The 70,575-nt window shown below is 50.0% G+C and overlaps 1 protein-coding gene across 2 annotated transcripts; it reads left to right on the forward strand.

The window, feature by feature from the left end:
* Nucleotides 1-4,323: 4,323 nt before the first annotated feature.
* SFRP1 (secreted frizzled related protein 1) lies at nt 4,324-44,583 on the forward strand. 2 transcript variants are annotated; one of them, XM_036011574.1, is made up of 3 exons: nt 4,324-5,160; nt 10,160-10,237; nt 13,519-14,231. In XM_036011574.1, exons 1-3 carry the CDS (start codon nt 4,617-4,619, stop codon nt 13,761-13,763), a joined length of 867 nt encoding a protein of 288 aa, XP_035867467.1. In that variant the 5' UTR covers nt 4,324-4,616; the 3' UTR covers nt 13,764-14,231. The 2 variants fall into 2 exon arrangements, with proteins under 2 accessions (XP_035867467.1, XP_028382756.1); XM_028526955.2 differs by lacking the exon at nt 13,519-14,231 and adding an exon at nt 40,994-44,583 and having other exon boundaries at nt 4,338-5,160.
* The last annotated feature ends 25,992 nt before the right edge of the window (nt 44,584-70,575 follow it).

The raw sequence follows: 70,575 nt of genomic DNA on the forward strand, positions 1-70,575 counted from the left end.
CTCCCTGCAGCCGTCTCAGCAGATTTACGGGCCTCCCTTCACTGAAGCATGTGCCACTGCACTTTCACTCCCAGGGACCATCAGAGGGGAGGGGTCTCCAAAGGCCCAGTTCTCCTGCTCCGTGGTGTCCCAGCAAAGCTTTGAGCTCTGAAACCAGGATCAGGCTCCAGATGTTACAGGCAGAGCCCCACTGCAGCTTCTTTGGCCTCCACTCCAATCCCAGGTGCTGGCAGAGGTTCCCAGAACCCGCAGCTGTCTAGGCACCAGCCCCTGTTTAGGCACAGGATTGCATTAGGGTCTGGGGGTCAGCATCCAGGTTAGATTTACAGGAAGTTCTGTTTTCCTCTTGGAATTGGCACTCCATTCACCAACCCATTCTTTACCGAGCAGCCTAGTGGGCACGTCCTGGGGGAACAGGGGACTTGGGCATGGCATCTGTCCACAGATCAGCTCTGGGATGGGAGGGGAGCCAACACAAAAGTCCCACGCTCTGCTTACAGTCTTCGTAGAAGGCTCGGAGGATCCGTTCTCTCAGGAGTCAGTCAGATCTAGGAAAGATTTTCCACTCCCGCAGACAAAGACAACTATGTGAGTGATTCATGCTTTCATATTGCCTTGGTTTGCAGAAACACAATGCAAATCAATGCTCTTGTAGCCCTCTCTTAGGCTGGATGTTTCACGTATCTTGTCCCTCTACTACATGTTTACGCATTTCTCTGGGTGCGGGGCCTTCCTGAGCACTCGCTGCGTGCCTGGCACCATGGTGTATGCCAGGAAGCAGCGGTAAGTAAGACAAAATAAGGCAGGATGCTGGCCCTTCACGAGCTCACTGTCATGTGGATACCCCAAAGCAAGAAGTTATAAAACTCCAAGGTGTGTGCTGTGGTGAAGTGTGCACGGGGACTCTGCATGCAGGTAGGAGACAGTGTCTAATTCGCCTAGGGGTGGAGTTGCCTTCAACTCTGAGTTTTTATGAGTCTTCCTAGACATCCCCAAACCCCGGGTAGCATGTCAGCCCAGTTCCGAGTCAGAGGGGCTCGAGATCAATAAGGTGCACACAGTATTTGCACCTCCACTGGGCAGAACGGAAAAGCAGCTTGTCCATGTAAGACCATTACTGTACTTCATGATGTCTTACAGCAAGCATCACTTCAAAATTTTTCATATTTTACCAAAAGCCTTTGTGTCTCCCTGACACTAGCTATCGATGATTCCCATATTTTATTTCATGAGGTAGCAGGGCAGGCATTGTAGCTCTGATTTACAGACAAGACCTCTAAGGCCAGAGGGATAAAGCGCCAGTCACCCAGCCAGTGAGCAGAATCAAGGCCATACTTCATATTGCCTGATTCGGGCAAGAACGCTTTTCTCTGCGCGGCCCCGAAGCCACTGCCACCCAGCCGCAGGCAGGAGACCCTCCTGCTTCGCTGCACCACTCCTGGCTGACGGAGAGGATCCTGAGTGTATCTTTGGAGAGGCATAAAAATCGATGATGATGTGGTAATGGAACAGAATAAAAGGAACAGGGTGGAGAGGCTCCTCTCTCCCCACCCCCCAGTTTTTCTAGTGGAGGGCAGGAAGGAGCTCTGTGTGTGGGAAGAGGCCACCAGGTAGGCACCTGGGAGGCCTTTCGGTGACCCTGCTTGGCCTGACAGTCGGCTTTGGGCCACAGGGAGACTGAAGAATGCCTCCTTGAGTTGGTGTATGAAGCAGCAGGCAACGCACTTCCAATTTTCATGGACAGGCAGCTGGCAGTGTGGAGAAATCAGAACTCTTTGGAAATGAAAAACACAAGTTGAAAACTGTATTTTGCCCCTGTTTTCATATGTAAGAACCCTGGTTTCTAGGAGCTCTGTCATGTTAATAGCATGTTTAAAGAACCATCGTTCTAGAACTTTCTCCTCGCTCCACACACACATTCTCACCATTAGGAAAAGGGAGACTGGGGCTTTGAAGTGCAAGGCTTTGACAATATGAAAAAAGACAAATAAGCAAATGAATGAAAACCGGTACTCAGCGCCCAGGCCCTTCGGCATGGCTCCATGGCAGAGCATGCAAACTGACTGGCGGTCACCCTCCAGAACTCCAGGTGTGGGTTCAAGTCTGTCAGTGGGACTGAGATCGAAGTCCTTCCTTTCCAGCCCGGCCTTCGGAGGAGCTAGAAATGTACCGGGTTTAGGATTCTGGGGTCTTATTTACACCCACACTTGCCGTTTGTCCTTGAGATGGTTGTGTGCCCCGCATGGCCTAAGAGGCCGCTCTCTTGAAAGCAGTGAGACCATCTGGGGGTGGGGAGTGGAGGGGAGGATTGTGGGTGATCACAGTCAAGGGGGGTCAACCAGACATGGGCGAGGTCCTCCCAAGAACGCATTGGCAGATTTACTCCTGACTTGAGACTCCAGGACTGATGGAGGCACAGTCGCCTGGATGGAGTTCCAGGACTGCAATGGGGGACGGACTCAAGTTCTCCCACCATTTGGGAAACTCTGCACACATGAATGAGAAGTCAGCCAAGCCTGGACTGAGAGGTGAGAGGATGTTATTTACTAACACAACTCTTTCCAAGGAGTGAGTAAACAGACACATTTGGCTTGGGACTGAGGGCCTGGCTGGAGGAGAGAAAAGGACCCCCTACCAAACAGCATTTTTCTCTAAATGCCCCTTGAATTGAGACACAGTTGCCAGGTCTCCTGCGGTCTATTCTCTGTGAGGAATGTCTTCCCCAGCTTCTCAGCTGAGCACTACCAATTGTTTAGGGATTAACCCTTTGCCATCCAACCTCTTGTTTTTATCTCTTTCCATCGCTTTCCCTCCATCTGCTCCTCTCACTTTGGCGGACCTTTCATTAGCCTAGAAATGGCAGAGAAGTTTGACCATCTGCAGATGCATTTTGTGTGCACAGTGGAATCACAATCTCCATATGGGCACGAGTGCTTTAAGAAAACAGTCTCGCTTCTTCACAAACTGAAGTAGCTTTACTTGGAATCTGTCCATCAAGAAATTTGGTCTGCAGAGTCCAAAGCCAGCTTCCCTGGAGCCTTACAAACAAGCCGCTGGCAAGGCAGCGCCTCCTACAGTGTCTGCCTTGAGCAATGAGATCTGTGGCCCATTTGCCACGTGGGGCAGTACCACAACAGCTCAGATGCGGGCTTTTTCAGCATCCTTTGCCTCCTTCCACCCACACTTCAGGGCACACGCAGTGCCGACCCAGCAGACTTCATGGACCGCGTGCTGTTGTCTCCTGTCCCTGGGGTCGGTCATAGTCACACTCCCAGCTTTCCCAATGTTTGAAACATACAAAGAATTCCCAGGGACTCTGAGGTGCAGGGTGGCAGGGAGACTTCTGTTGGGGGACTTGGGGGAGGTGAGAAGGCTGGGCTGTGTTTCTGTTAATACTCTCCCCTTGCTTTCTGCCTTAACAGGAACCCTTGGTTTTGACTCGAGGTTCCTGGGCCAGCTATGAATGTAGCATGTGTGCTTGAGTGATGGATTTGATATTTACACACACCACGCTGATAAGTGCACATGTGTTTTCAATGTTTTGGCTTTCTACACCACAAACATGTCAATGTGGATATGCGTGCACACACAAACATGCTGTCGGGCTGGGGCTTGCGGAGGCCCCCCTCCCCTCTTTTTTTAACTGTCCTCCGAAACCCAACACCTTTGCAAGCAGTATTTCCCGCCACACTGAGCGACATTTACCTAGTGCCTCCGGTTTCGGAGGGCCACCATCCGGTTGTCCCACCTGGAAAAGTGCTGTGTTTTAAAACCAGCAAACAGCCCCGGCCACGCACCTTCTAGTGGTCTTTGCGGGAGCCGAGCCCGGCCGGCTGGGGATTTAAAGGCAGACCTTCGTCTCTTCTGCCTTCCTGAGCCTCCGTTTGTGGGGAAACTGCTTGTCTTTGTAGTGCGGCTGCAGAGAACAACATCGAGGAGGTGAGCTGCTTGTCTGGTGGGCTGCCGTTTGAAATGAGGAGGAAGTGTTAAAAAAAAAGTCTTCATTATCTTAAGGATTTTTCAAGTACTGTTAAATGCCTTGCTTCTCTGCGATCCGGCGCAAGTTAGTCACGGCGTTAAACATTCTCTTTTTCCACCCCGCACATCTATTTTCTCTTCCTTTCATTTTCCTGTTTTCTCTTTTTATCTCCTTCTTCTTTTATTTATTTGTTCTTTGATTTTGTTTTTTAAGGGGTGTTGACCTGTGCTGCGTTCTGGTAAACCGGACCCTGCTGCAAGGAAAGCGATTGGCTCATTTCGCCGATGACTGACGTGCTAAATGAGTGCGGCTCGCCGCAGCCCGGAGCTGATTGGCTGCGCGGGGAGGCTCAGAGGGCTTTGCAACACGAGCACCGGGCACTCAAGTCCTGCAGCCTCGGGAGTAGGTGCCGCGCGCTCGGGAGCCCCCGCAGCACTCAGGCCGCGCACGCTCCCCTCCCCGCGGCAGGCCCAGGGCCGCCACCCGCCGAGGACTGGGCAGGAGCGCGCACCGCGGATCCGGGCCGGGGTGGGGACGGCGCCTTTTGTCCCCGGAGACTCTTGGAAGTTTGCGGCGGGACTCGCGCGGGGCGGCGGAGGCACCCCCGACGTAGCAGGAGTGAGTGAGCGAAGCCAGCATGGGCAGCGGGCTCGGCGCTGGGGGCCAACGCGGGGCCGCTGGGGGCGTGCTGCTGGCGCTGGCCGCCGGGCTGCTGGCTGCGGGTTCGGCCAGCGAGTACGACTACGTGAGCTTCCAGTCGGACATCGGCTCGTACCAGAGCGGGCGCTTCTACACCAAGCCGCCGCAGTGCGTGGACATCCCGGCGGACCTGCGGCTGTGCCACAACGTGGGTTACAAGAAGATGGTGTTGCCCAATCTTCTGGAGCACGAGACCATGGCCGAGGTGAAGCAGCAAGCCAGCAGCTGGGTGCCCCTGCTCAACAAGAACTGCCACATTGGCACCCAGGTCTTCCTCTGCTCACTCTTCGCACCCGTCTGCCTGGATCGGCCCATCTATCCCTGCCGCTGGCTGTGCGAGGCCGTGCGCGACTCGTGCGAGCCAGTCATGCAGTTCTTCGGCTTCTACTGGCCCGAGATGCTCAAGTGTGACAAGTTCCCCGAAGGGGACGTCTGCATCGCCATGACCCCTCCCAATGCCACCGAAGCCTCCAAACCCCAAGGTAAGGCCATCCCCTCTGACGCCCCGGTCGGCTGGGGACCCCGGGACCCGCGGGGCTACAGCGGGGGCTGCGGGAACGCTTCTGCCACCTGGTCTCCGGCTGCCGCACCACCCGGGAGTTCGGACATGCTCCCTAGAGACTGCCCTCAAGCTGAGCAGAATGATTTTTCAAAGCTTCGATTCCGTCCGAGGTGTTGCTTTGCGCCTTTCGCGACCCAGGTGCACGGACCGCGGGGCTTGCCCGGCAGCGGCGGCTGTACCTTGGCCGCGCTCAAACTTGGTCCTGCTCCTGGAGCGGCTCTTTCTGGGGTCCAGTCTCGCTTTTCCATACCTGAAAAAAAATCCTAAATTTCCAAATGAAAGGAGATCCCGTCTCTCCTCAGGAATGGAACTGAGTCCCTATCCAAGTGTTTTAACACCCCAGGCGGGATGCGCCTAAAGGAAAACAGCCAAAGCTCAGAAAGGCCGAGAACATGCTAACACACGGGCTTATTTTCATAGATTCCATGAGGATTTCAAACAAACAAACAAACAAACAACAACTCTTTTCTTAACTAGGTCATTAGCCAAGTAGCCCAAGCTGCAGAAGTGGCTGAGAAAGAAAGTTTAGAAACTGGGAATTTCTGTTTCTCCACCTCTTTCAGGTAACAGTTTGGAGAGGTTTGGGGGATGGAAAGTCTCTTCTTTCTCATTCTTGCATACCCCCTGCTTTTCTCATTTACACAAATCCTCAGGTAATTAGAAAGATAAAAGTGTAATTAGTTCATTGTTCATCTCTCCTTGGGGAGTGGGGTTCTGCAAATTGGAGACTTTCCCAACAGCATCAGGGATGGCCCGAGGTTCCTCGAAGAACACCCTCCCACTTCAAGGGCAATTCTTGGGTGTGTTTTTTGGGGGGTGAGGGGAGAAATCCCAGAGAGGCAACAAAACAAAACAAATAAGAAACCCCCCCCCCCCCCCCCCCCCCCCCGCCCAGCACGTGGCCTGACTTTTATAGGAGTGAATTCAACCCTGAATTCTTTGGAAGCAAAGTTGAGTCTCGGAGATGTGGAGATTGTCTGAGATGGGGACCATGCCCAGGTGTGCCTAGCACAGGGGCAGGCACCTGGAGGGCTTTCTCGAGGAGGGGGCTTCCGGTGGGGGGCTGGCTGCTTGCTGACTTTGCCTGTCTTTATGTGATGCCAAAAAGACTTGTCCACTGAAGGGTGTGTTCCTCCAGAGGATAGATGTGAGGAAAGGGGCACCCTGAACTTTGAGTGCACTTGCTAATCCTAGGGATGGAGAAGATCAGTTTAAAGTGATTGATGCTGGGTGGCATGGGTCATGGCTGGCAGAGAGGGACAGACAGCAGCTTGCCTGCAGTGGCTAAGTCTGGGCACCTCTGCTCTCCGCTTCCTGGGTGTCTGCACAGGGTTAACCTTTGAGAAGTGCAGCCCTTTGAGAGCAAGAGCTGAGCAATTACCTAGAGCAAACAAAGCACTTTGTGTTCTTTGGTGTGGAGCCATCCCCTGCATCCCCCAGGATTTCCCTTCTCCCCTTCCTCCGCCGGCCACTGGGGGATTAGCCCAGCCCAGACCTGCCCCGAGAGGGCTGCCAGCTCTGCTTGGGCTGAGTCCGCTTGTCTTTCTGGGACAGTTAGTTGGTGGACACGGAGACCTGTGAGGGAGTATCTTTTGAAAAAGGGGAAGATTGGGGGACTAGCGGGGGGGGGGCTACCTATGAAGGGGAAAGAATCTTCCCAGCTGAACCCCCAAAGGCCCTTCTTTCCTTGGCTGCGGTTCCACGTGTCTGGGGCCTCAGGTCTGGGCCTTAGCACCGTCCTCTCTCCTCCATCCCAGAAGCGCACAGGCATTCCCTACCCTCCACACCCCCCACCTCCAGACCAGCAGGTGAGCAGAGAGAAAGGCTGTGAAGGGACCAGTCAGGTGTGTGACTAGGGAACCGGCTCTCCCTCAGCATTTTTGGTGCAAGGCCCTGCCTTGAGAGGGCATCTGCTCCCCGCCAGGACGACAGCCACTCCGTGGGGGGGGGGGAGCCCCACGAAATTTCCCCAGAGGTGGGAGGGCTGTGTGTGTGTGGGGGGGTGTCAGGGGCAGGTTGAGGTGGACTGCCCTTATGGCTGGTGGCTCCTGAATAAAGACTGGCACTTTGGGATGATGATAAGTACATGCACAATTTTTATTCTTTTATTCTTCATTTTATTCTTGAAAATTAAAACTGCGTTCTCAAAGCAGCAGCATCAGATCTCTGCATGATTTGGCAGGTTTCTGTTTATGTCCTGGGCATGTACAGCTGTGGGGTCTTGGGCAGCCCTTTGCGGCCACATGTTGTTAAAAATAAACTCAATAAAGATAAATGAAGCAAAAGACACTTTTCCCCGCAAAGGTCATTGTCCCAGCCACATCAAGCATCTATTATGGGAGAGGCAGTGGTTCTTTCTCCAGGAGAGTAATTTCTGGGCCTGGCCTTTACATTAGACCTGTGCTCTCTGGTAAGTTGTTCCTCCTCCCTCCCTGCCAGGTTTTACTACTGAGGTTGTATGAACAAGTGCGTACTTTTAGTTTATTGTTTAGGTGTGTTGTGCATGAAATCAGCCTGGCCGCTTCAGCCACAGATTGAGGAGGCCACAGTGCCCTCATTATGCCTGAGAGCCTTCCATAGAGTCTCTTCCCCCTGGATCCAGGAGCTGGCCCAGGGAGACCTGCCCTGTGTGTGCATGTGTGTGTGTGTGTGTGTGTGAGAGAGAGAGAGGGAGAGAAGGTGCTGTGTGTGTGTGTGTGTGTGTGTACACATTGATTTTTCAAAATGTACTTAATCCTGATTCCGGTGTTGGACTTTGTCTTCTACTCCCCTTTAAATGTTAATAAAACAGAAAACATTTTAGGTTTTGGTTCCTTTGCTTTAAATATTATTTTAAATATGCTTTGAAACAGCGATTTAGTTCCACCTCTCAGGCAGACGACGGGGTGGATTTCTCCTGCGGAGGCAGCCTGCGGGGCCCCAAGGACAATCGGAGGGGCACAGATTAATATTGCGTTACACATTCCTCCCTGTTCTGGATCGAGCTGCTGCTGCTCCAGAGCCGGCTGGAAGGGGAGCAAGGTGGGGGGAAGCCATGTGGAGAACACAGAGCTCACCTCCAGGAGCTCCCGAGTCCCGAGAGGCACTGACGGAAGTGCCCCCCAGGGAAGTGCCCCTGCGTGGTGCAGCGAGCCCTCGGGGAGCCCAGAGTGTCGAGATGAGACACCTGGAGCAGACGGAGACCTGGCGGTGATACCGTGGTGGCCGTGGCCCTGCCTCCCGTGTGGTCGAGATTATATTCATAGAACCTTGGGGCGTGATAGCTTCCGCTTTTTAAAAAATTACGTGTGCAAGGAAAACCCCCCAACACAGTGGATTCTCCCACTAGAAGTCACATGGTCCTTCCCATATTGCGGGACTTGCTTTCCCTGTTTTTCTCCCCATGCAAGCAAGAACCATATGTAAAACTCTGGGCAAGTTTTTCCCTTTGTTGGAAACACTACCAGTTTCAAATTTGCTTTTGGGTGAAAAGCAAATTTCCAACATCTGGGCCAAAACACAGCCCCACACCACAGTCTTCTGCTTGGAGTGTGGCTGTGGTTCTTGCTGCACTGAGAATGTGGACGGCGTTTGGCCCTGGGGATAGAGATGGGAGAGGAATCTGTCAACAAAGACTGAGGCATGTGGTCTCTGCTGGGCCATGTGGGCACCCTGCTTCAAGTGGTGGCTATGTGGCTAGCTCTAGACCAGCTGTGTCCTGGGAGCAGCATTGGCTTGGGAGGGCTGTGCAGCTCCCTGCTTATCCTCCGTCTCGGGAGGCTCTGCCCACCTCACTGAGCCACAGCGGAGCTCACGAAGGGGGAGATGCTATCCCAGAAGTCGTGGATGGGGAAGGGAAGAAGGAGGACCAAGAGCGTTATATTTGAGCAGAGGTCGCTCAGTACACCATGCTTCTTTCCGGTGACTTTCCTGTGCTCCTTAGCTCCAGCCTGGCATGGCTTAGAGGGCTATGCCCAGGATGGAATGCCCTTAGAACATGCTAATGCTTTCCTGGATCATGGGTCCAACTCCAAGTTGTTTGAAAGATGGTGACAGCGGTGGTGATGGTGAGAAGTGGTGGTGATGAGGATGATAAGCCGCCTGCACCCTTCTTGGGATTCACTGTACCACTTTCTTCCTGCCCTTCCAAAGAGACACTTCATCTCCTGGGATCCCGCCAGCATCAGTAGCATTTTGGCGTGGAGAGGCCTCCAGCCCTGGCCTCAGATGCCTCTTCTCCCCGGGGCTTAGCCACCTATCAGTGGCCTTCTTTCCAGCCACACACATATTTTCCTCTTCAAAGCACTTCACAGCACCATGAAAATGCCTGCAGAGCGTCCCTCCCATCCAGCTCTGTTCTCGCATTTGGCAGCTCTTGCTAGCAATAGCCCTTTCGGAGAGGGGTGGGTACTCAGGGCCTAGGGTTATAGTTCATGAGTCTGGCTGAATTTTCCTTCTTGGCTCCTTGAGAGCCCATCAGATTGATCTGCTGTCTTGTTAGGGGGTTTGAGGGTGGGAAGGGGGCAGGAGTCAGATGGGAGGACATTCAAAAGGAGGGGAGAAAGAACAGGAAACAAACGACTGGAGTAGATGTGTTTGGTTTATAAATTAACTTTCCCCGGGGACCCGCCATGCCCAATCAAGCCACAGTCGGAGGACCCACTCCCGCCCACACCCTCATGTTGCTTTAAGTGGTTGTGCTGTATTCTACAGCTCTAGCCCTCAACTTTTCAAGAAATTGTATGTCTGTGTAATATAGCTTTAGGTCCGGGGCTTTAGGACCCTTCATTTAGATTCTCGGGTGGCCCTTCCGAAATCCCAGAAGACCTGTAACTACTTGCACTCTGGTTGGGGGCTGATCTCTTTCCCAGGAGTGCCCCTCTCTGCACCCCTTAGTCCCACAACTCACAGCTCCGTTTTCTCCCCCTTCCCTCCCCTAGGCACAACTGTGTGTCCTCCATGTGACAACGAGTTGAAGTCTGAAGCCATAATCGAGCATCTCTGTGCGAGCGAGTTTGGTAAGAGCGTGTCCCCGGCCTCCCTGGGGAGGTTTGGCATTCCCCGCTGCATCTGCTTGAGGCTAAAGTCAAACTTTGTTTTTGTCCTTCTGTGTGGGAGGTTACTGGACAGGTTTTTGGGGACCTCATCTCGGAGTTAGGGCCGTAGACTTGGGGGCAGGTGGCCAGGAAGCAGGGGAAAGCTCCATTGCTTGGACACTCCCAGGAGGTACGGTGGGCAGATAGACGGGCCGGCCTTCCCTCCACACCGGCTCTTTCTCCACCCACCCCTAGGTGTCAGCACCACCCTACCCAGGATCTGAAATGGCCGAGGGGGCGGTGCCTTCCCTGGGAGGCAGGAATCAGAGGAGGGGCCCCTAGCAGATCTTTCTGGGCAAAGAAAATTGACATCCCCACAGGACTGGAATTTCTCTCTCTTTTTCTCAAACCACTCAGGGTTAAAAGGGAATCTCGAATCAGCACTTAGAGCCCCAGGAGCAGGGCTGGATGTGGACTAGGGAGCCAGTCTCAGGTGGCCTTTCAGGGATAGTCCCTTATAGTCTGCCCCGCAGAAAGACCTGTGCTCCAGACCCGCTGAGGGGCTCTCCCCTGGAGAAAGTAGTTGTTAACCCTGTCCATGGGAAGGGCCGACTCCCTCGCGCCTGCCTGTATTTTATATGGATGCTGCGAAGTGGTTCAGGCCGGGCCTGCTTGGCTAAAGGACAGGTTCAGCTTGATGCTGAACAGGGCATTTCTCATGGTGCCTGCATTGTATCCCTGAGGCTGGGTGTTGCCCTGAATTCTCACCAGGTAAAGCAGAATGGTAGGTAATGCGAGTCTCTGTGTCCATTTAGAGCTATCCACTCTGTGTTTTCATTAACCCAACATCATAAAGCACGTGAAAGGTCTTGTACTGGCAGAGCGCCACGTCTGAATGAGCTGCACATATATGTACGTGCACACGCGAGTTCCAGGAAATTGTACATATGACAGGTGTGCTCTCAGGGTGTTTGCTGTTGTGGCTGCAGACCAGTGGGAGAATTCGAACCCTTTGCCACAGAGAGCTTCTTGAGGATGGATGCATTCTGCGTGATTTGTTCCACGCGAGGTGTCTCCGCTAGCCTCTCTTGCCTTGATGGAGGACCCCACGAAGACTTGGTCTATTCCGCATTTTTCTGCTTGTGTTCGTCACACACCTTTTCTTGCTGTCGTTTTAAATGAACTCAAGTACAATTGTTGTGGAGGGCTCTGGTTACCCTCCATCTGACCGAAGCGGCACTGGCTTCTCCAAGTCCACACTCTTGCTTCGTCAGGAGGCGTCAAATGCCAGGCTGAGCCCGGTGGGCCGCCTGCCAGAAAGCCGGAGGCGGGTGGGGGTGGTGCACAGTTCTGCACTGCCTCAGCCGCAAGCTCTTCCTCCACAGACGGGGTTGAGACTCCTTCCTAGAGACGCCTTTGGGTATAGAGGAAAAGGACAAAAGTAAAATCTCCCAGAGATCCTGACGAGAAGCCTTTTGCTGTGTGGTTGGGGCAGGAAGAGTCTGCTCAGGTATGGCTATGTTCCCCGAGGGATCCTTAGGAGGGGTCGTAGATTTCATGGATCCACTTCAGATACTGTAAATCTACCACGTTCGCTATTAGAAATTGGACCCCTCACATGTCATCAAATCCAGGGAGTCATATTAACCTCTGCAGGGTAAAGTATTAGCTGATGTATATGCCCATATGATTTCTGTCGGGCCCAGCTCCTGGGGGAAGTGTGATGCAAACTCCGGACCTGAGTGTGTCCCGTACGTGGAGGTGACTGGCATGTGATGTCTTCCTATTATGGAGCTCAAGTTCAATGTATCCGATTATTCATTGATTCAGGCATCCATTCATTCAGTGTTTCTTGAGTGCAAAGCACTGTGCTGGATGCCATATTCAAAAATACTTAGCTAGAATAAGCCAAAATTTAATTGGAAGAATTTTAAAATCCTGAGCAAACACTAATCACTCACTTCCTAGAAACTGTGGAGTCATTTTATAACTCACTGGCTGAAGAGAGGGCTGTCGGAACTCAAGACCAAAGTGAATGCCAAGGAGCCATGAGGAGATAATCAATCCACGCTTATGCTCAGATCGTTGTCTGGAACACACCAGCCTGAACTTGTGGTCAGGTCTCTTCTAATCTCCCCCAGTTACCCACCACAATTCTGGTAGTTGGGGCCTTGTGGCAACTGGGTAGACTGGAGACATTCCCTGGGCATGAGCTGAAGAGGCAAGCCTTGGGGAAGAACTTGAGTTTGGAAGGTCAACCTCAGGGTGCAGGGTAAGGGACTAGAGGGTGCTCAGGTAAGTCTCCTGGATGGACTTCTTTTCCTCACTGCAGTAGGCACCGACGAAGTCAGCGAGCACCTGCTCACAGTTTCTGGGGGTGGCGTGGGGGCGCTATATCTTATTGTAATAACCAGTCAGGTTTTAACCAGCGGGTCTGAGTGATTAACTGGTTTGGAATTGTGTTCTTCTAGCTCCGAGATCATTTTCTGCTTGGGTTCATAGAAATTTTGACTTCCTCCTGGACCCTATAGGTCATCTTCTCAAGTTCACTTATGTCATAAGTAAGGAATCCAACTTTCTCAGCTGGCCTTCTTTTACTCTTAGTGTTCATCATCGAGGAGAAGACAGACAGCCTCTGGTCTTTGCCCTGGAGGCACTTCTCTAGCCAGCACGGTCTGGTCCACGCCAGGCTTCTCAGGATGCAGGAGAGACTTTTTGATTTTTTTTGTTTGTAATGTTCTTCTAAGACAATCAATAGGGGTCTCCCCTCTCCTTGCAGGGGCTGAGCTTAGCTCTGCCCTTCTTGGCACCCCGGAGAATGCAGCCTTGTTGAGAAACTTGTTCCCTAGCTTAGTTCGTTTCAAGTAAGGGAGGCAGTCAGCTACACTGATGGGATTTACTTAGGAAACAAAGAAATTCAGCAGTGTAAGCTGACACACAACAGAAAGGAGAAGGAAAGCTTTACTCCCTACTCCAGGGATCAAACCTTGCATTAAGTGGCCCTGACATCCCCGACGGGAAGACATCAGGTTGTTGGAAGGCTCTCTATGGGCCCTGGGAGCGAGCGGTGCATTCCTTCTGGAAGTCGGCACGCACACTTGCCCTGCTGCCAGCTCATCTTCGGACTCCTGCATGCGCAGCCTATTACCTCCTCCTCCTCCTGGGGCAGCGCATTTTTCACTCTGCCTGGTTTGCTTGGCCATTAGTCTCTCCACCCCTGCACTGTACCCCTCAGTTCAGAACACATTTTTTTCCCCCAATAGGGAAAAGCATCAGTAGAAACACCTGTGTGCTGATGCTCAGGAATGCAGCTGGATCAGCCTGGATCAAGCACCAGATGTGGGAAAGCCAAAAGTTAGACGGCGCAAAGTCTGTGACTTCAACATGGCGGCCAGCCCGCCTGCTGCGCTTAACTGGGGACGCACTGATCTGCTTTCTGTCCTCTCTCTGCTTTTCCTGCTATAGGACAACAGGGTGCTGCTCTCCTCTCTTAAACAGGCCAATATAGTATTTGCAAGCTGCTACACTAATAATCCTGCTGTTAACAACTCAGGGCCCATAGCTGTCTCTAACTTATAATTGCTCTGAGGTTAGGACCCTGCCTCTGGCCTCTCTCTCTTGCTTCCCCCAGTATCTGCAAACACCCTTAAGCTTTTCTGGCAGTTATGTGCATGACGATATATTTTTGCTAAGATAGTTTAGAGCTTTCTCTTGTACTGGCTCCTCCAGTTTTTTGAGCTTGAGAATTCACTTGGCAACTTCCTTAGCCCAGTATTTTCACACTGTGGAAAACGATTTCTTTGCCCCCAGAAATTTTCCCTGCCTTCTGGAAGGATTTTTCCCCCCATTTATATGTTTCCTCATAAAGAGTAAAACCATACTTTGCAACACGAAAATGAGTGAAATAGGAAAGAAAAAAAAGTCAGTTCTCACAAGTAGTGTTTGGGAGTATTTCCTAGAAGAAATACTTTGGGAGGTTCTTGCATGTTTGCTAATTTGTTCTCATTCTTTTTTCAAGGTGTCTTGGCTGTGCTGCTGTTCGGAGGCACAGTGTTTTCCTCCAAAGGGCAGTTTAATCTCTTGCAAAGAGTAGGTTCAGCCTTTCCAAAGTAAGCTCTGAGTTTCCTCCCACAGAAGAGGAGAACTGGCTGCCAGCACAGTAATTGCAACATCTGTAAGCTGCTTGAGAGCAGGGGCTGTGTCTTGTACCGTAATTTACCTAATGTAAGATGCCCGTTAATTGTGAGAAGCACTATTCATTTGTTTTGTATCACTGACAAAGAAAACATACTTCGTGTTCAAATGTAAAGATAATCTGTATCTTAGAATGAACAAAACAAGGTCTGCTTGTACTTAAATAGTCTCTGGCACAGCGTCTTAGACATGGAGGCATAAAATAAATGTTTGTCAGATGTGAATACGAATGATGGGATGGCAGCGATTTGGAAATTGGACTTCCTTTTTTTTTATATAAAAGGAGAAGGCTCCTTTCCAAGTGAATATGTACCACTTGTTTGTTAAGTTCAAGGAGAATCACATGTCCTGTTTTGGGTGACTGAATGTATATGTAAAAAGCTCTAACACTCAAAAGTCTAGTTCAGTCAAAGTAAAATGAAATAGACCCTGGGGCGGCATGGGAGGAACTGTCGCCCCAGGGTGACAGCTATAGTGGAAGATCCCTAAAATGCAGATTTCCGTCACAGCTCCGCAAGTACTTGGAAGGAGTTGTCGTGGCATCTCGCCTGAGGGAAAACACGGGTTTGGCCACTTTGAGTGCAGCTCGCGGCCCGAGTACCAGGCTAGGCCTTTGGTGCACGGGGCTGGGTTGGACAGTGCGCCGACCGTAGCTGGACTAGGCGCCTTGCGTCCTTCGAGTTGGCCGGGTGAGTCGTGATGTCATTGCTGGCTCACCCACAGTCTGCGATAGGAGAGTTCCTGAGTAGATCCCCAACCTGGGGTCCTGGCCAGAGGAATCCGGTCTTGGCAGTTTGGATTGAGGTCATATCAGGAGCACTTTACATTCCAAAGTCACGTGGAGGAAGCGTGGAAAAGCCGGGGAAAGAGTCATTTCCCCCGCTCTGGCGGGCGTCGCACGTCCTATCTCCACCTCTGGTTCCGTTTTGGCTCTACCTGTGGCAGGAAAAGAGACGGAGCCAGTTTCAGCGAGAAGCAGTTCTCTTTAGCATCTTGGAACCAGTGAAAGCATACTCGAGCGTGAGAAAGTACACAGAAACCCAGGGTCCGTGGATGGGCATGGCGTGCTCTGGACCTGGGTTCAGTCTTCCCTCTGTCACCATGTGCATACTCTGCAGCACTGGGCAAATCTCGGGACCTCTCCAGCCCGCAGTTTCCCTCAATCGTTCTGTCCTGAATGACAGCTGATAGCCAGGTACAGGATTCGGGGAGGAACCGGTGAGACAGTGTGTGGGGAACCTCGCCCTGGGCCTGGCACGCAGGCCGGACTCCCTGAACATTCACTGTGGTGCCCTTGGCAGGGACGGCAGTAGCCCAGCGACCCGTTCCGGGCAGATGAGGCCTCCCTTCGTGACTGACCAAGGACATGAGAGGGGCGTCTCAGAAACTGCTCTCCACTTAGTTTATTGAAATCTTTCCTGAGCCTAATTCTGTTTCCAGCCCTTCCCGCTCCTTGCATCATGCTGCAATGGTTGCTCTTCTTTGTCCGAAGACACATGTAGGTGTGGGCACGGCTGGGTTCAGGATCGGCTGACACAGGCCTTGCCCCTCTTCGCGGTGGTTCCTCAGACGGCCAGCTGCCGACCGGCGAGGTCTGGGTGTCCTTTGATGTGCTCTCCCAGCTGCAGCTCTGCAGTTGCCAGTAGCCCTGCCCCTGGCCTCACCCTCATCTTTTCAAAAAGTTTATTGTGGCGGAATGTACATAACATAAAGTTAACCATTTTTAAGGATGCAGTTTAGTGGCGTTAAGTACATGCTCATGGCTATCAGCCGTCACCGCCGTCCATCTTTGGGTGGTTCGATCACCCCAGAATGAAACTCTGTCCCCACACACTCGCTGCCCGTTCCCCTCTCCGCACCCCCACGAACTGCCCTTCCACTCTGTGTGTCTGTGACCATTCTTGGTGCGGCGTGTCAGTGGAATCCTGCAGTATTTGTCCTCGTGTATCTGGCTTATTTCACTTAACAAAATGTCCTCTTTATCATTTGATGTGTATATAAACTATCATGGGGAAGAGGGGCAGGGAGGACGTGCCCTCAAGTTCACCCCGTTCTCTGAGGGTTTTCTGGGAGCGGTTGGAGAAAGAGGGGGCGAGGGATGAGCTTGGATGATGGGGCTGGGTGTAGCCCCCACAGCGGCCGTGGCCCATTTCTCCAACCACTCCCAGTGGTTGTTTTGCTCATCCGTACCCCTTTGTCATGAGCAAGGGATGCCATGCTCATCTAAAGATACGCTGAGCATGGTGGGACTTCAAGGTCAGTCCGTAGGGGGCTCTCATCCTAAAGACTGAGGAACATAAAGCTCAGAGAGAGGAGTTAGTCACTCGATGGCCCAGGGCCACTCCGCCTGGCATCCCTTGCAGGAATTGCTCCCATTGGCACTTCTGCGGGCAGCCGGTCCAGACTCCATACCCTTCCTCCCGCATGTTCTCTCATGCCCGCCCGCTGGGCACACTCTGGTCCTGCCAGGAGGTGTGAGGGCGCTCCTTGGGGAGCGGATGGAGGCTGCTGTCTCACCATGTCCAGAGTCTGTGGGATGTAGATGGACTGACGCCTGTGCCCAACACGTGGAGGGAGCGCAGCCATCGTCGGTTTCTTTCTTTGTGGAGAGAAGCAGGCAGTGCGACAGAGGAGAAAGAACACAGGCTTCAGGTCAGATGGGCTTGGGGTAAATCCCAGCCCGATACGCTGAGCCACCATGAGGAAGGCTCCTAACCTTCTGAGCCTGTCTCCTCACTTGCGAAGTGAGCGTGGCGATTCGTGTGTTACTGTGGGGAGCACGGAATTCATCAAGTGTGTGCGGTTCCTGGAGTATGGTGGCCACTCCATCTGTGATGAGTATCTCTCCTTCCTCAAAAGGATCGTCTTGGGATGGAAATCAGCTTAGGTAGGAAGATCTTACCACTAATGAAAGTGTCTGGTTTGGCAAAATTTTTAGGGGAAAAAATGGAATGTCCTGATTAATTCTCAGGTTAACAGAGGATTAAGCTGAAGAAGCCTTTTTAAAAGCCCATGTGGAAAAGCTTTAAAAGCTTTATACGACTTCAAGGTGCTGTAGTTAAAAAACCAAACCAAACCCAAACCAAACCAAAGCAGACAAAAAACCCCTATGCACTAGCGGCTTTAGATGACGCCCGTATGTCATCGTAAAGCTGGGTGTCATCGCTCAGCTAGGGCTGCAGGACACAGGGAGCTTGGGGTGAATACAGACTAGTTCCAGGACACGCCCACCGGAGTTGTTTTCTTTTTGGATTTTTGTGTGTTTTTAAGAAATCTTAGTCCTAACAGGAGCTTTTTTGCTCACAGTTTATGAGGGTCGGTTGAAGAGAAGTTTTAGATCTTGGGTGTGATGCTTGCCCCTTCTTCTCTGCAGTGTCTGCAGGGCAGATTTCAGTTTGCTTCCCAACAAAACTACGTGATGTTCAGTACGTACCTGCCTTAACCGAAAACAGGCTAAGTCGAGAAGCCACTGAACATTTAAATATCGGTAAATTTTGTCCAATTTTGCAAAAATGAGCCAGAAGGTCCCAATCTGTATTTTTTTTAAAAGGAGAACAAATGGCCAAAGAAATGCCAGGCCCTTGCCCGGCCTCAGCCTGCGGAGAGCGGCCAATTAAATGTGCATTAGCTTCGGAAGGCTTCTCAAAGGCCCATAGATTGCGCTTGAAATCTTTGTTTAGTCTTTCAGGAACACTGTCACATGGATGATTTATCAAAGAAAGTTGTTTATCTGGCAGTAAAATAAACTCTGGGCCTGTTCGGGCTAAGATTTCCCGTGAATTTCTACCAAGGTAAACACTGGTAACTGGCAGGTTGCAGATTCCGTGTGAAAGCCAGACACATACAATAAATATTTGAGCTACAGCTTTGCCGTGTAAGAGGCCCGACCTGTCACTGGTGCTGTCACTCTCGTCGGGCCTGGGAGGACCTGGCACTGCAGCCTGCTCCGCTGGGCCTCTGGGAGCGAGAGCTGGCTGGGCCTGTGTGCACGGGAGCTGCCCCTGCCGGGTGGGCCTCCCTGGGCTTGAGTGCCACTTAGTGCTGGCACCGGGGACTTCCTGGTGCGGAGGGGACAAGCCTCAGGACGGCTTCCCTCGGCGTCACACAAGCGGCCTGTGATGAGTTACGAGGGAAGTGAACCAGAAGCGGGCAGCTTAGGTTTCTTTGAAAATAGACATTTGTCGAGCCAGACTGGCAGGGGGCTGGGGCGTGCTGAGTGATTTGGGAGCTGGGGCCGGGGCATGGTGTGGGCTGGGAAGCCGCTGGGAATTCTGCTGAGCTGGACCTACAGCGGCAGAAGTGCTGAGGTGCTTCCCTGGGATCTCTGGCTTGGCTCCTCCGTGGTCGTGAGCAGTCTATTCGGGAATAAAGAGAGCAGGGCCCGCTCTGTGTGTGCGGTGGTGAGCGTCCAGGGCCTGAGTGATGGGTGAATGAACAAATGGACGGTGGTGATGGAGAAGAGAGGAAACAGAGCCTTCTCCGCCGTCTTTGAGAGGAGGATGTGGAGGTCCTTTTTCATAGCGGCTTTTCAGGGAGAGACCACTCAGTTGCAAACTGCTCCTTCTCAGTCCCAGAGGCTGGAGCTTCTAGATCACCGTAGTCTTGGTCAGCATTGTTAGCAGAGAACTGAGTTCAAGGGTGTTTGTGGGTACCTTCTGTAACTTCGGCCCCACCTGGGTGTCTCTGGTCCTGACTTCCTAGCTGGGTCAGGGAGGGGAAGCAGGACCCTGGAGGAGAGGTGACACTTGCCTCTGTTTAAGAAGGGCTCGTGTGCAGGGCGTCTGTGTGCAGGTTTGAGTCTTGAGAATAAACGGCCTTTCCAGGTTGGGTGTGTGAGGCCAGGCGGGTTTGACAGCTCTTAGGGATTGGTGTGCAGGTAACAGATGGCTCACTGGCTTGCAGAGATGTCGGGGAATAAAGGAGTATTTTTCTGTAGGGCAGGCAGGAGGGAAATCATTTACAAATTCTGAAAGGGTGTCTGTGAGTCGCACAGAGGTGCCCACACGGTGCTTTGGCAGTGGGGAGAAATTAGGAACCAGCTTCCCTGAGCTGCGTTCTGGCTCCTTTGGGCAGGATTATGCATGGGATTTTCCTTTCCTTGTTGTCTCCAGCCCGTCCATCAGCGTTTCCCCCAGGACGTTTCCTCAGTACCACAGATGTGTTCTCTCTTTGTGAGCCCCTGGAAAACCAATTCACATCTCCGTGTCTTCCACAACAGACCCTTTCAGCTTCTGGAAGTGGTGGGACGTAATCGCCAACTCTGTGTCTGGCAGTAGAGGTAGAGGTGGGGCCTGGAATGAGCGCTGTAAACCCTTAGAGACAGCTGGCACCTGCGGAACGTCTCCTCACGCAGAGCTCCGCATGGGGTCTTGGAGGCAGGTTCTTGCGTCTGGGGCAGGGATGGCCTGTGTGTTCAGGCTTCCTGTGGTCCCAGCTCCCTACCGGGGACCTGGCTCCTGTCCTCCAGAAATTTAAGGATCTGGTAGATGCGGCAGGCCTTGGCCATACTTGTTTCTCTTTGTTCCTGGTGATTTCAGATGCTTTAGTCAATGCAGGGGTGTCCAAACTTTTGGCATCTTTGGGCGACACTGGAAGAAGAGTTGTCTTGGGCCAAACATTAAATATGTTGCAATGTGTAATCACAAAAAAAATCTCATAACATTTTAAGTAAATTTCTCATTTTGTATTGGGCCACATTCATAGCCATCCTAGGCCACAGGTGGCCCGTGGGGGGCAGGTTGGACACACCTGCTTTAGTGCGTAGTCCCATCCTTCAGGACTGAAGGAGGAAGGGCTTTTTTGTGGGGGTGGTTGGGGGGGGCTGTAGAAATTCAGGCCAGTTTCCTAGAAAAAAGGAGTATCCTAACTTCGGGCTCATGATTAATGGAGAAGGTAAAGAAAAGCGTTCCTGGTGTCAGGATGAGGGATGGGAAAGGGAGTGAAGGGTCAAAACAAGCAGTAATTCTTAAAGGGACAAGACTCACATCAGGTCAGTAAATGCAGGTAAATGTCATTTGGCCTTTCTGGCTACTGTGTAAGGGCTAGCCCCGGCCAAGGACGTTGGGTCTCAAAGTCTGAACTGAGGTGTGGGGAAGAAGAACTGGTTCTTCTCACTGGCCGCTGCTGTGTATCCCACTGGGAGGGTGGCGAGGTCCTGGTGGCACTGGGCCTACTCTCCACGAATGAGTAGCAGCTGGACTGGGTGGGTGTGTTACAGTGGTCACCTGTTCCGTGTGGCCATGCACCCAGGTCAGAGACACCGCCTGGCGGGGCTGGGCTGCAGGAGGGAAGCCGGTCCGTCACTAAGAATTGTTGCTCTGGCCAAGGTTCTGGGAAGTGGAAGGGCAAGACGGGGCTGCTGAGGGCAGCTTCTGACCTCCACCGAACCCGCAGCCGCTCCCACCCACAGGGAGCAGGGCTACCTGGAGAGTCACAGCCTTTGTTCTGAGAGTCAGAGGTGCACGGTGCCACATGCCCGCCAGCACCCTGCCTCTTGGATTACAGCTTCTTTACTCTAAACATGCATTCATTTAAAAACAGGTGTGTGATGTGTGTGTGCACGTGTGTGCTTGTATGCATATGTACATCAAAAAAAAGATTTTATTTATTTTATTTTTAGACAAAAGGGAAGGGAGGAGAAAGAGACGGAGAGAAACAGCAATGTGTGGTTGCCTTTTGTATGCCCTCAAATGGGGATCTGGCCTGCAACCCAGGCATGTGCCCTGACTAGGAATCAGATCAGCAACCCTTTGGTTCAGAGGCTGGCGCTCAATCCATGGAGCCACACCAGCCAGGGTGCATTTTCTTTTGAAAATCTAACTGTCTGCTGGAGATGTGGATTCTTGCACAGATTATTTCAACAGATGATTCTTGGTCTTCTACTGAGCACGTGGCCCTGCTTGTACATTATAGCGCATGTGCTGACTTTGTGATCGACACTCAGAGAAATGTCACCTGTGCAGACAGGAGTGTTTGTATCATTTTTTCCCAGGGTCCAGGAAGAGGGCAGTGCCCATAGTCAGAGCCAAAGCGAGCAACCACCTCCTCCCTCCAGGTGCTCCGAACCCTGAGCTGAGCCTGTGACAAGAAAGCCAAGGCCTTAGCTGGCCAGAAGATAGGCCTCACCTGTGCACCTAAGCGCAAGCAGGGGAGATTTTCAGTGGGTCCAGTTCCATCCTATTGCATGTTGCCTTTTAAACGGAACTCTGAGGGAGAGCCCTGCACAGAGCCACCTTGTCGAGGTGTGAGCACCCCACTTTATCATGCCTCCCCCTGACTGAACAGGAGCTGGTGGGTGGGGTGAAGGTGTATCTGTGGGCGAGCTCACGGGAGGACTGGGGTGCCTCGCCCTCCCCATTGCTGGGGCCAGCTTGAGGCCCGAGCTTCGTTCATCCTGGGCTTCCCCAGGGTGCATCTCTTCTGCGTCTCAGGCCCTGGCACCCAGCCCTCCTGTGCTGCTCAGCGTGGTGCTTCCTGCCCTAGATATGGAACTGCCTCGATGAACTGACTGCGAGTTAGTGTGAGAGACCGAGTGAATGCCAGCAGACGGGGAGCGAGGGGGTATTATCATGTGTCAGGCTCAGCACTGGTTCACGCATGCAAGAATGGGTATGCAGGACAATGAGGGCATGTAAAGGAGAAAACACACGTATAATATTGTGCCATCAAATGCTGAAATTCCTGTAATAGGCAAGAGCTGGGAGCCACAGGAGCACAGAGGAGGGGACAGTTCTTCCCAGGGAGAGGGTCAGGGAAAGCTCCGGAGAGGAGGTGCCTGGTGCTGTCCTCCAAGGAATTGGTGGGAGTTTGCCAAGCCGAAAAGATGGGCATAGGAAAAATATTCTAAGCTGAGGGCCCAGGACAGATCAGGACATGGAGGAGTGATGTTGTCTGTGCGTTGGGGCATGGTGATTCTCTCTGTGGTCAGCTCCTGAGGTCTGTAGTGTGCGTATCTAGAAATGCAACTAATGAAGCTGGCCAGAGTCAGCTTATGTTGACCTTGGATGCCAGGCCAGAGAACAGAGCCCTTGTCTGGTTGGTGGTGGAGAAGCACCAGGAACCTATTTGAAAATGTTACTGTTGCTTCTGCTGCGGCTGCCATTGAGGAGCAGCAGTCATGTCTCTCCACTACCCCATGGCCGTGGGCCTCAACAAGGGCCACAGAGTGGCAAAGAACGGGAGCAGGCTGAGGTGCAGCCGCCACCATGGGTGCCTCACCAAGCATGCCAGGTTCATGTGGGACAGGATCCGGGAGGTGTGTGGCTTTGCTCCTGTGAGCAGCGTGCCATGGAGCTGCTCAAGGTCTGTAAGGACGAGGGGGCTCTGAAATTCATCAAGGAAAGGGTGGGGACACACATCCGTGTGGAGAAGAAGAGAGGAGGTCCTTGCGGCCATGAGGAGGGCAGCTGCCAAGGAGGACTGAGCCCCACCCCCTCTGCGTGATAAAGCCTGTTTAGGAAAAGAAAAGAGAAGAGGAAGAGGAAGAGAAGAAGAAAAGATTTTACGGTCACTCACATCTTAAAAGAAGACCTTGAGTGTGGAGCAGGGGGAGAAGGAGGCGGCCGCCTGAAAGAGAAGCCGCTCACTGATCCTGGTGATGAAGCACCGACAGCGGAACTTCAGGCATCAGATGGGGTGTTCGGGTGAGGGTGGGGAAGGGGGAGAGAGGAGGCCCTCAGTCACATCCCGTAAGTAAGGGCTCAGGGCAGTGCTGGCTGGGCCTGGGCCAGCCCGGGGCCACCCGCTTGAGGAGCTCCTGAAGGCTGGCCTGATGAGGTCAGCATGGGGCCCTGACGGGCTGAGAGGGGCCATCTGCTGCAGCCAGGGTCCCCGAGAGACCTTGTTCTGAGTGTGTGCAGCAGGAGCCAGAGCTTGTAATCAGCTCGGAGTTGGGCCACTGCAGAGCTGGTTATTACCAAGAGCAGTCATCGTTAGGAGCTGTCATAACCTCCCTGACTTTTCTCTCCAGACCTTGTTAGTGGCCCAGGCAGGCAGCAAATACAGCGCTTCTGGAGCCAGCCCTGTGGTCGTTGGACTGGTAACGGCTTTAGTCAGGGCCCGAGGGGCCAGGTCAGCTCAGGTGTCCGGGGTTTGCTGGAGGAGGGAGCCAAGAGGGGTGGGGGCTGCAATACAGGATAAAGGGAGAGGCCTCAGTTGGGGTGCATTCGTGGATTATGTGTGTGTTCATGTCTGCATGTGTATATGAGGAGGTCTGGGTTGTGTGTGTAGGTGCACGTGTATAGCTGTGTGGTGCAATGAGCTATGTGCACACGCACACCTATGTGATTCACACCTATGTGAATCCATGTGTTTATAGCCTGTCTGCTTGGCAAGCACAGTCATGGCAGACAGCTGCTTGCAGAGCTAACGGGAGCCTACCTCTCACACTGCCCCAGCCTCTCAGTGCCTAGTCTTCACTGGTGAGGTCAGAGGCTTGCTCCTTCCCCCATTGCTTCCCAGCGAGGCCTTCCAGAATGTGGCCCTGCTTTCCCTGGGCTCGGGAAGCCCATAAAGATTCCTCTGCCGCATGCCTTTACACAAACCCATCTTGAAGTCGAGGGTGCACTCCTACAGTCTTGGTGTTTTTTTATTACTCCAAATGCCAACTCGGCCTACTTTGGTCAGGTTTCAGTGTTTGTAGCCAATCCACTGAGGACTGCTGGTCCTCGGGCAGGAGTCACTTCCTTAGCAGATTCCAGTGGGGAGCGGGGATTATCTAACGGGCATGCTGCAATCCCAGGGGTTTGAAAAGCGGGATGGAAAGAACGTGCTTGGCCTCGGGAGTCATAGGGATCTACGGTCAAGGCCTGGCTCAACCACCTGCTGTGTCAGCTCAGTCAAGCCACTTAACCTCTTCATGACTCAGTTTACCTCCCTGTCACAAAACAAAAATAAAGACTTCTGTGCAAGGAGATGTGATATGATTGACAATAACACAATTCCAGAGGCCTGGGATCTGATTCCGGTGCTGCCACCGAACGACTCTGTGAGTCGGGCCGTTCTGTCCAAGTCTCTGAGCCCGTTTCCTAAGCAGATTGCAGGGGTCACCCTAGGTGGTCTCTAAGGCTCCTCCCAGCCCTGAAATTACATAGTTTTATTCAGCAAAAACTTTGTGCCGTGGTTTCTTTTTAAGATTTTATTTTTATTTGTTTTTAGAGAGAGGAGAAGGAAGGGAGAAAAAGGGAGAGAAACACTGATGTGTGAGAGAAACATCAATTGGTTGCCTCTCGCATGCTCCCAACTGGGGACCTCGCCTGGCACTCAGGCATGTGCCCTGACCTGGAATCGAACCGGTAACCTTTAGATTCACAGGCTGGTGCTCAATAATCACCTTAGCCACACCAGCCAGGGCTGGTTTCTTGATAGAAGATCATTGTTGGCCACTCCCTGCTCTGCAAAATTTCACTTGGGAACACTTGGCCTTCATCGTAGGCACCTGTGGAAGAGAAGCCAGTGTCTAGGAGTGTGCAGCAGATGAGAAGTGAGTTGGATGCCCTCATCCAGGAGTTGAGCTGGGGTTGCAGGACCGCCGCAAAGGACAACGCATTGTTACATTGTAGATGCGCGCTCCCTGACAGTGCCTGGGGGGCTGCTGGACATCCCGACCTCGGCTCCACTTTGGACCGATTCCACTTTTGGGATCCCCCTTCTGACCTTGTCTTTGAGGTTGTTGCTCTTTCCTGTGTTTACTCAGAAGCCCAGGGATGGAGGGTGCAGGACCCTCTTTGCCCGCATGGGGAGACACAGCCAGATGCGAAAGCACTTTGGAAGCGTGGAGCGAGTGACCTATAAGGAGCGTTGTCTAAACCTCACAATCGAGTTTTAGTTCCAGCTCCACAATTTACCAGCCATGAGACTTTGGCCAACTTTAGTTCCCTGAGCCCCAGTGTTCTTAGCTACCGAACAGGATCATTGTGTACACTTATCAGAACTTTCGTGTAGACCCTGTGAGAGCCTATCCAAGCGTCCTAGAAATGGCAAAGTGAAAACTCACTCTCACGAGTGACCCCATGGCAGCCGGTCACAGGTGCCATCTCCGGCCTCGCTCGGCATCCCCAGGAGATGCTTTCTGTTCAGGCAGAGGCTGTCAGCAGGCCCAGTGCGGCCATTTTTTCCTGAAAGCATTTCCATCATAAGCTACACACTTGGCTCTCCTTAAAAAGGAAAAATGAAGGGTGAATGCATTTTACAGATATACCAACTCTGAATCAGGCTAGTAGTAGTGATGTTTCTCTCGAAGGAGCTTATCGTTTTAGAGGCTCTTAAACCACAGGCTGACCCAACCCTTGAGCATCTCTGGGCTCACGAGGGAATGCACATCACCTGAAGACTCAGGCCCAGAACCATGGGGTGGGAGAGGAGACTTGGGAAATCGAGGCCTGCGTCTTTGTGCCAGCCTGGCCCCCAGAGAGGGGACAGTGGCACCGCGGGCCCTGGTGCAGAGGAGTCACATCTGGGAGTGACCGTTCTGTGCTGCTCTTCTACACTGATTCCAGCGTGCAGAATGAGTGCTCAGCCTGGTGGCCGAGGGCAGATGTTTGGTGTACAGTGGTCGGAAACTGAGCCGCCAAGCCGTTGTTCCCAGACCTAGATGCTGCACAGTCAGGCCGGACGTTTCCCGCTTTCCAGGGGGCCTGGTGACTCTCCCCTCTCCTCCCTCAAATGGATAAGCCCGTGTGTTTGAAGATGGCTGCCTCTCAGGGCTGTGAGTGTCAGGAAAACAGTAGCCGAGAGAGCTGAGACTGTCTAGTCCAGCAAAATGAAGACTTGCTCTGCATGGGTTTGGGAGAGCCTGGCTTGGCGAGGAAATAGAACCGTGATTAACAAGGTAGTAGGGTCCGCATCACAGGAGCCATTCAGAGGCCGGATGGTGCCTTGCCTGCGATACCCAGAGGGCCTGCCTTTGGCGGGAAGCCAGAAGGCATGCCCCTGTGGTACTTCCCAGCCCTGCAGGGTCCAAGATTCAGTGATTTACGGAGCTCTTGTTATCTGCTTCCCACTCGGGAGGTGGCTGCGTTGGTGGGTGAACCTTCCTTCTCTTAAGGATATCAGATTACTTTCCCGAGGAAGGTGGAGGAAGAAACAGAGGCCCCCAGCTCACGAGATCACCCAGAACGTGGCGTGCCACCTCTGAAATGCGTGTCTGTTCGGTGCCAACCGCGTGTGCAGACCCATTCTTCTGCCGGGAAAGGGCCAGCTCCTGGGTGTGTGAAAACACACCCTCAAATTCATTCCTAGCTGCATGCCTTTGTGATGAAGACCAGAGAGATGGCTTGGAGCCTTCTGGTGCTCACGACTCTGGGGGAACGGTCTTCCAGCTGCCAGAGAGGGGGTCCCACAAACCTGGAACGAAGTGCAGGCCCCGGGCTGGGCCTCCTGCTTCTCCTCCCCTGTCCTGCCCTTTTCTTCTTCCTATAAGCAGGACCATCTGGTCTACCCCACTCGCGTATCAGTTTTCTTGGTGACTTAAAAAAAAATCCCTTTTTGCTTTCACAGTTGTGTAACTGTGTGTGATGGGGGAGGGTGGTGAGAACGTTGAGCCTGAAGCTGCCCCTTCACTGGAAAAGGAAAAGAATCAATAGACTGTTGTTGATTTTTCTGTGTGACTGACAGCTCTTTGCCTGCAGCCTTCTTTTCTTACAGACTTAATGTGTCTTCTGGCAGGTTTCCTTGTTTTGAATGGTTACTCGGGTGGGGAATAGTCAAGCCCAGCGGAGAGCGCGGCACCTTCCCTTTATTTCGCTCGTCCTGTCCAGGTTCCCCTTGTCCTGATGCCCTTTTGGAGTCTGTTGGTGGACTGAGTCTGGTCTGGGCCAGCGGAAAACTCTCTGTGCTCCTGCCTTTTGCCCTGCAGGCTCCCGAGAAAGAGAAACCCAGGTGGAGTTGAGAAGCGCCTGTTCTTCCGTGGAGTCCTCAGCATAGGGTTCCCCGGAGGCCCACCCCCTAAGAAACCCCAGCACAGGACACAGCAACGAGCTCCTTCCAATGTGGTCCGGGGGGCATCGCCAGCGTCCTGCAGGCCTGCTGGGCTGGTGGTGTGAGGTCCGGGAGCCCGAGTCTGGGGCTGCTCTCCAGTGTGAGAGCTCACAGGAACACGTGCTCTGTCTTAGCCCCTGCCTCTCCCCAAAATGCTCCTCAGAGGAAGATGGGCTGGGACTCACCTGGGTAGGCCGCCCCGGTTGCTCAGTAAGTTTCCTGAGAAGCTTAGGGTTCCGTGTTTTCCACAGAGTTCCTCTGCGCTCACACCAACAGGGAACAATGGTGGTGTTGGGTGCCAGGTGGGTGCTGCTGACACTTGTGCTGTGGCCCCACTAGGACACCTGTGTCCAGGGGATAGGCTGGCCAGAGCAGTCTGAGCAAAGAGAAAATGCTAATCAGCACTATCTATTATATGAACTAATCAATAGGTGTAAGACAATTGGAGGAATGGTTTTTTTTCCTTCTAGAAAAACAGTGTTGATCTGGGAGGTTTTTACGAGCTCAGCTGCTAATTTTGGTCTGGCCTTCTGGCCCCTCCGTTGGATTGTCTTTAAGTAAATCTCGAGAACTGCTGAAAAAGCAACCTGGTGCCTGCTCATTGCCCTCCAAGGACAGTTTCACTGGACTTCCTGTCTACCTCCAGCTCTGTCTGGTCTGGAGGACTTGACCTATTTCCAGGAAGGAGGTGTAAAGATCATCTTATTCACACTGCAAAGGGAGAATCCACTAACTTCGAAGGGAGGGGCCAGGAAGAGGAGATGCCCACCCGCTAGGCCCTCCTGTCCTGACGCGCATCAGGGGAGTGCACTTTTTGTTACAGCGAGGGCAAGAAGCACAGCAGTGGCTGTGTCCTGAAGCTCAGGAAATAAAGATACTGAAATCTGAATGACCGAGGGAGAAACAGGGCAGGGAATGCATGTTGTCAGAAGTCACCAAATGAAAAGCAAGGATTGAAATTCAACAGCGCTCTTAACTGGGAAATAGTTGGAGTCTCCACTCCTCAGGGAGCAGGATGCAGAACAAGGAGGCCATAGATGGTCTCAGAGAGCTTCTGGAAAGACCGTGGGGAAACGAACGAAAATCCGAAAGCTTTTGCCTAAACACAGTGGCAGGAAACTGTTGGCACTTTTCTACTCCTCCTGAAGGCAGAGCAGTGCTTAAAAGATCGGGCAGAAGTTTCGGTGAATAAGATAAATGAATCAGTGACTGAAGGGTAAATAAAAACACAAATCTATCCATATATACATATTCAATTTATTTTTTAATATGTAACTTAGTTTTGAAAAGGCTATATAACATAAAATAAAAAATGTACAAAACAGTCGAGATTTAAAATTAAGGGTAAGTTGGCCATTTTCAAAATGCTTTCCCGTACACGAGTTTATTTTTACACTGAGCCTACCTGCGGCCCTGTGAGGTATGGAAACTATTATTATCCCCCTCTTTAGGTTGAGGAAAATGAAACTCAGAGAGGGTAAGTGACTTGCCAAAGGTCACACAGCAGAGCTGCGCGTCAAATGCAGGGCAGCATGGGCAGGCCTCAGGAATCAGATGTCTCAGCAAACCCGTTGTGGTTCTCATAGCCGACTGCCTCTGTCTGCTGAGGGACAGGAATGCAGTGGCTTACTGTCGGTTTGGCTTGTGTTGGTTTCCTAGGGCCACCACCACAAGTGACCACAAACCAGGTGGCACCCGCAACAGAAATTTGTTGTTTCACTGTTGTGGGGGCCAGGAGTGCAATATCCGGGTTCCTCCTGGAAGCTCTGAAGGAGACTCTGTTCCATGCTTCCCTCCAGAAAAGAGCCGCACTGCACAGCGGTCCTGGGTCCTGAGACTGTGTCTTTCCTGGTCGGACATGGACGTGAAGTGCTTCGTATCAGAGGGGGCGTCAGTGTCCTTGGGACCCTGCACGCAGCCCTTCAGGCTGCCGATCATAATTAGCCGTAGTGTGCATGCTGTGTGAGGGGTGGTTTCACAGCACACCCTCCATTTGTGACAAATTGGCACCATGGCTGTTATTTATATGGTGTCTCAGTACACATCTGCAAAAGATCTAAATTGGTACTGGCGCTTGTACACAGCATCTGACAGTGGACAAGATGCTTTCCCGCTTACCAGCTTCTCTGGTCTTCAGATTGTAGCTATGAGCTCACCCATTCTGTATTCTTTTTTTTTTTAATTTTATTTTAATGGTTATTCAAGTACAGTTTTCTGCCTTTTACCCCCATCCCAGCCATTTTGTGTTCTGAAGTGACGGTGCCGCCGCTCCAGCTGTGGTCAGATGCAAGGTGACATTTGTCTTCCATCTGCCCCTGTCCGTGGCTGTCACCTCAACCCTCCTCTGCCGAGACAGCGGGGGCTGCTGTGACTCCACTTCCTCAGCAAATCCAGGAAGGGCCTGGGCAGCCGCTCGCACCCCTGCTTGGCACTGGGGTGGAGCCTGCTGCTGAGGCTTGTGTGGTGGGCGCCCTCCTGCGCGCTGCCTGCGGTGTTGGAGCGGAGCGGCAGCAGAGGGGCACGCCCCCGCTCCCGGGTAGGGCAGAGGCCGGTGGACAACATGTGGGAGCACTCGGCAGTGGGCAGAAGAACTGGGGACAAGAACTGGGGAACTGAGTGGGTCAGCACTGAGGTCAGCCCCACACCTCCCTCTGTCAGTAGTGGGCACACCTGCTGGGGCGCTGGGCGCTGACCGGCTGGTCCTGCGGAGCTCAGGCCAGAGCCTTCGCCTGGACCTCCTGGGATTGTGACTGTGTTCAGAAGGAAAGGGTGCATTGTACGTGGAGAGTAGGGGCCCTTTCACAGGAAACCTGCCAGGTCTGCAGTCGGGAACTTGGTAAACGTCCAGAAAACGTGTCACCTGAATGGTCGCAGTGCCTTCGGGCGCTGGGGCAGGGCCCTGGCCTGTGGTCTGGACAGCTGTTTCCTGCTAAGCTCTGTCTCTGCGAGGCCGAGTCCCGTTCACCCATCAGACCTGCTGCGGCTCTCCTCTGGGCCTGGGCTGTTTGTCCGTCTTTTGGGTCCACCTCGGCCGCCATGGCCATGGGGAAGCTTGTTTGGTCTCTCATACCTGTTTCTGTCTCATTTTTTAATAAATAAGTGGCTTTCCTGAGAAGGAGGTGGAGCATAGAGTGGGGAGCACACACGTTTCCACAGCCTTGATTTCCCGTGCACCGCCTCTCGCCTTAGGCCAGGGGTGTCAAACTCATGGTTTCTGGGGGCCACATCAGCCTCCCAGTTGCCTTCAAAGGGCCGGATATAATTTTAGCACTGTATAAAGGTAACTGCTCCTTAACTAGGGGCAAGGAGCTCTGCACTGTCACTGGGTAGAAACAAGGTGCCGGGCTGGATGAATAAGGTGGAGGGCTGGATGTGGCCCGCGGGCCTTGTGTTTGCTGCCTGTGCCTTAGGGTCTCAGAACCTCCACCTGTTACTTGTGTGTGAGGCTCCGAATGGGCGGAGAACAGAGTCAGTGAAGGTCAGAGGACCTGGAAGCAGGAGTCGGGACATCCAGCTTGAGGCTGGTACCACCAGCCGCCCTGCCCTGGGTGTGTGCCAGCGGAGCTCACCAGGGAGTGCAGACCCCAGAGAAAGAGAGACCAGCTTTCAGCTGGGCCCGGGTGCCAACTCCCATTTACTTTTTAGACTTTTGGCTCCAACCAAACCTGCCTCAGGCAGAAACAAATGTCACCTTCGGGAGACCAGCATTTCTCTCCCTCCTGTTTGGTGTCCATTAAAATCCACCTGGATACAGCTCTGCTTCCCGTGGGGCTGGGCTGGGGGAAAGACAGGAGAACCGTCTGTGCTCTGTCGCCCCTTCCTGGCACCCATAGTGAAGCTGGGACCTGCCCCGTCTCCTGGACACGAGTCTCCCTGCTGTTTACACAGAGACTAGAAAGGTTGAGGAAAGTGAACAGAAAATGCAAGTGTGGAAAGGTAGGTCTGCAGGGTCAGAGACGGGAATCAGTAGGAAGAGCCTTGTACCGGGGCCGGCGTGCCTTCGGCTTCTGCTTCAGTGAATCCTGTGATGGTTGGAATGCGGGATCTGGGACATGGGCTTGCCTTTTCCCCCCTTTTCTTGGTGCTTTCCCAGCTTGGTACTGTAGAAAAGTCCATGATGACTCAGAGAGGTGCGTCCCTCTCTGAATCCTTTCCTTTGTATGATCAGTGTTTCTATATTGAATTTCTAGACATTGAAAGAAAATAGAAAGGTTTAGAAGATTGTCAGTGCCAGATTGGAAATTGGGATTAACTGGTCCACATGGCTACACTGAGAACCAAGGGAAGGAGAATGATTTACTCAGGTTTGCACAAAAGTTAGTGATGGAGCCTGAACCAGAAGCTGGACTCTGCTGACTCTGGACTTAAGAGTCCTTTCCTTTGAAATGTGTGCCTCTTGCTATCAACGCTTTTGTCTTCCTGACTTTGCAGGAATCCACCACTGAGAGCCAGGGGCCCACAGGCCTCTGGAGTTCTGAACCCAGCGCTAGACCAGCTCGCCCAAGGTCCGCTGGGTCGTGGACGTGTTTGCACTGGTCTTGCTGACCTCAGCGGAGCTTCCGTCCACTTGCAGGGCTGTCCTGGGCCTCCGGGATGTTTAAACGCCATCTGAGAAAATGTCCTCAGAACGCAGCACTGTGAATAACCAAGGCCACAGATCACAAAGCCCACCTCCCCTCCCCCGCCTCAAACTCTTTGAACTGGTGGTTCTCAAATAAGGTCCCCAGACCAGCAGCATCAGTGTCGCTTGGGAGCTTGTTAGAAATGCAAATCCTTCCGTCCCATCCCACTGCTACCAAATCAGAAACTCTAGGGGCAGTTCAGCAATCTATCTGCCTTTTTAACAAGTGCTCCAGGTGATTCCGATGACACTGAAGTTTGAGGACCCCTGCCTTAAGCATCTCTCAGAGCCAGGGGTAGCTCATGGCTTTTCTGATTCATTGCTTGTGACACCCACTCCCCACTTTTTCCCTTCCCGGAGACCGCTGCACACTCCATCTTGCCATTCGTGCGAACGGTAGGGGGTGGAATGGAGAGGAATGGAAAACCAGTGACCCTGCGGCAGGAAGAACTGTTTGCCTTGGCAGGTTCACCAGGACTTGGAGCCAAGATTCAATCAATCCTAGTGATTGACTTTATTTAAGCGATTCTCCCATTCTCCTCTGCCTCCTGCTTGGGGAGATGCGGGGGAGGGATGCAGTGCTTCCTGGAAGGAGGGGCCCAGAGCTCTTCTTTGTCCCACTCTGAGGCCCATACCCCTGCTGCCAGAGCTGCCAGAGCTGCCAGCGCACACGTCTCCCCAAAGAAAACCATGCTAGGCAGCTCTTTGCTCTTAAAGTGGGGTTTTCATTTTGCACCATTAGCTCAAACCAGTGGGGACTTAACACAATCCATGAAATCAAGCAGTTAGGCAGCAGGATCCCGCTGGCTGACATCAGTGCCGCTGCGCTGCGTGTGCGAGTGTGTTGGGGGGCTATAGTGCTGCACACTCCACTGTCTTGCCTGCCCGCCCCCCCCCCCCACCTCCCCAAGATGTCTGGGGTCCGGGAAACAGAACAACGCCAATAAATAAGTTGTCCAAGTCAAGTCGCTCAGGAGCATTTTCGACATCTGCTGTTTTTGTGAGAGGGAAAAAAAAAGCTGCTTTCAATCTTTTTTTTTGGGGGGGGGGTGTTGGTTTGCTTTCTTCTCTTTCTGTTTTGCTAACGTGTGTCCCGTAGTCAGTAAATGCATGTAAGTATGCAGCGTGTGGTTTGTGGTCAGCGCAGCGAGTCTCAGTTATTGTGACCGAGTGCAGCTCCTTTCTGTGCTAAAGGAATTAACGACGCCAAACTCCGGCTTCTGCCAGGAGCGGAGAGGGCTGCCGAGCTGCCATCGCCGGGGCCTCCGTGTGGCGCCAGTGCCGCAAAGCCAGCTCGTGGAGGCGCCCGCACCCTCTGCCGAGAGTGTCGGAAGGAGGCTGCAGTTGCGCACAGCCCAGCCTTCCCCGGCGCTGTGACCCCGTCTCAGAGGCACAGTGGGATCTGGGGATGGCGCTTCTGCCTCAGGCACGCCCACCCAAGAGATCTGTGAAAATGGGGTAGGAAGCAGAAAATGGAGTCCTCTCTGTTTTTGTTGCTCAGCGAGGTCTTGTTATGGAACAGGCATGTTCATGGGGAGGCTCCGTGCAGGTTGAGAGGGGTGAGCTGAGTGAGGCCACAGAGTGGATGCCCGGGCGCCCACTTGTGCTCTCCGACCCCCCCCCCCCCCCCCCCGGATCCAGGGGGCCACACCAGAGTCTGCTGGCCGTACTCACCTGCTTCTCACATCGTCTATTTTTGAGCTTTGGCCTTCTGTGGCAGAGAAAGCAATTTAGGGAAAAAAGCAAGTCATCGGGAACCTGGGTGTGTGCTCCGTTATCTGCCGGGGGTGAGTTTTCAGGAGCACCGATCAGAGAAGATGGATCCACTTGCTTGTGGAATTGTCCCCAGGATCTTCTGGGGCACCAGTTGTCCCCTCTTGCTTCTCTGCTTGGGGGCGCTGTGGAAGAGAGCAGTGAGCCTTGGTGGGGGGCCCAAGGGCAGATCCTCAGCAGAGCTGCGGGGGCCTCCAGCTGTGTGGCTTTAGGTGAGTCGCTTCTGAGTGTCAGTCTGTCCGTCCCTCCGTCCATCCCTTCGTTGAACTCGGTGTAACATCTCTTCCAGTTCAAGGAAAAACTTCAAATTCTAACCTAGCTGATTTTTTTATCAGAAAAATGGTGGGGACCGAGTGGATCTGTAGGCCACTTCCTTACCCCAAAGGCAATTAAACCCTTATTCGAGTATAATTCGAGTTCTTATTCGAGTACAACCCTTCAGAAGTCCCACCTCCTGACCAGCTGCTCTATTGAAGGGACAGCAGAAGACCTGGAAATGTAATCTTTGGTTTTGAGATTTCACACTTTGTGATTCATGTCTTATTTGGAGACTACAGTTTTTTAAAGAAAATAAGCTTATGCCTCAAAAATCAATGCAGCTTAAAGAGTCAAAGAGTAATACAAGGCTTTTAACGAAAATGTCAGCCCCTCGCCCCATGCCTTCCCTCCATTAATTCCCACAGCCCAGAGGTAATCGTTTTAGCTGTTTCTTGTGGTGTTTAACGTGGTTATCATTTGACTTCTGAGTTTTAATTTTTAAGACATCATTCATGTTATTGAAGATAAAGATTTACAGTGTTTCACATTCTGCAGTCTCCCCAGTAGCTGTATCACACTGTTGGTTAAATTCATATTCAATGCTTAATTTATCTAATTATGTAAACATCATCTGCAGCTGCACCACGTAGCGCACTGCATTTACATTTCCTTTCTCATACACCTTTCCCCCTTGAGTTGGTGATTGCCTCATTTCGTTTTCCCAGTCCTCATGTCAGTATTAAGCATTCAGCCCTGCACTTTTCTGTAGGTACTGTGCCTGAGTCCTTGTTACCCCTGTTTCCGCCTGTACTGGCTGAGCTTTCGGCCTGCCACCCAGTTGCTCTGGGAAAACCATTCTAAGACTCACATAGCTTTTTTTTTTTTTTAAAGATTTTATTTATTTATTTTCAGAGAGGGAAGGGAGGGAGATAGAGAGAGAGAAACATCAATGTGCGGTTGCTGGGGGTCATGGCTTGCAACCCAGGCATGTGCCCTGACTGGGAATCGAACCTGCGACACTTTGGGTCGCAGCCCGCGCTCAATCCATTGATCTACGCCAGCCAGGGCGACTCGCATAGCTTTTTTAATTTTAAGTTAGATCTTCGGTTCTCTGAATTCTGTGTCTTCTTATCTGCACTCTTATAGAGGAGGGACACCACGGAGAGGCTTCCTGAGGAAAAGTATGTGGGAGGTACTTTTTCTGTAATTGAACGTCTGAAAATACTTTCTTTCTCCCGTCTGTATCCTACCCTCACCCGCTGATCACTAGTCAGGCTCAGGGTCAGACGTGGGAACCTTGGGCGCCCTGACCCGTTGCCGTCCAGCTTCTAGCACTGCTGTTGCCATTCTGATGCCCGCCCCTTTGCCTCAGGTGTGACCCTCTCCTTTTCCTAGAGGGTTGGAAGGGTTCTCTTTATCCCTGGTGTTTCCAGATGTCACGATTCATTGAGCTGGGGACTGATTGATCTGAGAGCTCATGTTCCTCATTTCTGGGAAATTTTCTTGTGTTATCTCTTTGGCACTTAAGACTGAAGCACTCCATTGGAAGTGCTTTGCGCATCTGCGAGGCCTATGATTTGTGGCGCTTTGTGCTGGAGCTTCATCGTGGGAGCTGCAGGCCTTGTCCCTTGGGCTGCCAGTTTCTTTAGACAGAAACCTGTCTGTTTGCTGCCTGAGGGGTATAACTGGTGTCCTAACACCTGAGGGTCTCAGATGCACTCTGCAGACTTTCAGGTAGTGCAGCACCTCACCGCCCTGTCCTGTCTGGTGTAGCCAAGCCCACCATCTGCTGGTTCGAACCTTCTGGAGAGAATAAAGCTCTGGGCTGCTGCTGGAGTTGGCGAAGGACAATCACCTGGCTTTATGGCCCAGATGAGTAGATCTGAGTGTCCATACGTACCTTTCCCCAGGTCCTGTGTTTAACAGCCTCTGCGATGGAGGGCAAGAGCGCCCAAGCAGCCCCGGTTCATGAGTGTTTTTGGGCCCTGCAGTGTGGATCGGCTCGTTCTCACTGGCAGCTGAGTTTCAGCTTTTCCTCTCCCTGTCAAGCCAGCTTCCACCACCCATTTGCTTTCTATTACACTAAATGTTGATAGGTTCTTGTTTCCTTTACCATTTTCCTGCCTGTGTTTATAACTTTTTTTTTTACTATAATTCTAAACTGACTCTGAGGAGAAGTGGAAATGATTGCGTGCCCTCAATCTAACATGTTTGGCTAGCAGTGGCTGGTGGCAAATCCTCACAGACATTCCAGAAGCTTGGTGGCTGTCAGGATGGCGTACCTTTTCTTCCCACTTCCTGCTGGTTGTCAGCGCTCTGGAATCCACCCTCACCCCTGTGGATCCTGGCCCCCCGCAGGTCATCAGTGACCCCCAGCTGCCCAGGCGGGGGATCTAGTCTCACATTCCTTCCCAAACTGTGCAGCATTTGTGATCGGGAGTGCTTTCTCCATTCAAAATACCTTCCTTCCATGCTTCCTGGGTCCCGAGGCTGCCTGGTTTTCCGTCTGTACCTGTGATGACTTTTGTAATAACTCTTCTTCTTCTCGCCCCTGTGAAGGTGCTCCCTGGACTCTTGCTCTTTCTCTTTCTTTCTCTTCTCCGTACTTTATTTACTCTTCACTGTAACTACTGTCTGTAATCAGATGAGTCCCAAATCTGATTACTAACCTAGCTCCATCCCCACCTCTCTCCCAGCAGATCTTTTTCTTGTACGCCTGCAGCACTTCCTTGTTGTTGGTTGTGTAAATGACTGGCCCTTGGCTAACACTTGTCCCACATCCCAGCACCCTGTGTAGGTCACTGGAAGAACAGTGGCATCCTTAGTATAAGCAGATCAGGAGGAAGAGATGGTTTTGAAGAGAGGCTGGGTTTGTCCTGAGTGTAATGAGTTTCCTGTTCCCATCCACAGTCTCAGAGATATGGCCAAGTCTCGTGGGAAGTATACCAAGGGAGCATAATTTGTGGAAAAAGAATATGGCTTAGGCAACTGAAGTGGAATGAAACTTTGAGGGTCTTCCTGAACATAAGGGATTATTTCTTTTACGATTGCTGAGAAAGACCTAGACAGCCCCTAATTGTAACCCTGAATTTGGGGTTTTCAAAGTTTCTGGGTCTGTGAGTTCTGCAGCGACCGGTGAGGTGAAAGGTGGGAGTAATAATACTCCTGCAGGATGCCAAGTTGCTGCCAAACACAAACAAAAACACAAAGCCCCGAGCAAGTGTTTTGCTTATTTGTTGTTTTGTTTTACTTCAGAACCCAGCTGTTACCGGTAGCCGAGGTCAAGGGCACAGCGTGGGGGTGCTGGAGACAGCTTTGCTCGCTGCAGGTATCGCCCAACATGGTGCTCTGGACGGAGTACCGCTAGGCCTGCAGACTTCATCCCACACTTTGTAGATGGAAAACAGACACCCAGGGAGCTCAAAACCAGATTTTGTGGTCACACAGGTAGAACCCAGGACCTGGGACTCTGTCCGTTGCACCAGCTGCTGCCTCCTGGGGCCTCTCCACCCTGCCCACCAACCACCACGGGCATTGCAGACTCACAAAGCAGTCCAGGGGTGTGACCCCTGGGGTCCAGGCACTGTCTGCATGGTGGGGGCTGGGAGGGGAGGAGGAGGTGATCAGTCCCAGGCTGCCGCTGGGCCAGCACCCACCCTGTCGCAGCAGCCCCTGGGTGAGGCGTGGTGGGGGGTTGCCCGTGTATCTACAGGCACAGGGAAATCAACCTCCGACGGCTAATCGCCTGTCCAAACATTGTTGGTAATCTGCATCCCTAAAATAAACCCTTGAGAGATGGAAAGATGTTAGTAATTTCTGGCCATATGTGCCTTCCCCTTCCCTGCTTTCCTTACCTCAAAAAAGAAAGTGAGCCAAATGGCAGGGAATAAAGAGTCTAATGCAGAACACATTTCCATCATTTGATTTCCCCTCTCCCTGTGCTGTCCCCCCTCTTATGTAAACTGAATTCCTTTACACAGTCATGGCAAAGGACCATTAATTTTTGATTTGAGCTGTGATTAAAAGCAATACAATCAAAAGAGTGAGATAATTTCCACTGAAGCAAATATCATTTGAAGCCCGGGCATGGTATGGTAGGAAAGAGTGGACTCTTCAAGGTCAAGTATGCCTTCTAATTCTGATTCCAAACCTCACAAATGGTGGCTGTGTATTGTCATTACTTAACCTGAGTCCTTCTCCTTGGTTGTAATAACTAATAAAGATGATTCTTCACATGGCTGCTGTGAGCCACACCGACTGCACCTATCTTGTGCCCATAGGCAGAGCCAGGAATATGGTGAGTTCTTAAAAACGGACGGTTCACTTCTCTGCGGAAAAGAGGGCACCCTCATGGTCAGCTGGGCGTGCACTCGCCTCTCCTGGTGGTGGAATTGAGCACTCCTATGGCAATGCGTGGCTCCCAGGGTTAGACTTTGGGAACTAGCTTGAGACTCATCTAATGCATGGGGCCACCTCTTACAGGGTCTTGTGAAAGGAGCAGAATTGTTCCCTGCTGCCTTTCTTTGTGGCTTCTCCTAGTCCCATTTGCTCTGTTTGGCAGAACGGAGGCAGAGAGGGGCCTGAATAGTGTGAGTCTCCTGTTGCTGGCTCCTCACTCAATCCCACTGAGCACCTTTCTCATGTAACCAGCCACGGAGTAGCACAACTGAAGTCTTTTCTCAAGTGAACCCCAGGTGCAAGGTCTGTAAGCCAACAAGGGAAGCTTACCCAGGGGTGGGCCTGTTTGGGCATGCCTGGGCTAAGGTCCTGGAGGGGTGGTTTCTGCTGCTTTCCATTCGGCATCCCCCCTGCCGGTCCCACTGCACTCTGTCCACAGTGGGGGCGGGAGTCAAGCATCAGCGGCGGTGCTGGGCAGTGGCTGGTTTGGGCTGGGGGAGGGCTGAAGAATGGGCCTCAGTGGGAAGCCTAGACCAGCCCGTGAGGTCAGTGCTCGTCCTCAGTGAGAGCCCAGTGCTGATCGGTGCCCAGTTCCTGAGCCTTCTGCCACCCTTGGGAGTGAGGCATTTCATAAGAAACACCAGGGCTAGGGTATTATTTGGGGTTAAGTTGGTTGCAAGGTCTGGAGCCCTTTTTGTAAGGAAAAAAAAGCAGTGGCAACATGTTGAATTTACTGACCTTGACTCATTCATTAAAGATTTGTTCCTAGGACTTCCCCCCCTCCCCTTCATTCTTGGGTTAGACCAACGGTGTGCTTTCTGATCAGCTAAACATTAAATTATAAAGCCTTCACAGTGCAGCTTTTCCTTTGCCAGAATAGTGTTTGTCAACCAGGGGGAACTCTTTACCATTTCATAAGTAAACTTACTTGGAAACGCGGGTGAAACTGGGGATAGAGTCTGCACTCCTTGGTCTTCTTTTCTTGGTCCATTTAATCCGTTAAGTTTCGGGTTCATTACAAAGACTTTTGCAACCGTAGAGTCGCCATGGGGCAGCCAAGTGGTTAAAAGTGCACATTCAGACATGGGTTTCAATTTAGGATGAGTGAGGTCCTAAATCGACTTCGGGCAAGGCAACTTAACCCCTTATGCCTCAGTTTTCTCATCTGATAGTTGAGAAAATAGTTGCACCTTCCTCATGGAGTTGTTAGGTTTAACTGAGGAAATGCATGGAAAATACTCAGCACCGTCTCTGGCATGCCATACGCTTTCATCATTGTTAGCTATTGTTATTTAGTTCCGATTCAAGCCTTTCCCCATGGAGTATGGGTGGAAGCTCTGCATTGTTAAAAAGAGGGGGCTGAGTAATTTTGAATTCGGAGGGATACAGAGGATGTACACATTTTCTGGTGATTAGCATCTAGAAAAGGATTTCCAGCTCCTTTAGAAACACATGGGGCTGGCTGGGTTTACAGAGAGGGGGCTGCAGTAGCGATGCCGTGCGCTGTGACGGACAGCTTGGAAGATGCCTCCACACTGAGTCGTCTCCATCAGCAGACTCTGTGCAGCCATCACGGAAGTCTTGGGTGCACACATTAATGTTAACATAATGTTCAGTCAGGGTCCAGAGAAACAAAGAAAATAGAAGGCAGAGTCGGTGGACACACTTGCTTTCTTTCCCTTCCTGCGGGGGTGAGGGTGTGCTGAGAATGGAAGTAGCCCGTGTACCTTATTCTCTTTGAGAGTTCATCACCTGGACGTATCTGTCAGGGCTTCACCAGGACTTGCTCTAATCTGTCAAAATAGGGTTTGGTGCCATGTGGGTCTACTCAGTGGGTAGAACATTCATGGCACCTGCTAGAGGCTGATTAGTGGTTGACAAAACATTAGCAGTCGACACCCCTTAAAATGTGCTGTCAAAACTCCTCAAAAGACATACTCGTGGGGCCCCAATTTCTCCAGTGCTGAGGTTGGGTGTTGGTGTTTAGTGCACTTGAGCGTGACCATTTGAAGCAACTTTCCCTTGCTGGCTGTGCGCACATAGAATGTTGTTTAGAGGAAACAACTTTCAAGAACTTTATGACCCTTGGGTGTTAAAAAAAACTAAACCAATAACGTCCTCTTAAAAATAAAAACTTAGGGTACGATTTTGAATGCAGAAGTCTAAAGCATTAGATCATATGGATTATATTGGATTATGTGATCCCCCTCTTCTCTTAGAGCATCGTGTGATATTCTGAGTCACCGAGTTTTAACAAAGGGGAATAGGATTAGGTTTTGAAGATGTGTGTGAGACTCGTGGCACTTCGGCATGGGCGCCACAAAACTGGAATCCGCACACACAGGTTGACCGAGGCACGAAGACTTATTTATAGAACTGTCTCCTTTTGCTCACCCTTTGCCTTGCATTTCACCTTCCCCTTCAGCCAGAGGTTCGAGTGATTGCTGTACATGAAAGACTGTTCTAAAACGCTTTCTCTCCCTTTCTCTCCTTGCCCCCTCTGCCCTGACCCTCTCTAGCACTGAGGATGAAAATAAAAGAAGTGAAAAAAGAAAATGGCGACAAAAAGATTGTCCCCAAGAAGAAGAAACCCCTGAAGCTGGGGCCCATCAAGAAGAAGGAGCTGAAGAAGCTCGTCCTGTACCTGAAGAATGGGGCCGACTGCCCCTGCCACCAGCTGGACAACCTCAGCCACCACTTCCTCATCATGGGCCGCAAGGTGAAGAGCCAGTACCTGCTGACGGCCATCCACAAGTGGGACAAGAAAAACAAGGAATTCAAAAACTTCATGAAGAAGATGAAAAACCACGAGTGTCCCACCTTTCAGTCGGTCTTCAAGTGACTCTCACGGGGTGGCTTGCGGAGGGAGCTGGGGGTTGGGGAGAGGGGCGGGGGCTGAGCAGACAACCCTGGGACTCACTGCTTCTTCTGTGGGTGGAGGACGCTGTACCCCGGCTGGCTTTCCTCTCGCAGCACCCCTACTCTGCCCCTCCGCAGCCACGCTCCAGACCCCAGTGTAGCCAGTGTTTAAAGCCACACACCCAGGTAAGGAAAACCAGTTAGATTAGGAAGCCTTGTAAGAGCCACAGTCTGGACCAGCATGTCACTGAGTACAAGGAGGTGCAACACCATTTCCACCAGAGACACTCTCACTAAAGAAAAACTTGCCACTGAAAAGGGGGATTGGGCAAAAATGTAAAAGACCACAGCAAGAAAGTAAGAGAGAGCAGCAAAAAACGATCCCTGCAACTTTCTTTGTGCCATTACAGATTGCTATGGGTCTTTCAGCTAATTGTTCCTTTAGTACTAGACACTTGAAACTGTTGGTAAGAGATACATTGCTTTTGGTTCCAGAGCAGTTTCCCTTTCTGTCTGCTTCAGACAGAAACAGACACCCACCACACTTACAACTTAAGACCAGTCCCGGAGAGGAATAGGTACAGGAAAGAAAAGCACAAGCACAGTGTGTAATGGTGACAACAAGGGGAGCCAGGCCTGTCCCGCCTTCCCATGTGGCTGTCTTTCGCTGTGAATCTGAGTCTCAGATGCCACGTGAGTGGCAGCTGACATCAGCCTCGGGGCATGATCTGACCGCCACACACGTGTGGGGCACGTGCCTGCCTTCGTGTGAGGGAAAGGAAACCCGGTGGGCACTGGACCCATGGCATGAGAGAGATGATGATTTTCAAGCCCAGGAGGTGATGGTTAGTGGTTTTCCAAAAAACGTAGTTCAAGAAGAGAAAAAGCAAAAATTTAGAACAGTCTGGCAAATTGCTAGTCAGGGTGAACGGTAATTGGGTGGAGAGCTTAGCATTCTAATTTCATCTGTTCATTCCATTTCACGTTTCTTTAAAGAGCAACAACCAAAAACCCCAGTTGCTTTTCAAGGGTTTTGTCAAAAGTCTGCACTGAGCCTGTGAAAGGTGTACTGAGACCAGGGTCTCTTGGAACATCTGAGGCCACTTTCCAGCAGTGCAGCGCTGTCACCAGGCTCTGTGGGAAGGAGGTGGGTCCAGCCGGGAGCCTAGCTGTGTGGCTGTCCTCCCTGAGGGGTCCCCGGCTGCTCTGGCCTGAACACCGTGCTCATCGGGACTCTCACCTCTTCCCATCCTTTTCTTTCCTGTGGGGAAATGGATTCCTCTAACTTGATTGCCAACAGGTCAGAGAAATTCAGGACAGCCAGCCTTGCCTGTGCTGCATTTAAAAAAAATTATCTTTATTTCCCCAGAGGGAAAGTTAAGCCACAAGTGTCTCCTCATCCAAGGAGAGAGTTTCCAAGGCAGCACATCTCTGCAGTTTTCCTGAGTGCCCTGAGATGTGTCTCAAAGCCCTGTGTTTATTAAGTGTGTACATAAACCTGTTCACTTACACGACTTCATTCCTCTTGTTGAGTGTATGGGAGATAATTCAAAACAATCAATGCTAATTTCTTCCCCAAGCCTGATTCTTAATCCTCTTTAGCGCCTCGAGGACTTGAGTGATTGTCCCTCTGGGCTAATGGCCGTACTCAATGCGGATGCTGCAGAGAGGCCAGGAGGTGTTACTGCGTGGCTGTGGCCCTGGCCCTGGCCCTGGCCCTGGCCCTGGCCCGACATGGAAACGGTGGAAGATGCTGTTAACTTCTGAAGACTCTGGTCTGAAAATCAGCCCGCCAACTTCGTTACCTACCTGAGGGTTATCCTGATGTAATTAACCTCTCACAAGTAGTGATCCTGTTATTTTAACACCTTTGTTTGTTCTCTCTGACCTTTAATCATAAAGTGTTGGGGACCTTAAGTGACTTGCCTGTAATTTTGGATGGTTTAAAGAAATGTGTATATATATTAGTTAATTAGAAATATTCTGCTTTCCTATTGTCAATTGAAATTCAGAGCAATTTCATGAGTGCATGGATCTGGGTCTCAGTTTTGGTTGATTAACTGGAGTTCATTGATTGTATGTATCTGACGTATCTGCTCGCTGTGATGGAGAGAACGCATCACGCACGGGACCCTCATTCCTGGTAGGGGCCGTGGGGGAGGAGTGTGTGTGGGGAATTAGCAGTCCCTGCTGAAAGGTGATGGAGGAGTGATGCCTCTCTACGTGGGGATTCTCCGGTAGAAGGGCACATGTTCAGAAAAAGTTCAGAGTGAATGGGAGCTGTGAATTGCAGCTCCAGGTTTTCCCCCAGCCACAGAGTCCTAGGACTGGGAGCTGCTGTGGGTCCGAGATGCCCGCCTGCAGCTCTCTCTCCCTCTCTCCCCCCACAACACCTCGACAGTTTCAGGGTGCAGAGGGAGGCTGTGGGCCCAAAGCTGCATTTTTATCTCAAGACTTAATTTTGCCCCCCAAAAGGATATAATAAAACCAATGTGCAGACTCATTGGCTTGGTCATTGGTTTCCAAAAGAGGAGGGGAGCGGTATGTGTGGTTTGGTAATTATTGCTAGTGCAAAGGTCGTATTTGTAACGGTTTAAAATGACCATTCTGGATTGAACCCTGTGAGGTCATTGGCAGAACTTGGCTCAAGCCTTAAAAAAAATAGTTATCTTAGAAGATAGAAAGGGACTGAGAATTCCCAGGACATCTTACTTTTAGAATACCCCATGTAACACTTGGCTCTTGGTGCTGCTGAATTAGCACCGAGGCAGAATCCAATCAGAGCTCTAGTTTTCATTTGCATCTGTAAGTTCAGAAACACCTTTTCTGAAACCTAGAGTCGGTGTTCCTCATCAGACCCCAGGTGCCAGTTACTGAAGTGTGGCTGCCTTGTGGGCTCCGACGATCTGGCTTGGAAGCGCACCCTGGGAAACTCCCCGGGAATGACGCGCTGGCCGCTCCGACCTGTCACCAGCAGATACACAGGACACAGACAGAATCCTTGTTTTCTCTAGCTCCTTCCTGTAGCATTCCTCTGTTAGAGTCTAAATCTTCTACAAAAGCTTTGAATACTGTGAAAATGATTTTACATTCCATTTCATTTATGTTGTTTTTTTTTAAACTACATTTTACCAGAGGTTTCGATGTTATTGCCTCTGTTAATAGTAAATCCCGTATGTGTTCATTTTATTTTCATGCTTTTCCTGCCATGTATCAATATTCACTTGACTAAAATCACTCAATTAATCAATGATAGTGTGAGTTGTGACTTCTTCCCCTGATGACACCACTCACCCTCTTTGACGGCGAGCACCCCCCACTCCTGATTTTTTCCAGCGATGTTTTCTGGTGTCAGTTTAATAGCTTTCCAGGGGTACACGGCCTGGGTGGGCTGAGAAATGCCTGCAGGCACCCCGGCCACCCTCTCCCACTCCCACCTTCGCCGTCTGCCCCCATGGATGACTTGGGCAGTGTTTCTCTTGGCTGTGTGTGTTTCGGCTCAGAAAGAAAGCGAAATACTTGCTCTACAAGAATGTATTTTTCAACTCTGCCCAAGTTTCTTTTTCTGGTTTCAGATGCTCTTTCCCCTCTGGCCAATTCAGTTTTGAAATTAACGGCTAAGATTTGAAATTTCTCTGGTGTTTGGAATCTCAGACTCGCAGGAGACCTTGGAGGAGACCCTTCTGGTTTGCAGATGGACAAGCTAGGATGAGAGACGGCTGGGATTTCCCAGAGTGGGGCTCCTGGGTCAAGGGTGCTGCTGGAACTGGAACCCAGGGCTCCCAAGTCCTAGTCTCGTGGGAACAACGCCTTACCACCGAACTTCCCTTTGGACCCAGACAGTGGCCTGTGCCAGGTCCCTGCTATTTCATATGAGGTTATATGCTTGTTGCCTAAGGAATTGTTCAGTGTGACTTAATTCTGTAGGCAATTACAGCGACAGCTTCAGTTGATGTCATTCCTTGATTTAATAGGGCACTTCCCAACCTCAGATGACTGGCAATTTTACCTAGAGGCCAGCAAATACTTCCCCACACAAAACCACCCCTATGCACAGAGACTCTTTTTCAGGCATGGTTTGGGGACTTGTAAAACATTCCATTAAAGTTATGCACCAGGGCGGAAAGATTTTCCCGTACTAGTCTATCCGACTGGCGAACTAGTGATGCTCTAGCCCAGCCAAGGAAAAGATTGGCATTTCCTTTTAGCTCTGCTGTGGTTAATAAGAATGAAAATCTCAGGCTGGGCATGGCTGGCGTTGTCACCCCACTGAAGCCCCACCACCGTGACCCGTGGTTTTCCATTGCTGTTTGATTGAAAAAAAAATTACCAAAAGGACGATGAGATGTGCACAAAGGCATCTCTGCTTCAGCTGTTGGAGTTGCCCTGGAGTCGGGGGTGCCCAAGGGTCAGGACTGCTTGAACCTTGTGTCTAGGAGGCCGGCTGCACAAATCAGCGGCCTTGCCTTCAGAGCTCTGTGGCACCCACACCTCCGGAAGGAATCGCACCCGTGCTTTCCTGCTTAGAGGCAGAAAGAGAGGAAGCGTCAGTCACTGCGTTACTCCACTTGGGCTGGCCCTATTCCTAATGCTGTCTTCCCACAATGGATCCAGAGGTGCCAACGTTTTCACTTTTGCCCCTGAGAAAGAAACTTGTATTGATCATCCAATAGTAATCCAAGGAAATAGGGAGAATCATCCTTAAATCTTAGTATGTATCATGGAGGGGAACTTGCTAGCATGTAATGTCTGGCTTCCACCCTTCAGAAATTAAAGCTCAGAAGGTTTGCCATGGGGTCCTAGACTCTGAACTTGGAACTAGCACTCTAGGTGTTCCAGGTGCCAGCAGTCCACTGGATCTTACTTTGCATAGCATTCTAGTGGGACATGAGTGGCTTGGGGATGAGAGAGAACTTTGGTATTTCCCTTTTCCCTACCCACACACCGTTGTGTTACTGTAGTCCTGTTGGAAGTTCTGTGAGCTGTTCTATTAGGTATTCGTTAATGGAGGTGGGTCAGATGCACAAAAGAGGGACTGAGCCTAACCCCTTTAGACCGGGTACGTCTGGTTCTCCAAGGCGTGCTCAAACTTCAACAGGCACATGAGCCCCCTGGATCCCTGGGTGAAATGCAGATTCCTATCCAGTAGGTCTGAGGTGGGGCTGGGTCTCTGCTTTTCTGATGGGCCCCTGGTGAGAGGGGAGCCTGACCCACCTGGCCAGGCCAGCGCACAGCACACACCTGGAGTAGCTAGGCTCAAACGGGTGGGCAAGGAGGGCTGCTGGGGCTCTCATGTTCTTGCTCCCCGTAAAAGTCATCGCTGGGGTCCCCACATACAGCCTATCTCCTAGAGACTCAAAATATTTGCCATGCTTTGGGTTGGAAAGAAAATCAAACTGTGGAAGAGTCACAGTTAGCAACCCAATGCTGAGGCTTATCCTCTGGACCCGCCCAGTAGATTTCACCCAACCAGCTGTGAGGGCTGGTTCTTTTTCCTCAGACTCCATTTATGGTGGAAACTCACAGAGCCCTTCCTTTTTTCCTTCCGTGGCAAGCTTTTAGAATCTAGTCTCTGCCCTTTACCCAAGTCCCCCAGTCCCCTGTCCTGGACCAGCAGGGGTCCTTGGAGTTAACCAACTGGCGGTGTTTACTTCGACGGTTAAAGTCATATCAGACTCAGACAACAGAATGGGGACTTTTCACGTTCCGTTTGTTCACATCTGGGCAGTTTCAGGCGCAGGTTAGAGGAGAGGCCAGGGCAAGGTGGGGGGTGGGGAACCGCAGCATTTGGAGGGGAAATCCCACCTCTTTGATAAATGGAGGACAGCCTGCCAAGCAAGGCTGATTTACTGGGGGAACAGGCGTTAGGAATTTCTGTCCGCAAAGGCGGAGGAAGGCTGCCTTTTGTAGGCTTGGAGAAGATGGGTCCCAGAGCAAGCTCCGAGTAGGAGCAGAAAGCTCCTGTGTCTTTATACATCTGTGGACTATTTAGATAAGAAGGGACTGTACTTAATCATGGAGGGAGTTGTTTGCTTAAATAAAGGGAGGGAAAGTTGCATGTGTGTGTTTAAGGAGAGAAAGAGGAGGTGGAAGGAAGGAGAAAGGATCCAGCAATTTTCCACACTGAAACCCCACCACGTGGTTTTAATTAGGATGACCTTCCCATCACCTGAGTGCCAGAACTGGTGGGTGGGAGCCGGGGTGCAGGGTTTGGAATTCTCACGGTCTGTCCTTGGGGTTCAGCGAGGCTCCGCCGCGGGCAGCCGTGAGCTCCGAGGAAAGGTTCTTCCTTCTGCCCTTCCCTGGGGTGCCCGCTCCGGAAGCCTGTCCATTGGCCAGCCAGGCGGGGGCCAGGGATGGGGCTTCTCTGACTTTCCCTAGATGCCAAGACTTAGAGCAGCCAAAACCCAGAAGTGCACGTGAGATTTCCTTTCAAAAACAAACAAACAAATAAGAATTAAGAAGGAAAAAGGGGACTTTGCTGTGTGGAAATTCTTTGCCCACGACCCGTCTCTGTTGCACTTTTCACCGGTGCTCACTAGCCTTCCCGTCACGGTTTGGACCCGGGAATGCACTGGGAGTGGGAGGTGGTTTAGGGGTCTCGGTTTCCATTTTTGCTGGCTAGTTCCCTGTAGAGTTTCTGCAGATCTGGGTAATTTTGCCTCTTTGCCTAGAAGATTAAGCTCATAATCTGAAGGAATAAAGGCCTAAGAAGCTAAAACCCGAGTGCCTGTTTCACAATGTGGCCCAGGGACAGCCAGGGTGGGTTTCACAGAATTAAATGGATTCCTCTGGGGTCAGCACCACCTTCCAAAGCTGGCAGCTGAGGCCACCAAGAAGCTAAATTTGGCTGCTGGTCTTGGTCGGTGACTCAGTGACTTCCAGCAGTAGATCCCTCCGGCATGTCAAATCAGGTCCTGGCCTGGCCGGCCCTGGCTGGGGGCTCTGCAAAGGACTCAGAGGAGGGTGAGAGAGAAGAGGAGGCTGCATATAGGTGGCTAGAGAAAAAACAAGCACCAGCCTGCAAATGGCAATTAAGGTCAGCACAAAGCTTTCCTAGCTCTGCCCCTGACTCGCCAACCGTCACGTGTAAACTCTCTGTATCCTCTCATAACTCTCTCAAGTTGCCTCCTTACTTCAGATGCCTCCTCTCTGAGGCGCAGGACTGACGGTCCTTACGACATGGAAGCTAGAGATGGGCGATGAAGGCGTCCCATGATGGAGACGAGGCAGGGACCACTTAGATGAACACCAGGACCCACACTTGCATTGATTTCCACTCCACGGGCTGGAAAGAAAGAGCTCACCTTTAAAAAACCCCTGGAACTGTCTTGACTGTGCTGTGAATCTTGACAATGAAAAAGGAATGCTGGTGTATCCCGGTCATTGTGGCTCCTAGCAAAACATTTGCATCCTAGACCCTCCTCATTCCCAGGCCACCTCTCCTCTGAGCTGGAGAGAGCACAGCTGTCCACAGGGCACTGTTTTCTCCAGGTCGTTCTCAGCAAGCCTCAGCCTGAATCTTCAGCAGGTCCAGAGAAAATTCTCTCCTCTTTTCTGACTCACTATTTCCTCCCCGCCTAGTGGATGGAAATGTGTTTGTTCAGGAGAAGTGGTTTCAACTGCAGGGGAAAGAGATCCAGCTTTCAATCAAGTCAAATGAAATTCATGTGTCTCAAAAGGCACACACACAGGCGTGCATGCACACACACACACACCCAGTCACATACGTGCCCAGGGAGGGTCACGGCTCCGCCCCAGGGGGCCTCTTTTTCCAAAGCACAGTCTGCTCAGGGTCTGTATTTGTTGCTCTCGTTTTCATAATCACTGTTATGTGTTCAGATGATTGTGAGTGGCATTGGGCATGTTTGTTCTCATGTAATTGCTTGTTTCCTACTGAAATTTCCATGTCAGACCCTCTCATTGTTCTCATTATCGCTTGCCTCATATTCTGCCTGCCAGAGAAGGCCCATCACAGCGCCTTTGGTACGGTTGGTATCGATTATGGGGCCCGGTGAGGGTTCCCCTTGCAGGCAGGCCCTCAGGCAGCTGGGCTGTCAGGAGCCGGCCACAGGAATTCGGGGCTGTGAGCAACAGCTCCGGCTTGACCAGCTGGGGTTCCTGGTTGCTGGGCCAAATATCAGGACAAGGGAGACTTGACAAGGGCCTGGCCTGCCTCCTGATTTTGGATTAGGTTAAACTCGAAGTGCATTTTGCACTCCCATCCCAAGTATTTCAGAGGAAATGTGACCCTTGTGTTTCTCATTCATGTGCACTCAGCTCACTCAAATGTTGATTTACAAAGAGCGAGTGATGTCCAAACAAACCTCTAGGGCTTCTATTCCAAGCCAGCCTTTTTTTTCCCTTTCTTATGACTTTTTGTGACTAGGTAGGTGGGAAGAAGAAATCAAAGATTTTGCCTTTGAACTGGGGAGTTGCATTCCATCAGGAATAAAACTTGGACAGAGGAGACAGGAGCGTAGACCTTTGGAATCAATTGGGTTCTATATTGGACAAGTCATGTGCTTCCAGGCCTAATCAGAACCACCTGGACTTCCTCACGGCCCAGTCACTTTCCAGGCAGCACGAAGCATTTGAACTTGACCTGTGCTGAAAACGAGCCAGAGTACATAAAAAGAAAGACCATCATCTGTTTACAGGAATAAACGTGTGTCTACAGAGAGCGCTTGGAATTCTGGGATAAACACCCCATATTGCCTCTTCTCTTTTTCACTTGAAATTCCAGCAACTGCCTCCCATGGACACTAAGTTCCTCTTTCAAAAACCCAACCCTTCCAGGAACTTACGGTGTATTTCCTTATGGGGTGCACATAAAACTTGTTTGGAATGGGGCCAAAGGACGATGGCATACTATACATTCAGTCACAAGTGCCTCAAACTCTTTCAGGAAGCCTCGGACTCTTGCCCACTTCTCATTTGTTTCAGGAGAGAAACTAAAAAATAATGTATCCCTGAACGTGCCAGAGGCACATTTCTTCCAGGGTGTGGATGTGCATGTATGTGGGTGTGACTATACATCAGCGTCAACATGTGTAGGTGTTGGCGCTGGTATGTGTGGGCTTGAGCTTGTGTTGACGTCTGTGTGTGTGATGCGGCTCTAAAATCAGGCCCCACTTTTGCAAGTGCCCACCACACTCTGAGTGTGATGGAATGTTAAAGTGTTCAATTGTGTGGGCCAAGCTGGCCTCGTATAGATCACTCTTGTTCCCGGGGTGCTTTAATCACTTCAACCTGTTTGCGGTCACCCTATCACCACTGCCATTGCCCTCAGCGTTGTGCCTTGCACATGGCTTGTACTCAAGTAACCTGTGTGGGATGGTTAAGAAAGAAGAGGGGTGGGTTGGAAACAACTGGACTTCTAAGGCCTGCTGACCATGGCCTGTGTGGGGCCATCTGGGAGAAAAGAAAGTTACTCTGAAGGGTGAAGAGATTGGGCAGCATGCCAACCGCTTTGCTGCCTCTGCCTGGAAGCCCCTTCCTCGTCTCCTGTCGGCGCTATTGGGTTGAAGGTGTCTTCAGTTAAACTAGCTTTGTTTTTTTCCATTATCAGAGGAAAATGGTGACTTTATGCCAGTAGATTTGAATGTGTTAAAGCTTGGTCTGACCTCACAGACGGTGTCCATCAGCTGCTGACATACCAGGGAAATTAGGGGAAAGCTGGTTTTCCAGTATTTTTTTGGCACAGGACCCAGCAGCTGACAGTGGATCAAAATGAGGGCTCGTAAAGCACAGAGCCAGGACCTGGAGTGCCGAGCGCTCTCTTACAAGATGCTTTCAACTCTTATCTTTCTGGACAGTTAAATGTCTGCATTTGGTGTACCCCCTTGGGGACATTTATGGACTTTTTAGAATGATCCCTTCTGGGGCAAGTAGTAAAGACCTGAACTGGCCAGAAAATCTGGGACATTTCCTTCTAAATAAGCAGTTCATTTTGGATCTTTTTTTTTGTGAAGGTAATCTTCAAGATTCCTTGTTGTGGGACTTGAAAAAACATACTCAGGAGGCAGGAAAAAATACCCTCAGCATCAAAACAAAACCCAGCCAGCAACAACCAAACAATGAAGCCAAAAACCAAAATCCTAAATTTAACATAGGTCTGCAAAGAGAGGATTTCTGATCGCCTCACGCATAGACTCTGACACAGAAAGTATCAGAAGGAAAGGGCTGGTTTGATCTGGTCCGAGCCCGTCTCCTTGGGGCTGGTCTGACGTAAGGGGCACACACACACTGCATTTGCTGGGACGGGGCTTTATCTAGTTGTTTTCCTATCGCCTAAGGGCATCTCAAGAAGAGCCATAGTATTGCAGTTGGCTTAAAATACTGTTCCTACATCAGAAAAAAAAAAGATAAATTAGACTACATCAAAATTAAAATCTGTGCATCAAAGAACACAATCCATAGAGCTGAAAGATAAACTGTGGAATGGGAGAATTTGCAAACCAGGTATGTGATACGGGATTAATATCCAGAATGTATGAAGAATCCCTACAACTCAAAAACAAAACAGCAACGAACCCAATAAACATGGGCAAAGGACTTGAAGAGCAGATATTTGTATCCAAAGAAGATACAGCAATGGCTGTGATGCACATGCAAAGGTGCTCAGCGTCAGTCATCATAAGAAAATGCCAATCAAAACTACAACGAGATACCATGTGCCACCTTTTGGATGGCTGCTGTCAACAAGAACCCTTCATATAATAACCTCTCCCCCAAAACTCAGAAAATAACAATTGATGGCAAAGAGGTAGAGAAATTGAAACCCTTGGGCATCATTGGTGGGAATAGAAAATAGTACAGCTGATATGGGAAATAATATGGTGGTTTCTCCAAAATTAAAAATAGAGTTACCATATATGATCCAGCAATGTGACTTCTAGGTGTATCCTCAAAGAAACTGAAGGCGAGGTCTTGAAGAGCTATTTGTATGCCCACGTTCCTGGCAGCATTATTCACAACAGACCAAAGGTAGATGAGTGGAGAAATAAAACAGTGTATAGTCATAAAATGGAATAGTATTCAGCCTTAAAAAAGGAGGAAGTTCTGACGCAGGCTACAATGTGGGTGAAACTTGAGGACGTTACGTGAAGTGAAGCAAGCCAGCCACGAGAAGAGATGTGCTGTATGATTACAGGAGGCGCCTGGAATAGTCTGATTTCTAGAGACACGAAGAAGAGCAGGGCCTGCAGGGGCTGGGGGCGGGGGAGTGGAGAATCGTTTGATGGTTATGGAGGTTCAAGGTTGGAAGATGCAGACAGAACTCAAGATCGGTTGCACACACCGTACACTTAAACACGGTCAACATGGTAAATTTGGTTATGTGTATTTACCCACAATTTAAAATATTGCTCTTTTTTTCCTGGGAATTTCTGGGACAAAAGAGGTTTTCCAAAGTTCGGGAATATGTGAGCTGGAATCTATGTGTGCAGCAGACCCTTATTTCTGAATTACTTCTGCAGTTTCGTGGCCTCCTGAATGGAAAAAACTTCACGGACCGCGTTTTCTGCCTCCTGCTGCTCACCACACTGGGGAGCACAAGAGGAAAACAGCTATACCCAAATCAAAAGTGATCCCAACTCTTGCTCTGGCAAGATTTTCCAACCCCAGCAGGCGAGCTCCTTGTCCCTTCCTACACACACACTCACACACACACACACACACACACACACACACACACACTGCTCTAGCCGGCTTGGTGGGTGTCTCCCATGAGACGACACCATTTCCCCGTCTCACTGCTGGGCTGGGCTGGGCTGGAGCCCAGAACTCACCCCCTTGAGCCTCCTAGGGGCCTAGTTGTCTGGAGGAAGAGGAAGGGGCTCTCTTCGGCTCCACTGAGGCACTCACAGCTTTACCACCTGTGTGGCCCTGCTCCTTGCTGGCGTGAACACAGGAGGCTTGGGCCACAGGCCTCACATTGCAGGGGACCTGTATCCAAAAAGCATGTTCTGTCAACCAAAGAGGCTTTCCAAAACTGTTACCAAGAACATTACCTCTTTTTGTTTTATTTTTTAAATTGATTTTTTTTTTTTTTAGAGAGAGGGAGAGGCAGAGAGAGAGAGAAAAACATTGATTTGTTGTTCCACTTATTTATGCATTATTGGTTGATTCTTGGATGGGTAAGATCCCCAACTGGGGATCAAACCCACGACCTTGGTGTGTCAGGATGATGTTCTAACCAATATACTACGTGGCCAGGGCCAAGAACATTACTTCTTAGTTGTCATTCCTTTCCCCCAGTATTTAAGATGTCCTATTTTCTTTTTTCCTCCTTGCTTATTTTTTTCTTTTCCATTTTTTAAAAGCCTTTTTTAAAGATTTTATTTATTTATTTATTTATTTATTTATTTATTTATTTATTTTTTAGAGAGGGAAGGGAGGGAGGAAGAGAGAGAGAGAGAGAAACATCAATGTGAGGTTGCTGGGAGTCATGGCCTGCAACCCAGGCATGTGCCCCGACTGGGAATAGAACCTGTGACACTTTGGTTCGCAGCCCGTGCTCAATCCACTGAGCTACACCAGCCAGGGCTTCTTTTCCATTTTTAAAGTCATCCTTTTTCATTTCTCTCCCTTTGGCCCCAACTATCCCTCACTAGCAATCTTCTGTTTTTCCTGTTCCCTCCGTGTCTTCCTTTCTTCCTCAGCTCCCCTTCATGGCCAGATACAGTGCTTGGCGCAGGGACTCTTGTTCTGAGGCGTGTGTGGCACAGCTGGGTCTGGCCCAGGGACTCTGGCAGGCTGGGCCACACTGGGGGAATCTGTCTCTGCCACAGCAGTTCAGGCAGCCTCCTCTGCACGGGCACAGCAGACGGGAAACTGTCCCTCCGGCCACATTCTCAGTCACCTCATCCAGACTGCCTGTGACGTGCAGGGAGCCACACCTGATTTATAGCTGGGGTTACAGGGGACCTGCAGGAATTACAGCCCCGGGGAGGGACAGGAGGGACGCCGGCTTGGTTCCCGTAGTTATGAAATGTGCCACCCGACACCCGCACGCTGCCATCCATCCCGGTGCATCCTCAGATGCAGGAACGACACAGCCCGGACCGTCTTCCAGCTGGGCGGGACGTTCCTTCCACAGCTCATCGCCCTGTAATCAGGCTTGTGCCTGTGTGTGCACTCGGGGGGCTGAACAAGAGTGGCTTCCCTCCACACAGCGCTAACCTGTCTTCCAGCTGTCAGGTCTGCTTCTCCTTCTTGGGACAGCTGGCACTGGGGTCAGACACCCTGCTGGGTGGTGAGAGCCTGAGAGAGATGAAAGGAAATGTCCTGCTTGACTGAGACAGGGCATAGCTGGTTTCCTCATCTTCTCTCTTTTTAAAACCCCTTTTATCATGGACTTGAGAGACAGAGAGAGAGAAAGAGGGAAAGACCAACCATTGTTCCACATATCCGTGTACTCACCAGAAGATTCCTGTATATGCCCCAACTGGAGATTGAACCTGCAACTCTGGTGCATCAGGATGCTATTCCAACGGAGCCATCCAGCCAGGGCTGCTGTCCTCATTTTCTAAAGAGCTGAGAGAGGCAGAGAGCTCTTCAAAGGGGTCCATTTAGCAACTGACAATTTTTCTTAGTGTTGTTGGGATTTCCCTGGCAGGGATCCATCATGGCCGGGGCCTTCCCGGCACCGGATGTTGGGGGAACAGACAGACAGCTGTTTGTCTCTGCCCGGCCTGCTCCATCCAGATGGAAGGAGAAGGTGCTGCTGTTCTCAATCATGATAAAAGGGGTTTTAAAAAGAGAGAAGATGAGGAAACCAGCTATGCCCTGTCTCAGTCAAGCAGGACATTTCCTGCTAAAGTTGACAAAAGTCAACTTTATTGGGCAGCCACTGTGCCAGCTATTACGAAGTTTGCAAAGAAAAAGCAGACACTGCTCTGGCCGGTGTGGCTCAGGTCGTTGGGCATGGGCTCACAAACTGAAAGGCTGTGTGTTCGGTTCCTCATCAGGGCACATGCCTAGGTTGTGGGTTCAGTCCCCAAACGGGGCGTGTACGAGAAGCAACCTATCGATGTTTCTCACACACTGATGTTCTCTCCCTCTCTTTCTCCCTCCCTTCCCCTCTCTCTAAAATCAGTGGGCATGGCCTCAGATAAGAATAAATAAAGGAACAGAGCTAAAGAAGTTAAATACAAGTATTTTATCATCTCACAGGGAAGGTGAGACATGGACCTCGATGACCACGGTGCCGGGTGGGAGGTGAGGTGTGCGATAAGAGGAGTGTGGGTGAACTCCCCCGAGAGGTCCCAGGGCAGCGCCATCCAGGAGGGTCCAAACCCCGGGGCAGGTGGCACTGCAGCTGTGTGTCAGAGAGTGGTTAGGACTAGATATGCGAAGTCAGGAAGAGAGCATCCCAGGCAGAGGGCATACCAGGGCACTGATCTAGGAGCTGATGCTGGGGTCCCGTCGCAGGTTGATGCTTGGGTGCCTGGCCTAATCGGAAGCGGCTTCAAGGAGCCTGGAGAGCCAGCAGGGAGAGACAAAAGGCACCGCCTGGGTCTCAGATGCCTGTGGGTTTTAACCACTGGCTACTTTGAGAGTGAAGTGGCTGCCTCTAATTGTCACTGGCTCGTGCTTCTCACAGCGTGATCCACAGACTGGCTGTCACTGGCTGTCACTGCCCTTATTCTGCCAAATAAGGGCAGAAATCACAATTTAATGGAGCAATTTTGTCTGTCAAGTCTAATAACACAAACTGTGAGCTTGTTGCATGCTTTGCTTTTATTCAATTTTTTCTAATAATTTACTTTCATTGTATTTTCCAAAATACAGTTTTGTGACACTGGAAAGAAAAAAAAAACATCTTTCACGGTAGACAGTTTCAGCAGCACCTGAGCTTGTCCCTGCCATTCCTCCTGAAGCAGGCTCTACCCTCCCTCAGTGGCATGTGCTCAAGCCTCGGACGGTCTGCCGAGGCCCAAGGCCTGAGGCCTGATCCGCTTCTTCTCCGCGTGGACCACAGACAGCATGGGCCATGGCTGCACAGCTGTGTCGGAGTGCCACATGGAGGGGCGCGGATGCAGTTCTCAGGTGTCCCTGAGAGCAGGGGTGCCGTTTGGGACCCTACCCGTGGGCGGGCACTCATGGGTGGTGAGGCAGATCTGGACCGAAGTCTTGTTGCTGGTCGCCACGTAAGGCCACCAAGATGGACTCAGGAGAGGCCCAGCAGCAGCCTGCTATTTGTCTGAACCTCAGGGGTCCCATCTCTTTCCTAGAAATGATTTTCACATGCTTAACATTTGTAACTGGTTTACTGAGGGAACTGGACTTGGCCTGAAAGAGTGCGATAGTGTTCTGCTTTCCACGTACTGCCTCTCCTGCCCGCTCCATTGAATCCCTACCCCAGGAACTCATCTGGATTCCTGAGCTTTCTGGTCCCTTGTGGGCACTAAGGACCGGTCCGGTCTCTTTTTCATGGACCAAATAGTCCAGACTAATCTAAACATTTTTAAGTGTGTATTCAAGTCCCCCCCCCCACCCCCACCCCAAGGCCTCAGAAACCTCCAGTGGAGAAGGGACAGGCGGTCTTTTCCTTTCCTGTCCTGCCTCCTCCTCCGGTTCCCTTGGTTGGTGGGAAGTGGAGCCGGGACAGAGTGGCCCAAAATGAGAGAAGTCCTTATCTTTGGCTACTGTGGGGTAGCCTGGAGTAGGTGTCCTTTACTTTGGCTGATGCCCAAAGCTGGGCTCTTTTTCTTGTGGGGACTCTCACTACTGAAAACCCTCTCCCTCTGCCTATGGACAATATCCAACTGGCAAGTACTGCCCCCAACCCCCTATTTTTGGAGGTATATCCCACAGCTGTCCGTCCAGGCCACCTAATCCCAGGGGGAGCTCTCGTAAGTGGAGCCTTCAGATGGGTGCCGCCCGGCCACCTTTTCCATCCCAGCACCACAGCCTGTCCCTGCGGCCCTGCCCGCCGGGCCCTGGAAGGCTGCTCCCAGAGCAGCCCTCTCCTCAAGCTGCCTTTGCTAGTAACTATCCACCCTCTCTCTGGCCCCAGAGGTCTCCTGGTGAGGGTTGGACACCTGATGCTGGGGACGCCTAACTCCGGGGGCCACTTTTCGTGCTCCCATAGGGACTTTCCTCCTGACCTCTGCTTAGTCGCCGGGCTCTCTGCTTGGGGTGGAAGGGAGGGGCGTGCAGCCATATCTGCCCTTGCCCAGGCGCCAGCCCCCTCCCAAGAAGTGCATTCTCACCAACCTTCTCCCTCCGTCTCTTCTCTTACCCATTTAAACTGAAGGAAGGTGATGAGTCCTGGCAAGATACAGAAAACACATTATTTTAGTAGAGAGGATATACTATAAATGATGAGTAATAATACAATTCTTCAATTGTATTGGGGGAGTGAAAAGGCAAAACCAACTACTAAGATATAGAAATTATAACTCTATCAAGTGGTGACTCCCCATTCAGGGAATGTAGGGAAGAGAGAGGAACTGTGAAAATTTTTGCAGATCTTCCCTATGACAAGTGGTAAAAAGGTGTATAATGGCCTTCCAGCCACAAATAGCTAGAAAACTGGATGAAGTAGAGGAAGTAGCTATTGTCAGACCCTGGGTGGCAGGCAGCTCGGGACGGTGATCTCAAGAAGGAGAAGGAGAGTGGTAAGCTCTCCAGTGGCCCTGGCTCTCTGCTGGTGGTTAATTTCTGAACCACGGTGTCGGGGGAGGGAACCCAAACTGAACCCCCAGTCCTGTTGAGTTTGGGAAACAGACACTGGGGTTCAGGGTGGGTGAGGTAGCTGGATCGCCTGAGGTGGGAAACCAGAGATGAAGGAGTTACGCAGAGAAAGCACTCAGAAATGTGCCTGGGGGTCCCCCCTCGAGTCTTCGGTGGAGTGGGGCGACATTCCAAGAGGCTGGGAGAGGGACAACAGCAAAGAAAAGAAGTTACTGAGGAGCCGCTGGCTGAAATATTCCCACGCTCACAGAGGGCTGGGGTTCATCCAATCTACCTGAAAAGACAGGGAAACCTTGTTCAATACCGCAAAGGCCCAAGGCGGGACACAGCTTAGCAGTAGGACTCGGAGAATCTAGAAAGGCTTCTCTAAACCTGTGTGAAAAACGGTGTCGGAAAAGCCCAAAAGACTAAACTGATATGCAAATGATTTACCAGACTGCCAGATGAAAGTCCAATACCCTTTAAAGAAATGTAACAAAATCCAGCATTCGGGAAGCTAAAATTCACAAAATCACTAGATTTTGCAAAGAAGCAGGAAGATGTGACCCATAACTAGGACACCAAAAATTATTGCAAAGAAAACAAACCCAGAAACAGACATGATGGACACAGCAAAAAAGTAATTTAATTTTCCCTGTCTCACCCCCACAAGTGTGGCTGAACTTAGTAACCCACTACCAAGGAATAGAGTTTAGAATGAGAAAATAGTTATTTTACAACGAGAGACTTGGCAGACATTATTACCTTTATCAAGTAATCAAGGTTCATCTCACTAGGGATATATTAATATCATTGATCTTCTGATACAATAATCCTAACAGGGCACTTCACCTCTTTCAACGCTCCTCCCCCCCCCCCCGCAGGTAACCCCAGTCTAGCTATGAGAAACACAAATGGAGGAACATTCTACAGAATATTTGGCCAGTGCCCTCCTAAACTGCCCAGATGATGAAAACGAAGACAGACTGAGAAGCAGTCACAGCCCAGAGCAGACTAAGATGTGGTGAGGACTAAATGTGCGATGTGGTGTCCCGCATTGGATTCTGGAGTGGAAAAGGGCATTAGTGGAAAAACTGGTGCCATCCAAGTAAAGTCTGGAGTTCAGTTCACAGCGACCTACCGATGTCGATCTTGTAGTTTTGACAAATGCGCCATTGTTACGTAAGACGGTGAGATTGGGGAAACGGATTGATTTGAGTGTATAGGAACTCTTATTATCTTTGCCACTTTTCTGTAAATTTAAAACTGTTCCAAAATGAAAAAGTTAATTTAAATAAAACAGCTATTATAAACGTGTTCAGTTTATGCTTAAAGGTCTAGTGGAAATTATGCAGATAATGAGGAGAGTGGAAAATATAGAAAAAACTGACTAAAAGCTCTAGAGTTGAAGAATGCTGTCTGTGAATGACAAATTCACTGCATGCTAGTGCAGCAGCTCACATACTGCAGAAGGGATGATCAGTGACCTTGAAGACACAGCCATAGAAACAATCTAAGTGAAGCACAAAGAGAAAAATGGGTGGAAAAGATTGAACAGTTTCAGTGACAGGTAGAACGATAAATGTCAAATGGTCAATATACATATAATTGGAGTCCCAGAAAGGGGTGGCAGACCTTATTTGAAAATGGGGTCATGGCTAGGATAATTAGTCAATATAACGTTGTCCTGGGGTAGAATAGGCCCCTTATCCAGTATGGCTGGTGTCTGCAAAAAGGAAACCGTGTGAACAGACAGACTTGCACACGGTTGAGAACTGAACGTGAAGGCAGAGATGGACATGATGCATCAACAAGCCAGGACACCTCAACGGTTCCCAGCAAACCATGAGAAGCCAGGAGAGAGGCCTGGAACAGATTTGCCCCACAGCCCTCGGAAGGAACCAGCCCCATCCACACCTTGATCTTACTTAGACTTTCAGCCTCCAGAGGTGCAAGACAATCTCTTGTTCTGAGCCCCCAGCCTGTGGTAAGTTTGTTACAGCCACTCAAGCAAACTAATAATACAGTGGTGGTAGCTGGAGTGGTCCCAAGAGACCTAAGCATGTTGTCATTCCAGTGAAGAATCGAAGCCCAGAGAAGTTAAGTGTGGTTGTATAAGGTCACACAACTAGTTAGCGGCAGAGCTGAGACTTAAACCCAGCTCACTGATTCACCAACAGATGTGTTCACCAGACTGAGGCTCAGTCCACTGAAGCACTCAGCAGCTTTGGGTGCACTTTCAAACAGTCCTTCTCAGGGAGTCCTCCCAGAACCAGAAATTTATTGTCCTTGAGTGATTGTTTTGAGTTGGGAAAGTTATGGCTGCGGCCTGCTGCTTCTGGGGGCTGAGCCAGCAGGGGACCAGGGCCTTGGGAATTAACAGTGTTTAAGGAGGAGGCACAGGTACTTGAGTTGAGTGAGAGGCAAGTGCACATCGTAACTCTCGAGTTCATTCTTGTCCAGAGCTGGGGCACCTCTGATCTCTGCACCAAGCCCTCAAACTCGCCTTCGGGGCTGTAGATCACGTCCCTGCTAAGTTGCTAGGATGACAAGTTACCTAGAGCAGATTTCGGCACCCTTATTGAGAAAGCGTTTGCTGAACAAACTACTGAATGAATGGTTGTCACAACAAATTTGTGGGCTCCTGGCGGGTGGGGGGGGCAAGGACCACGCTGTACCTTCCTTGCAAAGCTTGTTCTGCTACAGGGCTGGACCTAAGAGCAGGAGCCTATGCTTTCTTGTCCCGTGTTCCCTGTTTCTGTCAGAACACTGCCTCCTTTGGGTCCCCCAGAGGCAAAACCCTATTTTTATAATTGGTGCAATGTCTTTCCTTGCCTTCTTGCAGGATTTTGTGCATTTAACCAGCCTATGTATTCTACCTGGGTGACCTCTTCTTCACTCTGCCCACCCCTTGAATGTGATGTTTATCATTCTCATATTATTTTATGCATACACAAACTCACACTCATCAGCAGTCACGTGGACTGCGGTGAAGCAGGCTCATCTTCCTCTTGTTGCCTAGACAGCGGCAAGAATGCAAATGACAGCAGGGGCTTCTGTCCGGTCCCTGATAGATCCCAGGTGCCTGTACCCGTGCCTGCCACACTCGGTCACTCGATAAACACTGAATGAATAAACCTTCCCGCCATTACTCCTGTAAGATTTATCTGCTGAACTGCTTCTCTCTGGTCAAATAACTTACAGTCTAAAACTTTCAATTATTCTCTACAAATAAAATGTATTTTTCTATGGAGTTTGGCCCCATATTGGGCGACTTCTGTTTGAATTTTGTGTTTATAATGTTCTCATACTATTTAATATGCATACACAGACACAAGTGTATAGATGGTTTCTACATATGAGATATACCTAAGCATAATAACAATAATAGCATAATTTTGCAATTTTAAATTTTATTTAAATGGCATCACGTATATACTCTTCACAAAAAAACAAGGAAACAAGGCACTGGAAACAGGAGAAACTTTTCCAAGTTTCCACAGCAATGAAATGGAAGAGCTAGACTTTAAACTTGACCTCCTAATGCTTGGATCTGTGAGGGAAAGTATGGTCCAATGGCTTAGGGCATGGTTTTTTGAGTCAGATGGCAAATCTGAGCTTCAAAATATGCACCTATCCAATGACCCAGCAATTTCATTCCCACGTGAAATGAAATCCCATGTCTAAACAAATACTACTGCAAGACTATTCTTATCAGCCTCTTTCATAATAACAGCCCCAACTGGCCCAAATGCCCATAAATAGGAGGATGGATAAACACACTACGGTATGTTCATACAATGAAATACTACTTAGAGATAAAAAGAATGAACTACTTATAGGCCCAACAATACAGCTGAATCTCAGACATTTTATAGTTAGTGATGAAGGGAGTCACAAGAAAGTATTCCCTCTGTGATTCCATTTTTATAAAATCTTGAAATAGTCAAATATGGTGTGGAGTGGAAGGTCAGACAGTGGTGAGAATGTTCTGTGTCTTCGAGACACAGCTATGAGAGTGTGCACCGCATCAACACATATCAAACTGAACACTTAAGATGTGTGGATTTTGTCGTGTGCTAATTATACTTCAATTAAAAATAAAATCTTGGCTCTACCACTTACTGGCTGTGTGATCTGGTTTTTGAGTTACTTTATCTCTGAAGCTTGAGTTTTCTCACTTTTAAAGTAAAAAACACTGACAGCTCTTCAATGTTTATATGTTTTGACTTTATGCATCTTCTTAATTATCTGAAAGAAAATATAGGAGAATCTTAAGCTGATCTTGGGGTGGGCAGAGCTATATAAGCAGAAAGTCTTGGGATAAGTCACAAAGAAAAATGCTGTTAGATTTAACTACATAGACAAAACGTAACAAAATTATCTGTATTTAAAAAGAAGCCCTCCATAATAAAATTATAAATGAAGTTAAAAATGGTACAAATATTTGCCATGAATATGACAGAGAATAAACAGCTTTAATTATATTCAGTCAAGAAACAGATACTAGTAAAGTATCTTTTTAAAAAGATACTATTTTTTTTCTGGTTAAAAAATGACCAAAGAAAATGAACAAGCAATTCATAGGAGAAATCCAAATGGCTAACAAGCCTAAGAATTGGTCAACAGAACCATTAATTAAAAAATTATGAGTCAGAATAATGAGATACCATTTCCTTTTGTTCATGTGGAAAACTTTGAAAAATACTGACTTGTTTTTGCAATTCTTTTGCACTATCGCACAGCTGATGGGACTATGAATTAGTACCTTTCTGGAAACAATCTGGTGGCAAGAATTTTCTTAAAAATGTTTTTGCCATTTGTCACAGTTGTCCCACATTTAAATATCTCCTAAAGAAAATAATCAGAGATGTGATCAAAGACGTCTGTATAAGGTTGTTCATCACAGTCCTGTGTATAATAGTAAACATTAAAAACAACCTGAATATCTAAAAATATTATTCAGCTATAAATATGGTGTTTTGAAATAGTACTTAATGCAATAAAAATATTTATTGTATTATTGAGTAATAAAACACATGCCATGTGATTCGCTTTATTAAAAAGTAGTTTATGTATTCATGGAAAAAAACCTAAAAAGAAATACACCAAAATGTCAGCAGTTGTTAGTTATCTTGGGGGAGGAGACAGACCTTGGAGACGACTGTTTTCTTCTTAAACTTCTCAGTATATTTATACCTCCAACTTTTCTACAGTAAGCATAAGTTACTCTTTTTACTTATTTATTTGTAACGGAAGAGTGTCATTATTACTTTTATAATGAAAGAACAAGCCTTTTTCTTCTGTGCCAGAGCTGGAGGCACAGGCCTGGCCAGGAGAGGCTCTAAGGCGCTGGGCCAGGGCGGATGGCAGCCGGGTCCTTCCCTGGTGAGCCCAGCCCGGTGCTGTTGGACACACCAGTCACAGACGCAGTCACCAGGCCGGAGGTGGGTCCTGGGGGAAGCAGGACACTGACCCTGGACCTGGCGGTTCCACAGGCTGGCCATGCTGAGCAGAAGCACGTGGCTCCTCTCGTGTGGCTGACACCTGCACCTCTGCCTTGGGACGCCACTCCTTAAATGCGGACATCTGTTATGGAGTGGAAGAGGAGGGGTGCAGGGGCCCGTGTAAACCTATTCCCACTGGGATGGAACCAACTCACAGCGAGCCCACCCGCCCTGGGGTGAGGGAGGAGCGGTAACCACTTCTCTCACACAGAGAGTGGGCCCCAACTAGCCCCTCTGCGCCCTAGGTTTATGTCATATCCAACTCTGGACTTGAACTCACCTATGTCTTGTTGCAGCTTCTGCTGTATACAGACTCCAGTGATCCCACACGGGCAAGTGGACAGTGCCTGGCCTCACACCTTCAGCTCTGGGGCTTCCTGGGGCTTCCCCGGGGCCCTGCTCAGCAGTCACTCTATATGTGCTCGGGCTCCCAGACGGAGGGTCATGAGTTACACGTTATGAAGCTTCTCGCAGGACAGTCTGATGTTCAGTGATGGCCATACCCTCTCTTCCTCTCTCCTCACTCCCCTACACTCTGATTCTGCTGAGGAATACAGGCTAGGATATATAATTGTAGAGAGAGAACTTTTCTGAACCTTGTAATCTTTAAACTAGGGATGACGTGATGGCACCTGACTTGTATGTTGTTGAATGAATGAGCCCATAGACACGAGGTGGCGGAGCAGCGCTGGATACCTGGGCAGTGTCCGGGAAGGGCGAGCCATTATTGTTGCCAACCGCCTGTCAGCAGGCAGAGGTGACGTTCCCTATGTAATGCTTTCACTTTACCTTTACAACAACTTTGCAAGATTTGTATTACTTATTATCCCCTTGTTTTTTTAGTGAGGAAATGGGTTCCTAAAGAATCGCTTACAGTCACAGAGCCAGTCCCAGGCAGAGCCGCAGCCTCGCCCGGAGCTCGCTGATGCACGTGACCACGCACCTGCGTCTGCACCGCCTTGCTCCTTGGGCTCACGTCCGATGCAGGGCTCCCGGTGGTACGTCTCGGCCCTGCTGCTGGTCAGTGACTCTGGGGGGTCACGCCTGTATCCTGTGTACTCAGTTTTCCTACATAAACTGAAAGAAGTATCTAAATGACCTATTTCACAGGGGTGTCGTTCTTCGGATCCAATTACGTACAAGGGATTTTAGAAAGAAAGTATTTGTAAACTGTTATTTGGTCATTGGCTAACAGCTTAGAAGCTATATCAGTTCATTCTAACTGCTTTAGCAGAGAAGCCTTATAATCTTATTAGTGGAACACAAGAAAGGGTTATTTCTGCTTCCTGTGGAGTCCTATCCGCGGGGACTGGGCTCGGCTCCACATAGCCTTCCAGGGACGATAAACACTCTGGACATGAGGTTTCCAAAGTTGCCCTGGGTGCCAGCATCCTGCCGGGATACAGGAGAGGAGAGTATGGGCGAAACACATTTGTTTCTTGTCCATTTCAGTCTGTAAGTGATACCGTTGGTTTTATTGGTTCTGTTGGTGAGGACTAACCACAGAGGGGTCTGGGAAGCGCAGTCCCCGGCTGGGCCGTGCTTGCCCACAGGAAGTGTACGCTGCGGAGGAGGGGTGCAGACCTTGGGGGGACACTTCGCATCTCTGCCCAGGAGGCCCCATAGCTCAGCATCCTTCTTTTATTCGAAGACGCACACTCAGCCAAGAATGATGCCATTCACTCAGAATCGCAAGCTTAATTAACGGCAGAGTAAGATCTTGAGTGTGGGTCTTCTGACTCATGACAAGCGTAACTAATGTTATCATCCTCTTTGTCATTATTATGAGTCAGTAGCTCATGGGATCTTTTCTTGTTTGCGGGGCTCTGGTAAAACAAGCTTGGGGTGACCGTCTTCTCTGGGTTTTCTGTAACATTGGCCGAGCTTGGCTGACATAACTGGCTGAATTGAGGTTGACAGGCTCCGTCCCCACTGTCACTTTGAGTGAAAGCCCTCCTGGCTTTCTTCTCTGTGCGCGGTTGTTCTACTTTTGTGATGTTTCAAAACGGGCAGCCTTTTCCGAAAACAGACTCAGGCAGGACGCTGCAGGAATGCCCCCTGCGCTCGGCCTCCACCTTCACCTCCACTCATTCCTTCCCCCTTTCCTTGTGTCCCCGGCTCCGCTGGGGACTCTCATGACCCCACTGACAAGAGTCACTGGGGAGGTTTTTGTGGCTCCTCTGTCTTTACTTCCTCTCTTCCCCTCTGTGCTCCGGAGGGAGAATGAAAGAAAACAACTCCTCTTTCTTCGGAGAGCTGAGCAACGTGTCACATCGCCTGGCCTTTGGCTGGAGTGATATCAGCGTAGGAGAGGAATGTCGCCTTTCTTGGACTGAGGGGCAGTCCTGATTGTCGCTCAGACTCCACATGTGGGAAAACAATTTAATTGCTGCTTAAGAAACACAATTTTTGGGTAGACGACGCTGTTAAAAGAAGATGTCTGCAGGAGTAAGCATTAATAAATGGGTCATGGGGGCGGATGAGGTTGTAAGCCGTAACTGTCTCAGTCCTCCGGCAGCCACGATGCCGTGCAGGCCAGGCCCAGTTGACAGCTTCGGGTAAGACCCATGGCTAAGACAGCCTGCCAGAGCATCGTAAGGTTGGCGGGTCAAGCATTATATCAGCCAAGGTTCAGCCAGAAAGCAGAACCACTAGAACATATAATAAGAGATTTATTACAGGGATTTAACCTCACAAAACTGTGGGAGCTGGTCTAAAAGTCTTATGAGAGGTCATTGCTTTTTGGTCTGGTGCTGGAGCCTAAAGTCAGTAGGCAGGCATCTGGGAAGAAAAGATGTACATGAAATGGGAGAAGTCAGAAGAAACTGGAACTGACACAGGGATCCAAAAGCCTCTAGAACAGACAAGAACCTGCGTTAATTCTTGTCATCTCTAAGCCTCTGGCTTTGATGATGTGTGTGTGTGTGATGGCAGGAGAAGCTGTCATGGAGCTGCACACACCTGGCCCTGGAGTGGCATAAGCCGAAAGGAGAGATCCAGTAGCAGGTGCAGCTGCCATGCTCTCAGGGTGAGCCAGCCAATGAGTGGTGGTGTGCGTGAGGGGCGGCGGAGCCTGGTCCCCTGCACCCACTTTCTGGACATAAATGGTATATGGCTTCCGCTTCCTTTTTCTTCCGGATCTCACACAGCTTGTGTCTTGGAGCCAATGCTGACCCAGAGCTTCTGAGAAACATTGTTCATATTACTAAATTGACTTGATGCAAATTTACCACAATCTATCTTTATAAACTTCTAATCTGTATGTGTCACTTTGAATGTATTTAATTTCCTAACAAAGACAATAGAAAAATCATGCAGCTATCCATTGTATGACTGAAAACACTCTAATTCTCTCCTTAAAAGAAGATACAAAGTCCCTTTGTCTATAGATGAGGTTTTTCCCTGTTTGTAACTGAGTTACATTCTCCCATTAATATCCTCTACCTTAAATACTGAGATATAAGGTTAACTTGACCTAACTTATATCTGAGATATAAGGTTAACTATTAACACGACCTAAATGGTAGAGAATTAGAGGAAGAGTATAAGAAAGAAAAAAAAATTGGTTACTATGTACAGAAATATATTCTTATTAAAATAAGAAAAATATTCGTAACTATTACTGCTCTCATATTTTAATTGTCCACATGGTTGTAGCTATGATTCATAAGTGTGTTTTGCATTTCTCAATCCATATTTATTTCTTTTGTTCTTAACGAGCAACTTGGCTGGTCATAGTTTCCTCTCCAGCAGGGTAACCAAACCCTTCATTCCTGAAGTGTCTGGGCCACTAACAGTGCTGTCTGTAGTTTTCCATTACTTTATTCTCTTATAATTATAATTCCTTTATAACTAATTCTATTAGCTTAATTACACGGTCTAGGAGTACTATAGGTGCCCTGTTACTGGTTGAATTGTGTCTTCCAAAAAGATATGTAGAATTTCTAACCTCCCGTCCTCATGAATGTGACTTTATTTGGAAACGGGTCTTTCTAGATGTTATCAAATTAAGATGAAGTCATTAGGCTGAGCCCTAATCCAACACGATTGGTGTCCTTATAAGGAGAGGGGACTTTGGACTCAGAGACACACACAGAGAACAGACACAATGTGAAGACAAGACGCAGAAGGAAGACAGCAAGGTGATGTGGAAACAGAGATTGGAGCTACTCCATCACAAGCCAAGGAGGGCCTGACACTACAGGAACTGGAAGAGGCAAAGGAGGCTGCTCCCTTGAATGGTTCAGAGGGAGCATCTTGATTTTGGACTTCAGAACTGTGAGAAAATAAATTTTAGTTGCTTTAAGCCACTCCGTCTGTGGTACTTTGTTACAGCAGCCCTAGAAAACTAATATGCACCCCAAGGAGTCCCTTGCATTCCATTGCAATCTTGCTCACCCCCACTGTGTAGTAACAATCTGATTTCCCATCAGTAATCAGGCCCATCAAGTCGAGTCACCCTGAACTGGCCTGCTGACTTACTGGCACAAGGAACTCTAAGGGTCCAGGGGGCAGTATCAACTTCCATGTTAATGGAACCATTGCTTTGTCCTCTGTTGAAAGCATTCTTCCTGTGACTTCTAGACAAGTAGAGCCCAAAATTGTAGGGTCAGAAAGCACATTATTTTGCTAATGACTCAGTAGGAATGACAGAGAAATGATCCACTTTTATTTCCATTCCTGGTTTCTGGACCTGTGAATCCTGACAATGGGAGGAACAGCATTCTCTATCTATCTATTCAGGGCATGTTTTTCATTTTGGAGCACATTACTCCCATTCTGCAAGGCATTGCCCTGCCCCTGGTGCTATAACTGAGCCTTGGAAAGGCCGGTCCCCTGTCACAGCAGGCCAGCTGCTTCAGGGTGGGGGAGTGGGGTAAGACTAGTGAATTTCATCAGCCCATTGCAGTATTGCATTTGCTATAAGACAAATTTGTTGGTGAAAAGTTCAGTGCTGAGTGGGATACCGTGACAGTGAAAAAGGCAAAGTCTTCTCTCATTTTGGATTCTACTCAAAACTAGCAGTTTTCGGGTTCTTCACTAAATATGAATAGTACCCAAGTGAAGTATATGTTGCCTTAAATGCAAAGAATTCACTAAACACTTTCCTTGGTGGTAGGAAGGGCCAGATTCTGCAACTTGCCCTTCAATTTGGAAGTGATATTTTTAACAAGCTCTAGACCACTGGAGTCTAAGAAGATTCACCAAAGCAGAAGACATCTGATTTTTTGTGGGAAACATTTCCAGCACTCTGGCATTCATGCATGTCATCAATGCATCTGGTTCATGGCTACCTCCTGTTCACAATTTGCACAATATCATCAATGTAACGGGTCAGCATGATGTCTTGCAAGGTCCCTACGTCACAGAGATGATGACACAGGACTGGAGGGATGATTAGCCCTGAGATACAGGGCTGTGAGGGTGTATCACTGGTCCTGCAGGCTGAAAGAACGCTGCTTCTTAGGGACAGGTCTTGAAGTGGGATGAATACTCTCTCATACCTCCTGTGATATTCTTGCTTACCATAATCTCAGAATGCAACCTTTTTTTGGAGAGAGAGTCCTTGCAGATATATTAAGATGAGTTGGGCCTTAAACTCAATGACTGGTGTCTTTATAAGAGAAGGAAAGCAGACACACAAGGAAAAACAACCTGTGAAGGCAGAGGTGGAGACTGGAGCAAAGCATCTATAAGCCAAGGAACCCCAAGAGTTGTTAGCAACCAAGGGGCTAGAATTCCAGTCTGTGAAAGAATAAATATCTGCTGTTTCAAGCCACCCAATTTTGGTATTCTGTTACAGCAGCCCAAGGAAACAAATACAGGAAAACACAAAAAATAATTTACCAGGTTAATAGCTATATACACATTCTATTGCTTTATTGATTTCCTCCATTGATTAGAAAACATCAGGAATAGTAGCTGTAACTGGAGTCACCATATAATTAAGTTTATGATAATCCACTGTCATTCCCACCTCTATTCTGCACAAGTCAAGTAAGTGAGTTAAAAGGGGTGTGGTAGGAATGACCACCCTTACACCTTCAAGGTATTATGTGTGGTATTAATCTCTTTGGCCTTGTAGAAATTGGTATTGTCTTTGGTTTCATATTTTAGTAGATAAAAACAGTTGTGGTGACTTCTACTTGCCTTTTCCTATCATGATAGCTCTTACTCCATGGGTGAGGGAGGAATTCTGCCAGTTGGCAGAACAGGGAATAACTACAGATTGGTTGGGGTTGGAGGGCCCACTGTGAGGTGGACATGTGCCAAAACTCCTTTGGTTTTCTAATCACCATAAGCCTCTACACTGCCTAGTATGCCATTGTGGTGCTTTGAGTGTCTAGGAATTAGTGTCAGTTCAAAGTCACACTGTCTAGTAATCACCCCACGTTCTGATTGATTCTCTTTCCTGAAGCAGTCTCTTGGGCGAATGGCTGCAGGTGCTTTTGGAGGAGACCAGGAGGGAGATGCACAATGCAAATTTTTGGTCCTTCCAAAGAAGGACCTTCCTCAAGAAGACCTGGTGTGCCCCTCACTCAAGGGTCTCTGGGGCTGTGAGCTGACTAATAGGACATGAGTTCAGTGGTCACGACTCTCTGTTGTGACTAAGTCAGACCTAGAGCTTTTTAGCTTACATAAGTCAAAGAAGACTCGAGAAGGCTGCCCGTCTTTATCAGTTCTAGGGACCCGAAAGAGCTCCTTTGTCCCCAGCAGCACCTGTGCCAGTCTCCTTTCTCTACAATGTGCCAAGGAAATTTTGGCATTTTGCTCACAATTATCGCGGGTCACCTTTTGGTTCAGATAGCTGTCAACCAAACAAGTGAACTGTTAAAGCTGCCACCAGCCCCTTAAGCAAACACGGTGAATCTGAAATCTCTGCTTGGTGGCTCACATGGAAGCTTGGCTTGATCCGACTTTATTTTCTTTCCAGGTTGATTCCGCCCCATGAGGAGCCATTCCACATGTTTCCCAAGTTTTTGTCCATATAAATAGGCAAAAGGATGCCATTCTTTTGGTCTACATCATGCTTCCTCATGGCTCCTACTTTG

This window comes from Phyllostomus discolor, chromosome 11, assembly GCF_004126475.2.
Source record: "Phyllostomus discolor isolate MPI-MPIP mPhyDis1 chromosome 11, mPhyDis1.pri.v3, whole genome shotgun sequence".
NCBI classification, from domain to species: Eukaryota; Metazoa; Chordata; class Mammalia; order Chiroptera; family Phyllostomidae; genus Phyllostomus; species Phyllostomus discolor.

What these genes read in the sequence shown, in the direction of transcription:
- SFRP1 (XM_028526955.2), top strand. Translation starts at nt 4,617, where the DNA reads ATGGGCAGCGGGCTCGGCGCTGGGGGCCAACGCGGGGCCGCTGGGGGC. An exon ending in CGAAGCCTCCAAACCCCAAG is followed by an intron (nt 5,161 to 10,159) that starts GTAAGGCCATCC and finishes TCCCTCCCCTAG; the next exon opens with GCACAACTGTGTGTCCTCCA. An exon ending in TCTCTGTGCGAGCGAGTTTG is followed by an intron (nt 10,238 to 40,993) that starts GTAAGAGCGTGT and finishes GACCCTCTCTAG; the next exon opens with CACTGAGGATGAAAATAAAA.